Source organism: Nicotiana tabacum, unplaced genomic scaffold (genome assembly GCF_000715075.1).
Source record: "Nicotiana tabacum cultivar K326 unplaced genomic scaffold, ASM71507v2 Un00089, whole genome shotgun sequence".
In the NCBI taxonomy this organism is placed as follows: domain Eukaryota; kingdom Viridiplantae; phylum Streptophyta; class Magnoliopsida; order Solanales; family Solanaceae; genus Nicotiana; species Nicotiana tabacum.
This window is the reverse complement of record NW_027438327.1, coordinates 164,069-236,157: the sequence shown is the minus strand read 5'-3', so window position 1 is coordinate 236,157 and position 72,089 is coordinate 164,069. Positions and strand designations below refer to the sequence as shown.

The window sequence follows — 72,089 nt, the reverse complement described above, 5'->3', positions numbered from 1 at the left end:
AGTATTGCACTAAGATTAAAATATTTAATAGTCACAACTCATTAAACATCCTTGAAGTCATACCACATTGGCCAGACGCCTGTGTAATCATTCTAACCATGTATCATTTAATCATGTTGAGGTCATATACCATATTGACATAACTTACTCATTCCATGCATGTATCATTAAATCACCTTGGGGTCATATACAGAATTGACATGACCTACGCGTAAACCTTTCGTACCACTCTTTATGAATTACGTTGAAGTCAAATCAGTATTTTAAGAGGCAAGAGCATGAGGAGAAACAATTTACTTGATATGGGCCGAGGCGTAAGCCTCGAGAAGTGGGGCGTAAGCCCATGGATCTTTAGGTTTTTAATTTATAAATTAATAATATAGCATTATAACATAAAAAATATGAAAAAAATACATTAAAAAGTCAAGAAAAATAAAACAAAATAGAGAAACTCAAAGAAAATAAAATATCTAGTGTTACGACTTGAGATTCCAATCACGGGGCCGTGATGGCACCTAACATCCACTTGCTAGGCAAGCCAACATTAGTTAGAGAATAAATTAAATTTTAACAATTTAAAAGCAGAATATTAATAATAAATGATTGAAATGCTATGAATACATGAAACAACTCCATAAATAATGTAGTCTATACTGATCCCAGTAATCCGGAGTCACAAGCACATGAGTGACTAGAATACTACAAATAAAGTCGGAAACAAAGTATAAATGCTCGAAACAAGGTAAAGAGTAAACTAAATGAGGAAGGGGACTTCAGGGACTGCGAACGTCGTGCACCTCTACCTCAAGTCTCCTAAACAAGTATGATGCGAGTAAGCCTCCACTAGACATCGTTGGGGCCAACACCAGAATCTGCACAAGAAGTTCAGAAGTATAGTATGAGTATAACGGACCCAATGTACTCATTAAGTGTCGAGCCTAACCCCGACGAGGTAGTGATCAGGCTACAACAAGACACCTACATATATATATACATACATATATATATATATATATATATATATATATATATATATATATATATATATATATATAGTAACGAAAATAACAAGTAAAGCATCAAAAGTAATAACACGGTAGGGACATACAAAAAGGGGCAACAATCAGAACAATAAGCAAGGAACCACCAAGTAAGACTCATTCTGAAATAAACGACAAGTTTGCCAAGTTAAAGTCGCAATCCAAGATTCAAGTAAAACGATGAAGTCAACAAATTGCACGGCATCACCCTTCGTGCTTTTACTCTCATCCTCACCATATAATATGAATAAAGAATTTACACGACATCACCCTTCATTCTTTTACTCTCGTCCTCACATGATAATGATAATAGCAAGCAATTGCACGGCATCACCCTTCGAGTTTTTTGTCGCGACCCCAATCTCCCTCCGTAAGATGTTGTGATGGCACTTATCCTCTAAGACTTGGTAATCCTAACATACATGAAGAATTTAACGAAAATAGTAATAAAACTTCCAATTTTAACCACTAGCTAACATAAAAAGGACTCCACAATACAACTGAACAAAACTTCCAAAATCTGAAGATACCGAGTCATAAACTCTACACGAGTATACTGAAACATACCTATACAACAATGTCAATAACAGGAGAATTGTCATGACCCAGATTCTCCCTCCGTGAACCGTCGTGATAGCACCTAGTCTCTACGACTAAGTAAGCCTAACACTTTGCAGAAATAAAACAAAAAAATACGAACATTAACTATTAACAGTAACAAATATCTAATAAGCAACTGAATGTCACTCGGTACATACAATTAACACCTCTGAAAATGTACAAAATAATTTTCCAAAACCCGAAATACCGTAAGTCACAAGCTACTAAGAAGTCTTAACCGTTCTATACATCATTTCTATAGAAAGAAGGAAAAAATGAACATAGGGGGATAGAGGGGGACTCCGAGGATCTGCGGGCGCGAGCAGATGTACCTTAAAGTCTCAAATAAACAGCAGCGACTGCAACTAGTGATAAGGCTGGTAAGATGAACCTGAATCTGCACACGAAAAACATATGCAGGAAAGGGCGTGAGTACACCATAACGGTACCCAGTAAATGCCAAGCCTAACCTCAGTCGAGTAGTGACGAGATCAGGTCAGGGCTCTACTGGTATAAATATAATAAAATAAGACAGAATAAAATATCACAGTAAAAATAAATACGAAAATCTAACAGGAATAGAATCAATGAAAGACAACAGCTCAGAACACAGTGATAACAATAAGGGATCTCCCGAGATACCGTCTCGCAATCCCAAATGTAAATGTGCAGGGGGATCTCCCGGAATACCGTTCTATAGTCCCAAAGTAAATATGCAGTACAGGGGGATCTCTCGGAATACCGTTCCGTAGTCCCAAATTAAATATGCAGCGCAACCAACCGAAATAACAATTACATCAAGAAATCCTACAGTTTAAACTAAGTTCAAATTAAGGAAAGCATGTAATTTCACTAAACATGCTGCACAGAGTTCAAATAGGCAATAAACAAGTAGGCATGCTATTCTAGTCTAAACAGGATAGTTACATATGCTAGTGTGTTTCAAATAAGGAGAAAACAAGTTATGACTTAGTGAAAAACGGAGTTTTACATCAAATAGCCCGTGTACGTACTCGTCATCTCACGTACACCGCGCTCACATATCATAACAATACCAAATCCTAAGGGGAGTTTTCCCCACATAAGGTTAGGCAAGCCACTTACCTCGAACCAAGCTCAAATCAATCCGTCACAATGCTCTTTCCATGAATATCAGACTCAGAATGGCTCAAACCTAGCCAAAACCAATTACATAACATAAATATAACTACAAGAAACTAATCTAGCTAACGAAATCAAAGCTAAGGAAAGAAATTAGAAAAAGCCCAAAAGGCATCTCCGGGCCCACGTCTCGGAATCGGGTAAAAGTTACAAAATACGAATACCCATTCACTCACGAGTCTAACCATACCAAATTCACTCAAATCTGATACCAAAATCTCGATCAAAACCCCAAAATTTGGTCTAAGAGCTCTTCTCAATGTTTCCCAATATTTCACCCCAAATCCGAAATTAAATGATACAACTAATGATAGATTAGTGGGTTATAACAAAAATCAAGTTAAGAATCATTACCCAATTTATATTTCTAAAAATCCCTCAAAATCTCGTCCAAATTCGAGCTCCCAAACTCATGTTTTGATAAAACTGGCTAACCCTCGATTTTGAAATATTTAAGTACTGCCCAGGTAAATCCTTCTACGCGAACGCGGTCAAAGCCTCGCATTCGCGAAGCGCAAGCTGCTTCAGACCAAAAATATACTCATCACGAACGCGATGCACTGGTCATGAATGCGAAGCTCAACTAGCCTGAACCTATGCAAACGCGGGACACTCATTGCGAACGCATAGTCTATCATGTCTGGAACCCATCTGACCGTTGACTCTACGTGAATGCGAGGTCCTTATCGCGAACGCGTAGCCTAAGTGTTCCATACTTTCACGAACGCGGGAACGACGTCGCGAATGCAAAGAACAACTCAGCTGCCTTTCCAAGATGCTCTACGCGATCGCGAGACCTCTCTCGCGAACGCGATGAAGGATTATCTGCTAACAAAAATACCATAAATTTGTTATCTTCCAAGTCCAAAAACTAGTCCGTTAAGCACCGGAAACTCACCCGAGGCCCCCGGGAACTCAACCAAACATACCAACCAATCCTCAAACACCATACGAACTTAGTCGAGCCCTCAAGTCGCATCAAACAACACTAATATCACGAATCACCTTCCAATTCAAACTTAAAGAAACTTGAAACTTCCAAATTCGACAACTGATGCCGAAACTAACCAAACCACGTCTGATTGACCTCAAATTTTGCACACAAGTCATAATCAACACTACAGACATACTCCAACTTCCGAAATTCAGAATCCGACCCCGATATCAAAAATTTCACTACCAGTCCAAAACTCTAAAAATTTGACTTTCGCCATTTCAAGCCTAAATGAGCTACAGAACTCCAAAACATAATCCGGACATGCTCCTAAGCCCAAAATCACCCAACGGAGCTAAGGGAATTGATGGAACTCCATTAGGAGTTATCTTCATACAGTTCCGACTATGGTCCGAATCCTAAACTTAAGCTTTCTGTTTAGGGACTAAGTGTCCCAAAACACTCCAAAAACCAAAACGAAACCTCCCGGCAAGTCACAATAGCAGAAAATAGATACGGGGAAATCAGTTAATAGGGGATCGGGGCTATAACTCTCAAGACGACCAGCCGGATCGTCACATCCTCCCCCTCTTAAAATAATCATTCGTCCTCGAATGAGTGTAGAGACATACCTGAAGTGGTAAAAAGATGAGGATAACGGCTGCGCATATCCTGCTCAATCTCCCAAGTTGCTTCCTCAACCGGCTGACCCCTCCACTAAACCTTTAATGATGCAATGTTCTTTGACCTCAACTTCCGAACCTGCCTATCCAAAATAGCCATTGGCTCCTCAACATAGGATTGATCCTTGTCCAACTGGACTAAGCTAAAATCCAACACAAGAGACGGATCACCATGATACCTCCGAATCATCGAAACATGAAATACCGGATGAACTCCTGCTAGGTTGGGAGGTAAGTCAAGCTCATAAGAAACCTCCCTAACTCACCGCAACACCTCAAAGGGGCCAATAAACCTTGGGCTCAGCTTACCCCTCTTTCCGAACCTCATAACGCCCTTCATAGGCGAAACCCAAAGTAGGACCCGCTCTCTAACCATGAATGCAATATCGCGAACCTTCCGGTCCGCATAGCTCTTCTGCCTGGACTGGGCTGTGTGAAGTCTGTCCTAAATCACCTTCACCTTCTCCAAGGCATCCTGAACCAAGTCCGCACCAAATAATATGGCCTCGCCCGGCTCAAACCAACCCACTAGGGACCGACACCGCCTACTACACAGAGCCTCATATGGTGCCATATGAATATTGGACTGATAACTGTTGTTGTAGGCAAACTCCGCAAGTGGAAAAAACTGATCCCAAGAACCTCCAAACTCCATCACACATTCACGGAGCATATACTCAAGAATCTGAATAGTGCGCTTGGACTGCCCGTCCGTCTGAGGGTGAAAAGTTGTGCTCAACTCTACCCGAGTACCCAACTCTTGTTGTACGACTCTCCAGAATCGCGATGTAAACTGTGTGCCCCGGTCAGAGATGATAGATACCGGTACGCGATGAAGTCTGACAATCTCCCGAATGTAAATTCGAGCCAACTACTCCGGAAGAATAGGTAGTCATCACAGGAACGAAATGAGCTGACTTGGTCAGCCTGTCCACAATCACCCAAACTGCATCAAACTTTTGCTGAGTCCATGGGAGTCCAACAACAAAGTCCATGGTGATCTGCTCCCATTTCCACTCCAGAATCTCTATCTTCTGAAACAACCCACCCGGTCGCTGGTGCTCATACTTCATCTGCTGGCAATCTAGACATCTAGCCACAACTCTACTCTGTCCTTCTTCATCCTTCTCCATCAATAATGCTTCCTCAGGTCCTGATATATCTTCGCGGTACCCGGATGAATGAAGTACCGTGAGCTGTGAGCCTCCTGGAGAATCAACTCACGCAACCCATCCACATTGGGCACACATAACCTGTCCTGCATCCTCAATGCACCATCCTCCCCAATAGTGACCTCCTTAGCATCACCGTGCTGGACCGTGTCCTTGAGGATAAGCAGATGGGGGTCATCATACTGACGCTCCCTGATACGATCATAAAGAGAAGACCGAGAGACCACACAAGCCAATACTTGACTCGGCTTAAAAATATCCTATCTCACAAATTGGTTGGCTAAGGCCTGAACATCCAATGCCATAGGCCTCTCTGATGCTGGTAGATATGCTAAACTCCCCAAACTCTCTGCCTGGTGACTCAAAGCATCGGCCACCACATTGGCCTTCCCCGGGTGGTATAAAATGGTGATGTCATAATCCTTAAGCAGCTCTAACCACCTCCTCTGACGCAAATTAAGATCTTTCTACTTGAACAGATGCTGCAAACTCCGGTGATCAGTGTTGATCTCACAAGGAACACCGTACAAATAGTGCCTCCAAATCCTCAAGGCATGAACAATAGCTGCTAGCTCAAGGTCGTGGACAAGATAGTTCTTTTCATGTACCTTCAACCGTCTGGACGCGTAGGCAATCACCCTACGGTCCTGCATCAACACCGCGTCGAGGCCAACTCGCGACGCATCACAATAAACTGTATAAGACCCAGAACCTGTAGGCGATACCAATACTAGGGTTGTAGTCAAAGTTGTCTTGAGATTCTGAAAGCTCTCCTCACACTCTTCTGTCCACCTGAATGGAGCACCCTTCTCGGTCAGCCTAGTCATAGGTGCTGCAATAGAGGAAAATCTCTCTACAAAGCGACGGTAATATCCTGCCAAACCAAGGAAACTGCGGATCTCCCTAGCTGATGATAGTCTAGGCCAACTCTGCACTGCCTCCGCCTTCTTCGGATCTACCTTGATCCCATCACTAGATACTACGTGGCCCAAGAATGCCACTGAATCAAGCCAGAACTCACACTTAGAAAATTTTGCATATAACTTATTTTCCCTCAAAGTATGAAGCACAGTCCTCAGGTGTTGTTCATGATCCTCCCAAGTCCGGGAATACACTAAATGTCATCAATGAATATGATGACAAAAGAATCAATATAGGGCCGGAACACACTGTGCATCAAGTGCATAAAAGCTGTTGGGGCATAAGACATAACAAGAAACTCATAGTGACCATATCTGGTCCTGAAAGCAATCTTCAGGATATCTGGCTCCCGAATCTTCAACTGATGATAACCTGAACACAAGTCAATCTTGGAAAATACTTTGGCACCCTGTAGTTGATCAAATAGGTCATCAATACGAGGAAAAGGATACATGTTCTTCACTGTGACTTTGTTCAACTAGCGATAATCAATACACATCCGCATAGAACAATCTTTTTTCTTCATAAACAAGATAGGAGCACCCCAAGGTGACACACCGGGCCGCATAAAGCCCTTATCAAGCAACTCCTGCAACTACTCCTCCAACTCCTTCAACTCGGGAGGAGCTATACGGTATGGAGGAATAGAGATGGGTTGAGTGCCCGACAATAAATCAATGCCGAAATCAATATATCTGCCGGGCGGCATGCCCGGAAGATCAGCTGGAAACACATCTGGGAAATCCCTCACTACTGGAACTGACTCAACTGTAGGGGTATCAATACTGACATCTCTCACATAAGCTAAATACGCGTCGTACCCCTTCTCAACCATTCGTTGAGCCTTAAGAAATGAAATAACTCTGCGGGGAGTATACTCTAAGGTACCTCTCCACTCTAATTGCGGTAATCCTGGCATAGCCAGCGTCACGGTCTTAGCGTGACAATCAAGAATAGAATGATGGGGAGACAACCAGTCGATGCCCAAGACAACATCAAAATCTACCATGCTGAGTAATAATAAGTCAGCTCTGGTCTCAAAACCACTAAGAGCAATCAAACACGACCGATACACGTGGTCCACAACAAGAGAATCTCCCACAGGAGTAGACACATAAATATGTGAACTCAAAGAATCCCGAAATACGCCCAAATATGGGGCAAAATAAGAGGACACATATGAATACGTAGAGCCTGGGTCAAATAATACCGATGCATCTTTATGACAGACTGGAACAATAAATGTATTGACAGAGTCATAAGCAACTGCCTTTGTACGAGCCGGAAGAGCATAATACCTGGCCTGGCCTCCCCTTCTAGGGCGACATCGACCTCCCCTACCTCCACCTCGAGCTGGCTCAGTAGGTGGGGCGGTAGCTGGTGCTGGAATCATAGCCTGAGGACCCGGTAGAGCACGTGGTGGCTGAGAAGTCTGTGAAGGTGCAACCCTCCTAAGTCTGGGGCAATCCCTCACCATATGGCGGGTGTCTCCACACTCAAAATAACCCCTCAGAGGGTGTGGCTGCTACGACTGACTCGGGCCAGGTCTGCTAGACTGGCCACTAAAAGCACCCCGAGCAGGAGGCACACTAGATATTGGCGGTGTATAATAAGGCTCCTGGGGCCTAGAAGGGGCTGGAACACCACTGGCAGCTGGAAGAGCTGAATGAACGGGGCAACCCACATAAGCCCTACCATGGCGGGCTGTTGGGGCACGAGCTCCAGAATAAGAACCAGTCTCTCGAGACCTCTTGGCCTCTCTCTCCTCTCAGTCCCGGGCAAGCATGACCTCTAATATCCTAGAAATACTCATAACCTGCTGGTAAGGAATATCCATCTCCAGCTCCCTGACCATACTAATCCTGATACTGGGGTGGAGTCCCTCAATAAATTGTCAAACCCTATCTCGAATTGTGGCAACCAAGGCCGGTTCATGTCGGGCCAAATCATTGAAGCGGACTACATACTCTGACACAGTCATAGCACCCTGGCGCAACTGCTCAAACTCTGCGCGCCATGAGTCCCTGAGGCTCTGAGGGACATACTCTCTCAAAAACATGTCCGAGAACTGAGTCCATGTAAGTGAATCTGCCTCATCCGGACTACTCAACTCATAAGCACGCCACCACTGATAGGCTACTTCTCTAAGCTGGAAGGTGGTAAAAGAAACCCACTCATCTCCGCTACGCCCATAGTACGGAGAATATGATGACACTCCTCCAGAAAATCCTGAGCATCATCTGTAGCCAATCCGCCAAAGGTAGGTGGGTGGTACTTCTGGTACCTCTCAAGTCTGAGATGCTACACCTCAAAAGAGGTTGTCCAAGTCTCATGCTGAACCGGGGCTACCGGTGGCATAGGAATGAACTCTGGGGCCTGATCAACCTGGACCTTCTACTCAAGAGTGTGGGCTACGGGAGTCTGTGCCCCTCCCCCGGCCTGAGATGTGGCGGGAGCTAACGGAATCAATCCAGCTTGAGCTAAGATGCTGAACATGCTCACGAACTGGGCTAGAGTCTCCTGGAGAGCTGGTGCAGCAATATGAACCTCCGGTGCCTGCCCTCCAACTGGATTTGGTGGGGGCTCCTCTGTCGCAGCTCGCGCGGGTGCTCTGGCTGCATCGCGTGGCCGTGCTCTACCCCGGCCCCAGCCTCTGGCGGCTCTATCAGGGGGTGCGGGTGCCTGGTCGTCATATCCTCCGGTACCGGTCCTCACCATCTGCGAGAAAGAATAGAATAGAGAATTTTTAGAATTTGATGCCAATAACTCGCACAACAAGGAATCAAAGAAGTATGTTTGTTCCCAATAGTTCCATAGCCTCCCGAAGATAAGTACAGACGTCTCCGTATCGATCCGCGAGACTCTAATAAACCAGCTTGTGACTTATGACTCCTATGAACCTAGAGCTCTGATACCAAATTGTCATGACCCAATATCTCCCTCTGTGAACCGTCGTGACGTCACCTAGTCTTTACGACTAGGTAAGCCTAACACTTTGCGGAAATGAAAAAACAAACACGAACATTAACTATTAATAGTAACAAATATCTAATAAGCAACTGAATGCCACTCGGCACATACAATTAACACCTCTGAAAATGTACAAAACAATTTTCCAAAACCCGGAATACCGTAAGTCACAAGCCACTAAGAAGTCTTAATCGTTCTATACATCATTTCTATAGAAAGAAGGAAAAAATAAACATAGGGGGATAGAGGGGGACTACGAGGATCTACAGGTGCGAGCAGATGTACCTTGAAGTCTCCAATAAGAAGCAGTGACTGTAACTAGTGATGAGGCTGGTAAGATGAACCTGGATCTGCAAACGAAAACATGTACAGGAAAGGGCGTGAGTACACCACAACGATACCCAGTAAGTGCCAAGCCTAACCTCGGCCGAGTAGTGACGAGATCAGGTCACGGCCCTACTGGTCTAAATATAATGAAATATCGCAGTAAAAATAAATACGAAAATCTAACAGGAATAGAATATTTCAAAGACAACAGCTCAGAACACAGTGATAACAACAAGGGATCTCCTGAGATACCGTCTCGTAGTCCCAAACGTAAATATGTAGGGGATCTCCCGGAATACTATTCCGTAGTTCCAAAATAAATATACAAAATAGGGGGATCTCCCGGAATACCGTTTCGTAGTCCCAAAGTAAATATGCAGTACAGGGGGATCTCCCGGAATACCGTTCCGTAGTCCCAAAGTAAATATGCAGCGCAACCAACCGAAATAACAATTACAACAAGAAATCCTAAGTTTAGACTAAGTTCAAGTTAAGGAAAGCAAGTAATTTCACTAAACATGCGGCACAAAGTTCAAATAGGCAATAAACAAGTAGGCATGCTATTCTAGTCTAAACAAGATAGTTACATATGCTAGTGTGTTTCAAATAAGGAGAAAACAAGTTATGACATAGTGAAAAATGGAGTTTTACATAAAATAGCCCGTGTACGTACTCGTCACCTCACGTACACCGCGCTCACATATCAAACAAACCAAATCCTAAGGGGAGTTTCCCCCACACAAAGTTAGGCAAGCTACTTACCTCGAACCAAGCTCAAATTAATCCGTCAAAATGCTCTTTCCATGAATATCCGACTCATAATGGCTCAAATCTAGCCAAAACCAATTACATAACATAAATATAACTACAAGAAACTAATCTAGCTAACGAAATCAAAGCTAAGGCAAGAAATTAGAAAAAGCCCAAAAGGCATCCCCGGGCCCACGTCTCAGAATCGGGTAAAAGTTACAAAATACGAACACCCATTCACTCACGAGTCTAACCATACCAAATTCACTCAAATCCGATACCAAAATCTCGATCAAAACTCCAAAATTTGGTCTAAGAACTCTTCTCAATGTTTCCCAATCTTTCACCCCAAATCCAAAATTAAATGATAAAATTAATGATAGATTAGTAGGTTATAACCAAAATCAAGTTAAGAATTATTACCCAATTGATATCTCTGAAAATCCCTCAAACTCTTGTCCAAATCCGAGCTCCCAAACTCAAGTTTTGATAAAAATGGCTAACCCTCGATATTGAAATGTTTAAGTACTGCCCAGGTAAATCCTTCTTCGCGAACGCGGTCAAAGCCTCGCGTTCGCGAAGCGCAAGCTGCTTCAAACCAAAAATAAACTTATCGCGAACGCGATGCACCAGTCGCGAACGCGAAGCTCAACTAGCCTGACCCTACGCGAACGCGGGACACTCATCGCGAACGCGTAGGCTATCATCCCTGGAACCTATCTGAATGTTGACTCTAAGCGAATGTGAGGTCCTTATCGCGAACGCGTAGCCTTAGTGTTCCATACCTTCGTGAACGCGGGAACGACGTCGGGAACACAAAGAACAACTCAGATGCCTTTCCCAGATGCTCTATGTGATCGCGAGACCTCTCTCGTGAACGCGATGTAGGATTATCTGCTAACAAAAATACCAGAAATATGCTATCTTCCAAGTCCAAAAACTAGTCCGTTAAGCACCGGAAACTTACCCGAGGCCCCCGGGACCTCAACCAAACATACCAACCAATCTTAAAACACCATACAAACTTAGTTGATCCCTCAAGTCGCATCAAACAACACTAAAATCACAAATCACCCTCCAATTCAAACTTAAAGAAACTTGAAACTTTCAAATTCGACAACCGATGCCGAAACTAACCAAACCACGTCCGATTGACCTCAAATTTTGAACACAAGTCATAATCAACACTACGGACCTACTCCAACTTCTAGAATTTGAATCCAACCCCGATATCAAAAATTCCACTACCGATCCAAAACTCCATAAATTCAACTTTTGCCATTTCAAGCCTAAATGAGCTACAGACCTCCAAAACACAATCCGGACACGTTCCTAAGCCCAAAATCACCCAACGGAGCTAACGGAATCGATGAAACTCCATTCTGGAGTCGTCTTCACACAGTTTTGACTACGGTCCGAATCCTAAACTTAAGCTTTCCGTTTTGGGACTAAGTGTCCCAAAACACTCCAAAACTCAAAACGAAACCTCCCGGCAAGTCACAATAGCAGAAAATAGATATGGGGAAATCAGTTAATAGGGGATCGGAGCTATAAATCTCAAGACGACCGGCCGGATCGTCACAAGAATGAAACAGAAACTAGATAGAAGGTGACTCTGAGGCATGTTAACGTCGACATGTATACCTTGTAGTCTCCTACCCAGGCTCACTCACGGATGCCTAGGCTGATATGAAGTATCTAGATCTGCACAAAAAGATGTGCAGAAGTGTAGTATGAGTACACCACAACGGTACCCAATAAGTATCAAGCCTAACCTCGGTAGAGTAGTGACGAAGTCAGGTCAAGACAACTACTGGAATAAATAAGAAACTGAAAAGTTACAGTATAGTATAATAATAGGAACAATGGAAATGATGTAATGAAGAAATATAACAAGAATAGCTACACTAAAATTAAAGGCAATTAAGACACCACAGAAGAAACACATAATAAGAATGCCAAGGAAACGATGCAAACAAAACACAAGTGATGTAAATGAAAGGTATCAACAAGAATCACTACCGAAGTACCGCCCCGTAGTCTCATTTCACAAATCAAATCACATTTTTTTCTTATACCACTGTGGGAGCCTTGCGTTTAGTTTTGAAAATCATTTTCCCAAAATAGTTATCCGCGTTTTAGCCCACCTTATCACACTGCGTTACTTCAAGTAGTTTCCCTACTAGCAACACGCGTATCAAGCCCACCTTATCTCACCGCATGCATATTAACCCCAATCTGTATACCACCGCATGCGTATCAATATCACAACATATTACAAATCGCACCTCAAGTTCCCAAAATGACAACTTGCCAAAGAAGTCAACAACAATAATGTTTCCGCAATAAATAGTCCATGGCTCAACCATAACATGTACAAGAGTCTCAATAGCAACCGTAAGTAAATATCTCAACAAGAATGGTATTTAGATACATTACAACTTTACCTCAATGTGAATCACGACTTTTATAACTTCAACATCATAAATCAACAATAAGATATTCCAGAAATAACAACTTCAAGTAAGGTAACTCATTAGTTAAATAGTTAACAAGGAAATGATAGAAAAATAACTTCAACTAAGCATGTAAAGGCAAATAACAAGTAAGAGATGAGACAACTATTTACAATGTCAAGTAATTCACGTAAGGATAGATTAACTATAATGAAGATAACATGTTATGGCAATTCAATTGAAGGCATGTAAAGAATCTACACAACTTTAACTGGTCACTTACCACATTTAGTCCGTGTACCCACTCATCACCTTGCGTACACGGCCTTCACGTATCACAATTAACATAAAACAACACCAATCCTAAGGTGTAATTCCCCCACACAAACTTAGGCAAGACACTTACCTCAAAACACGCTAACTCAATCTGCTAGTAAGCCTTTCCCGTGAATATCCAACTTCGAACTGCTCAAATCTAGTCAAAATAACTTTATACCATAAATACAAACCATAGGAAACTATTCCGAATAATAAAGTTGCAATCTTTAAAGAAAATCCAAAAGTCAACTCAAAACGTCAACCTCGGGCCCGCATCTCGGAACCCGACAAAACTTACAAAATTCTAACATCCATTCGATAACGAGTCCAACCATACTAAAATTACTCAATTCCGATCTCGAATCGACCTTCAAATACTCAAATTATAGTCTATGAAGCTTTCACAAATTTTCCCAACTTTTCTAACCCTAAACACTAATTAAATGGTAAAACTAATGATGGGTTCATGTAAAATAATCAAATCCGAGTTAAAATCACTTACCTCAATCAAGGCCTTGAAAATCTCTTCAAAAATCGCCCAAAACCAAGGTCTCTAGCTCAAAAGATAAAAAATGGAACAAAACCCTTGATTTGGAAATTAAATGATGCTGCCCAGTTATTGCCTTTCGTGATCGCGGACAATCACTCGCGATCGCGGAGAACAAATCTTCCCAAGCTCACAAAACCTCCCTCACGATCGTGTGAAGCCAGTTGTGAACGTGATGACCAGTTTACTCAACTTATGTGATCACGTCCCAGGCTACGCGATCGCGAAGAACATCGCGTGCCTCAGCCCCAGCCTCTCTTTCCTTATACGCAAACGCGGTCTGACTCACGCGTTCACGATGCACAAGCTCCTTAACCTTCACGATCACACCCCTTACTTTGAGAACGTGAAGAGTAAAATTCCATCAGTCCCTAGGGACTCTACGAGATCGCATAGAAGGAAACCATAACAGGAAAAACCAGCAGTCCTCTTTCAAGAACAAATGGTCGGAACTCAATCCGAAACACGCCCGGGGGCCTCGGGACCCCGTCTGAACATACCAACAAGTCCTATAATATGATACGAACTCGCTAAAAGTCTCCAATCACATCAAACAATACCAAAACCATGAATCACACATCGATTCAAGCCTAATGAACTTATGAACTTCTAACTTTTAAAACTAATGCTGAAACATACAAAACCAACTCTGATTGACCTCCAATTTTGCACACAAGTCATAATTGACACAATGGACCTATTCCAACTTCCAGAACCAAAATCCGAACTCGATATCAATAAAGGAAACTCTCGGCCAAACTTCTCAATCTTCTAAACCTTCAACTTTCCAACTTTCGTCAATTCAAGCAAAAACGATCTACGAACCTCCAAATCAATATATGGACACACTCCTAAGTCCAAAATCACCAGACGGAGCTATCAGAACTGTCAAAACTCCATTTCGGAGTCGTCTACACTAAAGTCAAACTCCGGTCAACTCTTTCAACTTCAACTTCCAACTTGGGGGCTAAGTGTCCCATTTCACTCCAAAACTCACCCGAAATCAATACCAACTACCCCGGCAAGTCACATAACCACAATATAACATAGAGGAGGCAATAAATAGGGGAACGAGGCAAAAATACTCAAAACAACCGGCCGGGTCGTTACATATTTACTCTCTTCCTCACAAGAAAGTATAAATGCAATTGCACGGCATCACCCTTCGTGCTTTAACCTCACGTTCACTCAAGCAAAAATATCAATATGCAACAATGCATGGCAACACCCTTCATGTTTTTCACTCTTCCTCATCAAACAATTACAATAATACAATACCAAGTAAGATAAGAAGCAATTCATAACCAATAACGACATCTGAATATGACTCATCATGTGAGGTTCTTTCAACATTAGTGTCAACAACCAACCAACAACATCCACGTTCTTATCACCCAATAACACAACATTCTCAATATATGAAATAACATGAAAGCGAATAATTAAAGAGTTAACAATCTATCTATGGCATGGAAGACTTAATACACAGAATAATATGGTACAAGTAAGGAAAATTTCACTTGCATATACACTCGCCACCTTGTATATACACCGCCCCCAACATATAATTCACATACCAAATAGACTCAATTATATCTTATTTCCCTCAAATCAAGATTAACCAAGATACTTACCTCTTCCGCAACCAAATCAACACTCAATCACGGCCTTGCCTTTCGAACAAGCCTCCAAACCAACCAAATCTAGCCAATTATCAATCAAACAATCCAAAATAAGCTTTAGAAACTACCCACGAATGAAAAAGGTTCAATTTTGATTATTTTTTAAAAACGTCAACAGAAGTCAACTCCGGCCTTGCTTGGTCGAAATCTGAGATTCGGATCAAAATGCGATTACCCATTCACTCCCGAGCCCGATTATGTGATTTATTTCAAAATTCGACCTCAATTTGAGGTCTAAATCTCAATTTTGTAAAATTCTCAAATTCTACCTAAAATGTTTAATTTCTACCATGAAATTCATAGATTTGATGTTAAACATTCATGAAAAGTAGCTGAAATTGATTGAAAATTAGTTAAAGATGCTTACCAATGAATTTGGGGAGAAAAAGTTCTTCAAAAATCGTCTCTAGAGAGCTTAGGGTTGAAAAAAGGTGTAAAATGAGATAAGTCCTAATTTCCCAATCCTTTATCCAGCTGCATATGTCGTAATTGCGATGTTTGCAAATACAAAACACAGATCGCAAATGTGATCAGTGCATCAGACATCCAAAAGTCACAAATGCGACATAACCCTCGCATTTGCGAAGCTCCCCGCCATCGAAAATGTGGTGCATGCTTCGCATTTGCAAAGCAGTCCAAAACATCTCAGTCATCGCAAAAGTGACAACTGGCTCGCAAATGCAAACATTTTATTGCAAAAGCGATACCCAGTCCCATGTTCCTATTTCGTAAATGCGAGCGGTCACTCGCAAAAGTGAGGCTTGCATTTGCAAGCAGTACCTCGCAAATGTGAGATCTGCAGGTTGGCACCAATCTCAGTTGTGCATCAGCTATTCCAAAACCATCCAAACTCATCTGAAACTTACCTGAAACTCACCTAAACCCCTTGGCCTCCAAACCGAACATGCACACAAGTGTAATAACATCTTATAAAGTTGTTTACTATCTCAAATCATCAAAACAACATCAAATAACAAGAATCGAGCATCAAAATACAAGATTTCCGGTGTGTTTGGTATGAAGAAAAATATTTTTCGGAAAATATTTTCTAATTTTTTAATGTTTGGTTGGTTTAAATATTTTTGGAAAATATGTTTCTCATGAACTCAGTTTCCTCCAATTTGAGGAAAATATTTTCCCTATCAAGAGAAGAGAAAATATTTTTCCAAAACTCTTTTTCATCTTTCCCTACCCTATTCCACATCCCCACCAATCCCACCAAACCTATCCTCACATCTCCACCCACCCTACCCCTACCCCATCCACCCCTACCTCGACCCCCACCACACCCCCACCCCAACCCTGCCCTACCTCCGACCCCATCCTGAATAGAAATATTATTAAGAGTACTTTCTTTTCATATTGTAAATATAGTACTTTCTTTTTCATTTCAACAAAATGACTATTTTTTTTCATGATGTAAAAACTGTATTTTCTTTCATTTCAATAAAAAAAAAGTACTTTCTTTTATGATGTAAAAAGAATATTTTCTTTCATTTCAACAAAATAATGTGGTAAATAGAATTTTCTTTCATTTTAACAATATGATTATTTTTTTTTCATGATGTAGAAAAAGTATTGAGTATTTTCTTTTCATGATGTAGAAAAAATATTTTATTTTATTTCAGTAAAATGAATACTTTCTTTTCATGTTGTAGAAAGAGCACTTCCTTTTTCAACCAAAAAAGAGTTTTTTTTTAATTATGGAGCACAAATTTTAACGTTATTTTTGCATGAAAAAAGTAAAGCAACACACTAGTTCCTTTGGGTTTGGGTAAATTTTTAAAAAAATAATTAAATTCTTGAAGAAAATAGAGTCTTGAAAATGTTGGCTATTTGAGGTGGAAGGGGGGGAGGTAAAGCACAGGAAACATGGAAATTTGGGGGAAGGAGGGTGCGAAGAGTAGCATAAAAAATTATTTTCCTAAAAAGAAATTTTCTATTCTCGAACCAAACACTAAAAAATATTTTATGAAAAACAAATTTCACTCACCAACCAAACAAGAGAAAATAAGTGATAAAACCATTCATTTTCTAGGAAAATATTTTATATGGAAAATATTTTCATACCAAACACACCCTTCAACTTAAAAACTCAAAACTTTCCAACTTTCACATAATGCGTCGAAATGCGCTCGGGTCACCCGGACCCCAATCAAACGTGCGTACAAGTCCAAAAATATCACACGAACCTATCGGAATCGTCAAAATACGGATCTTAGGTCGTTTACCAAAAATATTGACCATGATCAACTCTAACCTTATTTTAAGTCAAAAATCATATTTTCTTCAAAATGTCACATAAAACGCTTTCCGAAAAGCGACACGGACAACGCATGCAAATCAATAAGCATTAACTGAAGCTATAAGAGGTCTCGAAACAGGGATAGTAAGGCTAGTACTAAAAACGAACTATCGGGTCGTCACATTCTCCACCTCTAAAAGAAACGTTCATCCTTGAACGGGCATAGAAAAGTACCTGGATTGGTAAAAAGGTGGGGTATCTACTCCACATATCGGACTCGGACTCCCACGTAGCCTCCTTAATCGGCTTGACCTCTCCATTGCACTTTCACATTAGGAAACCTCTTAGATCTCAACTTACGAACCTATCGGTCTGGAATAGCCACCGGCTCTTCCTCATAGGCCAAATTTTCATCAAGTTGTACCGTGCTAAAGTCCAACACATGTGTTCTATCCTCATGGTACTTCCGAAGCATGGAAACGTAAAATACCGGATGTACCCATGCTAGGCTAGGAGGCAATGTAAGCCTATAAGCAACCTTCCCAACTCTCTCCAAGATCTCGAACGTGCCAATAAACCTTGGGTTCAACTTGCCCTTCTTCCCAAACCGTATCATGCCCTTCATAGGTGACACTCAGAGAAGAACCTTCTCACCCACCATGTAAGCCACATCTCGAACCTTTCTATCTGCATAACTCTTTTTCCTGGACTGAGTTGTACGAAGTCACTCCTGAATCACCTTAACCTTCTCCATAGTATCACACACCAAATCAGTGCCCAACAATCTAGCCTCACCGAGCTCAAACTAGCCAATCGGTCAATGACATTGCCTCCCATATAAGGCCTCGTGTGGAGCCATCTAGATGCTGAACTGATAGCTGTTGTTGTAGGCGAACTCTGCCAGAGGTAAAAACTGGTCCCACTGACCCCCAAATTCCATACAGAATGCCTGCAACATGTCCTCCAATATTTGAATAGTGCGCTCGGACTGCCCGTCCATCTGAGGATGAAATGTGGTACTCAGCTCGACCCGCGTGCCCAAATCACACCGCACTGCTCTCCAAAGTGCGATGTGAACTACGTGTCTTGATCAGAAATGATGGAAATAGGCACGCCGTGCAGGCGGATAGTCTCTCGGATGTAAATCTGAGCCAACCGCTCTGAAGAATAAAACTCATCACCGAAATGAAGTGTGTAGACTTAGTCAACCGGTCCACAATAACCCAGACTACGTCATATTTCCTTCAGGTTCGTGGTAAGCCTACCACAAAATCCATAGTGATGCACTGCCATTTCCACTCGGGTATCTCCAATCTCTGAGTCAACCCACCCCGATTTTTTATGCTCGTACTTCACTTCTTGACAATTCAAAAATCGAGAGACATAACTGAAAATATCTTTCTTCATCCTCCGCCACTAATAGTGATGTTTCAAGTCACAATACATCTTCATGACACCTGGGTGAATGGAATAGGCCAAACTGTGAGCCTCTTTAAGGATCAACTCTCTCAACCCATCAACATTCGGAACACAAATCCAACCTTGAAGCCATATAACACCATCATCCCCAATCACAACCTATCTAGCACCACCCCGATGCACCGTGTCTTTAATCACCAACAAGTGAGGATCATCACACTGGTGAGCCTTGGTACGCTCCAATAACAAAGACTGGGCCACAATACAAGCAAGAACCTAACTAGGATCCGAAACATCCAATCTCACAAACAGGTTGGCCAAAGCCTGAACATCCATGGCTAGTGGCCTCTCCTCTACCGGTATATATGCCAAACTACCCATCCTATCTGCCTTCCTTCTCAATGCATCAGCCACTACATTGGCCTTCCCCGGATGATATAATATGGTGATATCATAGTCTTTCAGCAACTCTAACCATCTTCGCTACCTCAAATTAAGGTATTTCTGCTTGAACAGGTGCTTGAGACTCCGATGGTCGGTATAGACCTCACATGGAACATCGTACAAATAGTGCCTCCAAATCTTCAGTGCGTGAACAATTGTTGTCAACTCTAAATCTTGCACAGGGTAATTCTTCTCATGAACCTTCAACTGCCGAGACGCGTAGGCAATCATCCTACCATCCTACATCAACACCGCACAAAGCCCAATACACAGTGTAAGATCCCAAACCTGTAGGCAACACCAACACTGGGGTTGTAGTCAATACAGTCTTGAGCTTCTGAAAGCTCACCTCACACTTGGCGGACCATTTAAAAGAGCACTCTTCTGTGTCAGCATGGTCAATAGAGCTGAGATAGATGAAAACTCATCCACAAACCGGCAATAATAACCTGCCAAACCCAAGAAGCTCCGAATCTCTGTAGCTGAAGTAGGTCAAGGCTAGTTCTGAACTGCCTTAATCTTCTTAGGGTCCACCTTAATGCCCTCAAAAGATACAACATGGCCCAAAACAAAAGCAATTAAGTCCAACTAGAACTCACACTTTGAAAACTTGGCATATAACTAGCGATCCCTCGGAGTCTGAAGTATGATCCGCAGATGTTGCTCATGCTACTCTCGACTGCGGGAGTAAATCAAAATATCATCAATGAAGATAATCATGAAGGAATCCAGATAAGGCTTGAACACCCGATTCATCAAATCTATAAAGGATGTTGGGGCGTTAGTCAAGCCTATGACATAACCAAGAACTGTAGTGACCATATCAAGTCCGAAAAGCTGTCTTAGGGACATCTTATGCCCAAATCAATCTTGGAAAATACCTTGGCGCCCTAAAGCTAGTCAAATAAGTCATCAATCCTCGGCAATGGATACTTGTTCTTGATAGTGACCTTGTTCAACTATCGATAATCTATGCAAATCCGCATTGATCCAACTTTTTTCTTCACAAATAACACAGTGCACCCCAAGGCGAGACACTAGGCCTAATGAATCCCTTATAAAGCAAAATTGCAACTGTTCCTTCAATTCTTTCAACTCAACCGGAGCCATACGGTATGGTGGAATAGAAATGGGTTGAGTGCCCAGAACCAAGTCAATACAAAAGTCGATATCTCTGTTAGGTGGCATGCCCGACAAGTTCGTAGGAAATACCTCTGGGAACTAACATACAACAGGAATCGAATCCATGGAAGGAACCTTTGTACTAAGATCACGGATATAGGCCAAATACGCCAAACACCCCTTCTCGATCATACGTCGAGCCTTCATATATGAAACAACCCTACTAGTAGAATGACCATGGGTCCCTCTCCACTCCAATATAGACAACCCCGGCATAGCTAAAGTCACAGTCTTGGCATGACAATTCAAGATAACATGATATGTGGGCAAACAGTCCATGCCAAGAATAACCTCAAAATCCACCATATCCAACAACATAAGATCAACTACGGTATCATAACCATGAAATGTAAAAACACAAGACCTATACACCCGATCAACTACTATAGAATCTCCAACCGGTGTAAACACAGAAATAGGAATATCGAGAGAATCATGAGGCATACTCAAATGCAAATAAAAATATGAGGGCACATAAGAATAGGTAGAACCCGGATCAAATAACATGGAAGCATATCTATGACAAACTGAGATAGTACCTATAATAACCGCATCAGATGAATCTGCCTCAAGTCTAGCTTGGAACGCATAATAATGGGGTTGAGCCCCACCAATCTGACCTCCACATCTTGGAAGGCGGGCTGCCTAACCCTCGTATCTAGTTGGCTGAGCGGGTAGTGGAGAAACCGATGCCGGAACCATGGCACGAGTACCCTATTGTAGCATGCTGCTCTGTGACCTGGGAAAAAATCTCCCTATGTGCATGGATCTCCTCAAGTATAACAAGCCCTCGGTTGATGTGACTGCTGGACCTAGAACTAACCTTGTCGACCTGAATAACCACCCTGATAACTCTGAATCGGACGTGCACTAACCTGAGTTGAAGGTGCGTTATATGCTAGTTGTTGAGGGTGAGACTTATAGGAACCACGATTGCCCGAAGCACCTGTGTGATACCTAAAGCGTTGACTGAATCGGCCTGGCAGGATGACATCTACTAAATGAACCCCTTCCTCCAGATGAGGCACCACTGAAACCACAAAAATGATGAGGCCTCTTCCCAGATGTCGTCTCGCCATCTCTCTACCCTGAATACAAATTTTTTCGACCCACCTAGCAATCTCTACAACCCGAGTGAAGGAAATATCATCCTCAGTCTCTCTTGACATCTACAACCTGATATCATAAGTGAGGCCATCTATAAATCTCCTCACCCTCTCCCTCTCAGTAGGGTTGAAGATAAATCCATGGCGTGATAGGTTCCCATATATGGTCTCATACTGGGTAACCGTCATGCTACATTGTTATAGGCGCTCAAACTGGCTGAGTAGATCCTCCCTCTGAGTGAAGGGTATGAACTCCTCCAAAAATAGCTATGAGAACTGAGCCTAAGTGAGAGGAGTTGTACCTGCTGGTCTGCCCTGAACATACACCTGCCACCATCTCTTGGCAGAACCCGTCATCTAAAATACTATGAAGTCAACTCCATTGGACTCCACTATACCCATGTTACGTAATACCTCATGGCAACGGTCCAAGAAATCTTGTGGGTACTTAGAAGGTGTACCATTAAAACGAATAGGAAAAGGCTTGGTGAATCGGTCCAACCTCTTAAGCTCTTCGGACGACATCAAAGGTTCCTCCCCAGATTGTGTGGAAATAACAGGCTGAACTGCTCCAACTACTGGAACTACTGAAGTCTGATATTCATGAGCCATCTGCTCTAGTGTGCGCGTAGCGGGAGGCTGGGCTCCTCCCCTAGCCTGAGAGACGGCTGGGACTACAAGAAATACACAGGCCTGGGCCACGCTCTCCATGAGACCGACTAGGCGGACTAGGGTGTCCTGGAGTACTGGGTAGCAATGAACCCCTATGGGACCTGAGCTGGTCCAGCTGGTGCAGTCTGAGCAAGGACCTCCTCCTCTTGCTCGATCTGAGGCTCTACAATATGTGCTGATGCACGTGCTCTAGGCTGAGATCTGCCTCTTCCTCTAGCTCTACCTCGGCCCCGACCTCTACCCCTAGTAGTGGCTGCAGCCTGGGGCTCCGGTCCCTGATCAGTTGTGGATGATGTACGTGTCCTCACCATATGTGATAGAACAAGAATAGAATAATTCAAACTCAGTGATAGAATAAACTCGCACGATAAAGAAAGAAAGAAAGAAAGAAAGAAAGAAGTGAAATTTCCCTAAAGCCTTATAGCCTTTAGAAGATAAATATAGAAGTCTCGGTACCGATCCTCAAGTCTCTACTATGCTTTCTCATGACTCGTGAGACCTAGGCAACCTAGTGCTCTAATACCAACCTATCACGACCTGAGATCCCAACCATGGGGTCTTGATGGAGCCTAACATCCACTTGCTAGGCAAGCCAAGGTTAGCTAGAGAATAAATCAAATTTTAATAATTTAAAAGCAGAATATTAATAATTAATGACTGAAATGCTCTGAATACATAAACAACTCCATAAATAACGCAGTCTATACAGATCCCAGTAATCCAGAGTCACAAGTACATGACGACTAGAATATTACAAATATAGTCTGAAACAAAGTACAATTTCTCAAAATAAGGTAAATAGTAAACTAAATGAGGAAGGGGACTTCAGGGACTGCGAACGCCGTGTAGCTCTACCTCAAGTTTCCTGAACAGATATGATTCGATTAAGCTTCCAGTAGACACCGATGGGGCCAATACCAAAATTTGCAAAAGAAATGCAGAAGTATAATATGAGTACAACCGATCCAATGTACTCAGTAAATGTCGAGCCTAACCCCGAAGAGGTAGTGACTAGGCTAAGACAAGACACCTACTAAAAACTTGTGCGATAGATATATATATATATATATATATATATATATATATATATATATATATATATATATATATATATATATATATAAAAAAGTAACTAAAATAACAAGTAAAGCATCAAAAGCAATAACGGGATAGGGACACATATAAAGGGGCAACAATCGGAACAATAAGAAAGGAACCACCAAGTAAGTCTCTTTCCAAAATAAACAACAAGTGTGCCAAGTTAAACTCGCAATCCAAGTATCAAGTAAAACGATGAGGTCAACAAATTGCACGGCATCACCCTTCATGATTTTACTCTCATCCTTACCATATAATATGAATAAAGCATGCACACGGCATTACCCTTCGTGCTTTTACTCTCGTCCTCACATGATAATGATAATAACAAGTAATTACATGACATCACCCTTCATGCTTTTACTCGCATCCTTACAAGATTATATAAATACAATTGTACGGCATCACCCTTCGTGCTTTAACCTCACGTTCACTCAAGCAAAAATATCAATATGCAAACAATGCACGGTAACACTCTTCGTATTTTTTAAATCTTCCTCACTAAGCAATTACAACAATACAATACCAAGTAAGGTGGGAAGCAATTCAATACCAATAATGACATTTGAATACGACTCATTATGTGAGGTTCTTTCAACATTAGTGTCAACAACCAACCAACAAATTCCACGTTCTTATCACCCAATAACACAACATTCTCAATATATGAAATAACATGAAAGCGAATAATTAAAGAGTTAACAATCTATCTAAGGCATGAAAGACTTAATACACATAATAAGATAGTACGAGTAAGGCAAATTGCACCTGCATGCTTATCTCATGGCCCGCGCATATACACTCGCCACCTTGCATATACGTCTCCCCCAACACTTAATTCACATAACAAATAGACTCAATTCTATCTTATTTCCCACGAATCAAGGCTAACCAAGATACTTACCTCTTTCTGCAACCAAATCAACACTCATTCACGGCCTTGCCTTTCGAACAAGCCTCCAAATCAATCAAATCTAGCTAATTATCATCAAATAATTCAAAATAAGCTTTAGAATCTATCCACAAATGAAAAAGGTTCAATTTTGATCATTTTTTAAAAACAAAAGTTAACCCCGAGCTCGCTTGGTCAAAATTCAAAATTCGGACCAAAACTCGATTATCCATTCACCCCCGAGTCCGGTTATGTGATTTGTTTTGAAATCCGACCTCAATTTGAGATTTGAATCTCAATTTTATAAAATTCCTGAATTCTACCAAAAACCCCTAATTTTCTATCATGAAATTCATATATTTGTTGTTAAATATTCATGAAAAGTAGTTGAAATTGATTGAAAACTAGTTAAAGATGCTTACCAATGAATTCGAGGAGAAACATTCTTCAAAAATCGCCTTGAGGGCGCTTGGGGTTGAAAAAGGGTGTAAAATGAGCTAAGTCCCAATTTTCCAATCTTTTACCCAGCTGCAGATATCGCAATTGCGAAATCTTATTCGCAATTGTGATGTCCGCAAATGCGAAATACTGATCGCAAATGCGATTAGTGCATCAGACATCCAAAAGTCGCAAATGCGACATAACCCTCGCATTTGTGAAGCTCGCCGCCATCGCAAATGATGTACATGCGAAACAGACCAAAATATCTCGGTCATCGCAAAAGCAACAACTGGCTCGCAAATGCGAAAACATCTCTGTCCGTAAATGCGAACATTTTATCGCAAAAGCGGTACCCGGCCCCCAGTTCCCATTTCGCAAATATGAGCGGTCACAAGTGAGGCTCGCATTTGTGAGGTACTACTCGCAAATGCGAGATCTGCTGGTTGGCACCAGTATCAGCTGTGCATCAGCTGTTCCAAAACCATCTAAACTAATCTGAAACTCACCCGAGCCCCTCGGGCTCCAAATCGAACATGCACACAAGTGTAATAACATCCTACAAACTTGCTCACAACCTCAAATCATCAAAATAACATCAAATAGCAAGACAATCATCAAAACTCAAGATTTCAAACTTAAAACTCAATTTTTGCCAACTTTCACATAATGCTCCGAAATGCACTCTGGTCATCCCGGATCCCAACCAAACGTGCGTACAAGTCCAAAAATATCATATGAACCTACCGAAATTGTCAAAACACCGATCCGAGGTCGTTTATCAAAAATGTTGAGCATGGTCAACTCTAGCCTCATTTTATATCAAATTCACATTTTCTTCAAAATTTCACATCAAACTTTTCGAAACGCGATACGGACCAAGCATGCAAATCAATAAGCATTAAATGAAGCTATGAGAGGTCTTGAAATATGAAAATTAAGGCTTGTACTCAAAACGACATATCGGGTCGTCACATCTAGTATGTTTTACAAGTATACACAATGCAATACTGCTAAATTTACTATGAAATATAAATCAACTATAATGTCTTAACTTTCAAACAATTAAAAATTATAATTTTTTAAACAATATTATCAAACAGTATATTTTACCTCCCTAAAAGTAAATACTCAATAAAATTTATCAATATTGTAATTTAAAATATTACTCCTTCATGAGTAAATACAAAGCTATGTTTAAATAGCAAAATAATAAATGTATGATAATTTTAAGAGACATAGAACTAAGACATGAAGATCTAGCAGGTAAAGATATAAATTTTGGTTATCTATTTTCAGAAGAAATATTCTAATGATATTCACTCTCACGATGTTCTCAATTAATAAATAGACAATGTTATGGTTGGTTATTTGAATTATTCACAATTTTCATATTCCTATAGATGAAATGAACATTCATCTTTCATTTGTAAGTAATTTTGAGAGTTAAATTACTGAATTCGACACATGATTTGCATAGCAACTATTGGGCGAGCCTCGAACGTTGAGTGTTAGGCGTGTTTAGGACGCACAGTAGGACGCTTATGGACATAGCCTCACAAAGCTAAGCCCCACACATAAGTCTTAAGGCGTTTTGATGCGGCCTTGCCCTAGGGCGAGTCCCAAAAGTCTTTTAAAACATTGAGTCAAATCGAATTGGCAAGATTTACCTATAAACCTTTCCAGTTGTGTGGGTTCAAAAATCATTACCATTATTTTGTTGTTTTTGTTTTTTGGTTAAATTGTACAGTTGTTCACAAGTTACCAAACAGCCATGAAGTCATGGTGCATTGGTAAGATTAACTTGCAACCATCTCCTGCATGTATTATTAAAATTACTTTAACTCACGCATAATTGGTATAACTTACTCGAGAACCTTCCTGACATTATCATTAAACTGCCTTCAAATGTTGATAAATTAGCATGACTTACTAGCAAACGTTTCCAACCTATCTTACTGAATTACTATAAAATGCGGATCATCAAAATATAACACATTGTGACAAAACACATCTATCATTTTCTCAGACATTCACCAACAATATAATACATCACAGAAGCAATTAAACATGTAAGCGGTATACAAAGCTACAAACACAAAAGGGAAAAAACTACATATCAAAACCATCACATGCAGTGCGAAGCCAGGAACAAAATCCCGACAAAGGGTTCAATATATATTATGTACCTCTAAAACCTGATGTTTTACCTATATACGCATTTTCCGACAAAGGGTGGTCAATAAACATCTCAATTATTATTGCTGTTGCTGGTCCTCTAAAGACCAGAGAGTCGCTTCCTTTTCCATCTAACAAGAGGTTCTGATTTTTGTTTTCCAAAGGCAGGAGAATGAGAATCGCTCCATTACTGGATTATTCAAAGCTATGACGAGCTATTGTATTTATCTATGAAGCTCATAGGATCTTCCCTTCTTGATTTGGAAGCTTCTTAATTTAGAAGCTCTAACAAACAAAATCTTTGTCTCTTAAAACCCTGCTCCACGAGAAACTTCGTTAAACAAATACCAAGATTTCATAGGCGTGTATTCATAAGCTGACTTGACCAACTAGAGAGAATATGAATATCACATCTTTAGTTTCCTTTTTTTCCAGTTAAGCAAGAATTACAAGGTCAGAGCCTCAGCAGCACAAAGAAATAAGCGACTTGCTAAACATCAGTCCTGTAAAATAATGCTATGGACATGAGCTACAACGGCGTAAGAAAAGTAAGAATAATCAGAACACAAGGGCAGCTCAATGTCTCTGTGTTATAGACGGCAGAGGGCTGATGGTTGGCAAAGGACAAATACACTGCAGAAAACAAGCTATAATTAGTGCGTATAATGTGGGATAGGAATTGGAGCATGAAAATAGTAATCAGAGGCTAAAGCACAAATGCATACTAACATTTCATCCAAATGAGACGAGTGGAAATTGCAATAATTGAAACAAGGAAAAATGGTAAAAATTACCCCTCTATCATGCGAAAAAGATCATTGCCCTCCGACTTTAGAAAAATACCCCTCCTTTGTTAGGGCCCTCAACCATGCACAACACCATCCCATGTGCCTTGATATCTAGGTAGCCGGCCACACGGCATGCCACCTCACCACCCCAACCATTTACCCCCTTCCCCAATTCTTCTACCACCACCACCTCCCCTCCAGCCAAAATGAATATGCCGTCTAAATCCAAATATAACTTCCAACAATTAAAACAAAAAAGAGTGAACCAAACCCAATTGAAATTTGCAAAATTTACCAGCTGCATTTGCCAAGCACTAGGTATAGCAAGCCTTGAAAACCCAAAATCTGCAGAATTTAGATTAAAACTAAAAATAGCTGAATCAAAGAGAAAACAAATAAAATATATAAATCGATTACTCTGTAAATGTAAATAATAGAGAGACCTTTTTATTAGAAGGGGTCATTAGACAAATGCCCACGTTTGTTCTGTAATTTTCGGGTGGGTTCTCCATGGTTGGGGCTGTGATAGTACTAAAGCAAAAGAAGCAATTTTGTAGCAAATCCTTCAACTAAGAACATATCATTACTTGGCTTATTTGATTGTGGTTGATAGGGATAACTGCCATAGCTCCTTAAGGGGTCGTTTGGTAGGATGTATTAGAGAAATAATATATATATATATATACATATATATATATATATATATATATATATATATATATATTAGTTTTGGTATTATTAATCCCTTGTGTGGTAGTGTTTTTCAACCTATGTTTAACCAATATTTATATTAATTATACACCATATTCAGTACTATTCTTATACATAGCAAACCACGGCATTAGCAATACCATGATTTATAATACATGGATAAGCATATATAAAGATAAATTGTCCTTTCAAAACCTTTAATACATCAAATCAAACAGTTGATAAGATATAATTCCAACATAACTAATCACAGCATAACTTGTCCCAACATTACTAATATGCTCTATTCATTATTATTCTTATACATCCTACCAAACGACCCTAAAGGTTTTACTTATGGCACATACATAGATTACTTCACGTGGATGTTAATTGCTTAAAGGATGAAGTAAAGATCAGTTTTTCCATCAATTACAATAAGTAAGATGAAACACTAAATAAGGGGGTGATGGTAGCGGTGGTTGGGTGAAGGGGGAGATGATGGTGGGAGAAGTGGGGAGGTTGGGGCAGTGAAGTGGCAATGCCACATGGTGTCCACCTCAACGAAATGTTAGGCCACATGGGAAGATGTTGTTCATGGTGAGGGTGCCTAACGGAGGAAGGGTAACTTTGCACTAGTTTTATAACGTCGGGGGCAACGATGAGCCGAAAGTATAACAGAGGGTATATATAATCCTTTTCGCATAGTAGAAGGGTATTTTTTACCCTTTTCCATTGAAACAATAAAGAGAAAAGAGCACCACATGCATCTTCCATTAACAACTCTAAAACCAGCCATATTGGCTCGTAGCATCCTCATTAAAGTAACATCTCATGAATACTAAAATTCAGTCTTGTCTTTGGAATATCTACCTACTGAGTCCTGACCCAACTACCAAAATGAGCTAGCCAAACTGGAGAAGAACAAAATGCTCCAAAAGCCATAAAGGTTAACTAAAATTGCAAATGGGTAAAAGAAACATAAAAAAACAAATTCCCAGCAGGGCAAACTGTCCTTTTCAAGTTTATACAGAGTCCATACGAGATTATGTGAGCTTGTCTTTCTCTTTAAAAAGGGGCAGCCCGGTGCACTAAGCTCCCGCTATCCGCAAGGTCCGGGGAAGACGCCGGACGACAAGAGTCTATTATACGCAGCATTACCCTTTGTTGTACTTAAAAGTGTTAACTAGGTCAAGCAAAAGATTAAGGGTAATCTTAGCATTTAATGTTTCTTCCCCATTCCAAGTCAACATCAACAGTAATTTACTAATCCTGTACAGGTATATCAAAACATCAGGTCAACTCCGTATCAAAAGAAAAAGGTCAATTAAACTTTCTTAAGACATAACTGTCAAAACATATCATAGCTAATCCGTCTTTAATCATTTTCCCACCTTTACTCAAGTTAGCCTCTTCTTCTGGAGGGTGTTTTCAGCACAAACTTACAAACCTTAATAAGAAGTGAGTCCATAAATTCATAAGTTATGTTAAGCGGCGCCTTCCTGAGATTCCTTGGAAGGGCGACGTAAGGCTAAGCAACCGATGTCAGTGCAGTTACTATCCACCAACTGAAGTCCCATCCGTACGCTAGACGAGATTGTCAGTGCCATACGGGAAAACCAATGTCAAGAGCAATTAAGAGAACAGAAATGGGAATTGAGAATGAAAGAAAGCTTGATTGTATTAATGAAAGCTATTACAGAAAAGCAACACGATGTCTAGGGGAAGAGACACCAATACAGAGAATTATTTACTTGCTAGAAAGTTTGATTGCTTGATCCCTCCTAATAGTGCTTAAAAAAAATAAACCAAAGTTACAGGACTTGAACTAACTAAGCTAGAGAGACATAATGGAAATACATGAAATAAAACTACTCTATATTTACAATGAAAAGGACTTAGATTCCTACAAAGTAGAAGCCGGTCCGTTGGCAGCAACCTTGTCTTTAGCATCAGGATCTACGCGCGCGGCGCTGTTGGCATCTGCCTGTGGTTGGTCTATATCCCTAAACCTCACCACATGCTCACATGTAGTGTACATCAAATAGTAAACATTAGACCTATTAGTCTCTTTCAAAGAAACCTCATTAGGCATAGTCATTTAGAACCATACAGCACAACAGCACCATATCTCCTTCACAGGGTTGTAACTAGCGCTCGCCTCGGCGCTAATAGTATGAGGCGTAACGATGCGAGCCTCCAGCACTAATTGCCTATGTTGCGTTGCGATTTCAAAAAGGTGCTCGCCTCTGCCTGTGTAGCGAGAGGCGACTGTAGCGTCGCTTTTTAGGAAGAAAAAAAAAGCCAGCAGACCAGCGATTAAAAGAAAAAGGCCAGCAATTAGGGCTTTCAGCCATTTCTTTCTTCTTCAAGCTTCAAGCAGCACACCAGCGATTGTTTTCTCCTTCAAGTCGACCCAGCCACAGTAGAGCATCAGCAATTCTTCTTTCTTCTTCATCAGGTTCTTCTTCGAGTTTTTGCCTTTTTTTTTTCTTCCTTCTCCTTTCTCCTTTCTCCTTTCTTTCTTTCTTTCTTTCTTCCTTTTTCTTCTTCTCTTCTTCTTTTATTTTTTGCACTGTTGTTTTTGAATTTTGATCAAGCATATAGAGAGCTTTTTCTTTCTTTCATTGATTCTTTCTTCCTTCCTTTTTCTTCTTCTCTTCTTTTTTTTTTCCCTCTGTTTTTTCAATTCCTTCATGGGCAGAGGCAGAGATGTTCTTTTTAAACCTAAAATTTCCTCCTTTTTTCAGTTATACAGTAGAATTAATTGCATATTGACTTGATAATTTTTTCCTATAAAGCAATATTAAAATGGCGCCATCCGATGGTAATAAAAGAAATGATATAGCTTGAAATTATGCTATACAAGGCTCATCAAGATCCGCAATTAAATGCGTGTTTTGTGAAAAAACATATCATGGTGAAATAACTCGTCACAAATAACATTTGATTGGTGGATTTAAAAATGTAGTACAATGTCCTCTTTGTCCGCCTGATATTAGGGAGGAAGTAAAAGCATTTGTTGAGAAGAAAAACGTGACAAGAACTCAAATGAGTTATGAAGCATCGGTGGATCTTATTGATGAATATGATGAAAAGAGACCTCCCCCCCAAAAAAAAACCACTCAAAAGATATCTTCAAATAGTTCTAATGGGTCATCCACGGGGCATACGGTGACAAAAGCTCCTCTCAATCTTTATTTCTAGACAAAACAACAAGAAAAGGGAAAAAGTGATTCTGGTTCAGGTTTAGAAGCCAAGAAGATTTTGAGGGATCGCACCGTAAGTGCCTTTGCAACATGGATGTACGATGCAGGACTCCCTTTCAATTGTATTAACTACAAAACTTTTGATAAATTCATTGAGGCCGTAGGACAATATGGCCCAGGAATGAAGCCTCGTAGCTATCATGAAGTTAGAGTAACTCATCTTAAAAAAGAGGTAAAGAAGATAGGCAAAATTGTTGAGGAGCATAGAGTGGAATGGAATAAGTTTGAATGTTCCATTATGATGAATAAATGGACAGCACGGAATGGAAAAATAGTCATAAATGTGTTAGTGAATTCTCCAAGAGGTAGTGTTTTTCTTGTATCTTACGTTGCTAGCAACTCTTCTACGGATGCAACCAAAATGTACAACTTGTTTGCAAAGACTATTGAGAAAATTGGAAAGGAAAATGTTGTACAAGTTGTTACCAATAACGCTAGTGAGAATGTTAGTCCGGTTAAGATGATGCAAGGTGTGTATCCACACATTTATTGGACTCCATGTGCTACCCATTGTATCAATTTGATGTTTGGTGACATATTCAAGGAAAACCCATAGGCTTCAGGTAACTTTAATATAGTTATCTTTAAAGCTTTAACTTGACAAGAGTGGGTTGCTCTAGTGGTGAGCACCCTCCATTTCCAACCAAGAGATTGTGAGTTCGAGTTACCCCAAGAGCAAGGTGGGAGTTCTTGGAGGGAGGGAGGCGAGGGTCTATCGGAAACAGCCTCTCTACCCCAAGGTAGGGGTAAGGTCTGCGTACAAACTACCCTCCCCAGACCCCACTAGTGGGATTATACTAAGTGGTTGTTATTGTTGTTTAAAGCTTTAACTTAATTTATACTTATGTCCTATTAAGTATAAACTATAAAATTGTTATTGTTACTTTTACAGTTTTCACTAAGACCGTCAAGATATATTCTTACATCAGTTAGAGGCCATTGTTGTTGAATTTGATGAGGAAATTTACAAATGAAATAAGTTTGGTAAGACCGGCCATGACTAGATCTGCAACGGCTTTCTTAACTTTGCATAGTTTTTACTTGCAAAAGAAAAACTTGAGAAAGCTAGTTCTTTCAAATGAATGAAAAGAAAACAGATATGCAAAGGAAGTTGCGGGGAAAGAAACTGCCAAAATTCTTATTTCTCCATCATTTTGGAATGACGTCATTCGGGCTCTTAAAGTTGGTGGTCCTTTGATTAGGGCACTTCGTATGGTTGATGTGGAGAGAAATTCACCAATGGGCTATCTTTATGAAGCTATGGACAGAGCCAAAGAAACTATTAAAGTGTCATTTGAGGGAGGAAATATGAGAAAATTTTTGAGATTATTGATAGAAGGTGGTCAAATCAACTCCATCGACCATGCGGCAGGCCATATTTTGAACCCGGGATTGTTTTACAAGAATAATAGAGATGGCACTTTAGATTCAAAGGTGTGGGTTGGATACCATAAATGTATTGAGAAGTTGGTCCCCGATGTAGCGATGGTAGATCAAATAGGGGGGGAGTTTGGTAAGTACACACAAGCAAATGGCCTATTTGGTTTACATGCGGCTATTAGAGCCAGAGACATAAGGTCGCCATACATATCCTTATAGCTTTAATTTAATTTATTTGATACTTATTAACTTTTAAAATATTTTTCTATAGTTGAATGGCGGATGCAATTTGGTCATCAAACTCCAAACTTGCAAAAGTTTGCCGTCAAAGTACTAAGCTTAACTTGTAGTGCATCTGGATGTGAGAGAAATTGGAGCGTATTTGAACATGTAAGAAGCAAATTTATTATATTAATATATTCTATATTGTATTATTATTAGTATCTATTAATTACTCTCTATAACTTAATAGAGAGTAATAGAGAGTAATTTGTAGTGCTAAGCTTAACTTGTAGTACATCTGGATGTGAGAGAAATTGGAGCGTATTTGAGTATGCAAGAAGCAGATTTATTATATTAATATATTCTATATTGTATTATTATTAGTATCTATTAATTACTCTCTATAACTTATGCGCATATTCACTCCAAGAAAAGGAATAGGCTTGAGTTATCGCGTCTCTCGCCTCAGCGAAGCGGGCCCTCGTCACTATTTGTCGCCTCACGCTATGCAAAACACTGCTCCTTCACTACCTCAGTGAATATATGCGATACAGGACAAAAAATAATTTAAAATACTAACTACTGATTTTATCAGCACTCTTGATTCAAAGTACAAATAGATGGATGAACAATCGACAAATACTATCATGTCTACCAAAGATGATACATGAGGTAACTATAATTTAGATGTCCATAAGTGATGAGTAGTATGAAGGAAATTTTAGACAGAAACAAACCCAAATGAAATAAACAGCAGTAAAGATACATATTTCAGTAGTTAAATAAGCACTAAACTGTAGCTCCTATTGGGGGAAGATTCTCTTAAATGGAGCAATCATAGTAGTCAAATTTATGCAGTTAGCTCAGCATACAAAGATCTAAACCAGGTGGGTTCTCAAATCAGCTTATGGCCTTGGAAGGACATATATGAAAAGTAAAGATACCATACAAAGTGGCATGCTTTACTTGGCTGGTGACCAAAAAAGCAGTGCTCACTCAGGAGAACCTAAGGAAGAGAGGATTACCAATTTGCTCAAGATGTTATCTGTGTGGACAAGATGCAGAGACAATTAGCCATCTGTTTCTACATTGTTGAGTGACTAGTCAGCTGTGGGATCGGTTCCTCAACCTCAGGGGTTTTGAGATGGACAATGCCAAGGAAAACTTCTGAACTTTTGTCTAGCTGAAGCACAGGGGGAAACTCTAACTCTAACAAAGATAGATGGCAAATTGAAGATACAAGTAGCTGTGTAGCCCCACAGAGAAGATCAAGGTGAATTTTATTCTTCTTTTTAGTTTTTGGTGTAAATTAGAATATATTGATGATCCGAATGCAATCATAGAAGTTTTAGGCTCCTTATAAGAAGAACAAGGAGTTCGGGTTTTTGGTTTTTGTTTATACCTTCTCATGAGTAAATTTTGGCTTCCGGTACAAACTCTGTGCTGATGATTTTATTTATATATTGGATATGTTACTTTCTCCAAAAGAAATGTAGCTCTTATTTTGCATCTATGATGACTGACATTGAGATATCAACTAATCAAAGTCACAACAGCAAATGTATAGTTATTCTCACCACTAAAGGTACCAATCTGAAGATAAATCGTTAGCAAAGGTATAGTTATTCACAACTAAAGGTGCCAATCTGAAGACACATCATTTTAGTGAGCAAATACATTAACTATATTGGAAATGCAAAGAACACAAGAACATCGACACTAACTGTACGTATGGATAAAACTATTAATATCAGGAAACAACTATTGGCAATAGAGGAGCCATAAGGTGCCAGAAATGCCCACTTCTAAAGAAATTGTTATCAGGTAATTTACCTAAAAGGTCAACTATCGTACTCCAGATGAAAAATTGGAAACAACTTTCAATAGCTTAGGAAAAAGTAGAAGAGATTCAGAACCTCAAAAGGTTAAGTTGCAAGAGTGAAAGAAATGAATCGAATTCAACTCACAATGCCATAGCTTTGTTTCCCCAGAAAAAGCACATCAATTTTACTTTGTCTCTTCCACAGTATCATCAGAATCTGAATCACTGACATTATAGCCTAAAAAAGAAGAAATCATGAAGACGCATATTGGACTGATGCACGAAACCATTATAGTCAATAAAAGAGGTAGTCTGCACACCTGGGCGTTTATCACTCACTTTCCATGCTGAAGACTAACTCTTTGAAGCTCGGCTAATCCAAGCTCTTCCCTAGACCAAAAAATAATCATTCAGTCAAAGCATTTCGAACATCCGATGCCAAAAGCACCGACACATCTCCCACACACACAAATGCACATTTACAAAGAAGAGAGCTGATACCAGTCATAATTTTAAGTAAAATTCAACAGTTTCCAACGGATGTAATTATGCTGCTCTTTTCTTTGGAGTGATTTGGTTCACCAAAACTCTTCTGTTCATGAAACGTAGTCGAGAAACTTATTTCATCGGAAAGATCAACATTGATAAGTGGTTCAATCCATCTGTTTTCCTTATGTCACTAAGCAATTTACTAAGAAATTTATCCAATAATTTCTACATAAAGCACAAACTATCACTAAATCCAATGTATTAGCATTTATCTCTATATTTGGAGTTACTCTAGTTTTTTTTTTGGGGTCCCCTCTGACCTTCAACAATTAAGAGGAGAGCAAAACAGTTCAAGGCAATTGCATTTTTATGTTAAGATGACGGTCCCATTCTCTTTACTTATATGTATCTTCTTGGGTCACAGTGAAAAACTTCAAAACTCAAATGATGGGTCTCTCCCTGCTTATTAAAATGATAAAACCCATGACTATGACTCCACATCAATAGTTACTTATTCACGTCTTCCCTTTACCTTTAACAAAGTTGAACCGTTTTTACTTTGCAACCATGAAGATAATGATGAGAGTTCAAGGAAGATTGCAAATTTATGTTTAGAAATGCTCTTTTAGCTACTGTCTTTTACCATTTCTCTGTCTATATCTAGTAAATAGAAAACATGAATCTCTGCTTAGTTACTAAATCCAAAATTTTAGCATGCTTAGAGCCCTAGTAGGTGAATATTACAGCATGTAAAGCAAGAACAGAGATAGTAAAATGCACAAAAACATGTGTTCGGCTAAGACAATATTTTCCATCGAACAGGGAATAACTTGCTTTCCCAAATATCACATTTCTTACTCTATATCACATTTCTTAGTCAATATTTTCAATCTTTAATACTAAAATTTGTCACCAAATCACTTTCTTCAAATCCTATCGTCAGGGGCAGGGCTAGTGTCCCAGTTACAAATTCGGAAGAACCCAGTAGCTTAGACACAGAGCCTGCATTTGATTCATTAGCCCGGTAAAGCTTTTCTAAAATCTAGAACTCATAAACTCAAAATCCTGGCTACTCTTATGCGGTTATCAACCATCGTGTATGAATATGATAAGTCACCTACTTTATAACCAATCAAACACAAAAAATATGAGAAAATGATTTCACCTTTTGCGGGTCTCTAGGGATGCCATAGCCACTATAATACATCTGACCCACAAGCACGTGCATAGTTGCATCCCCAGCTTTAGCCTCCTTAAGACTGTCTTGAAACCACCGCTTAACGCACTCCCCCACTACGTCGGCAAGCGGATGCCGCCGCTGTTCAGCCAAAGACTTGAAATTAGAGTTTGAACTCTCTTCCTCCATCTTTGATTTTATCTTGAGCCGCTGCTCCGACCACTCTTCGGCAACTCCTTTTGACTTTGGTGTCTCCGGGGATGAAATTGATGGCCTAATCCTTGATGTGGATTTGACTTGATGAGATGTTGTAAGGTGGAGTCTGTTAGAGCTGATGATTCTTGCAAATCCTTGAGGAAGGGATTTCCCCATATAGTGTGTGCAAATTAAATCTACCAAATTTAAAGTATCTAGTTGTTTGTTTCCACAAAAGGGCCGTTTAAAATTAGAGATTAGAATTTTAGGTAAGGAAGAATCAAGAAAGTGCAAAATTTAGAGATTTTTCTGTTCCTTTGCGTTAGCTGAATCATATGGTTCCCGGCTGACAGGCATTTTTAAAAAACAAAAAATTAAGGTATTCAAACAGTTTTAATGTGTCCATTATAAATTACTCAAAACAATAATAAACTATTGGTACTGATCTTTTGCTTTATACTTTATTAAAAGATTTTTAAAACGTGAAATAGTCTCTCTATACTTCTAGGTACTTCTAGGGTAAGGGTTGCTTCATACATCTTATCCTCCCCAAACTTTAGACCCCACTTATAAAAATTACTGAATTTATTATTGTTATTGTTATTGTTTATTGTTGTTCGTCGGAGTTCATATAAATTTTTGAGTAGGGATAAGTTTGATTAAATCTTATTGGCGCTAGTGTCAATACGGTTCAGACAATTATTTTAAAAAATTTATATCATATTAATTTTTTTATTATTCTATTGTGTATAATTAATATTAATTTTTTTCAAAATTGTCCCAATCATTTCGATATTGCTAGCGTTTGATTAATTTTCGATAATTTTGTAAAAGTGTCACGTAAGAACGCACTGTTCCTAGAATATCTTATTTGTGAGAAATTTTATTCGGTAAGAGACAAAAGTAGTGTCGGTTATGTGAGACTGTTATAGTGTCACTAGTATAGGTGTGGGACCTTCGATTATATATCACTCGCTCTCTGTCACTCCTTCTCAGCTCACTAATTGAGACTTTTTCACGTAATCTCAGCTCACTAACTGAGACTTTTTCACGTAACCCCAACTCATTTCCTATTCTCTCTTTCTTATTTGTTATAATAATCTCAATCCACGACTAGCCTTGAGTTAATTAAATAATACTTGAGAGCGGCATTGACTAATATACAACTTCTAACATTTGTATTTTTTTTCCCATTCTCTCTCCATTTTAATTTGGGAATGAAAAACCAAAAAAATCAGGGAAATATTCGTGTTTGTGAGTAACTGAAAATATGGATTGCGAAAATTAAAAAATGACCGGGATACAGAAACCTGAATTTTTTTTAAACGTTTCAAAGTTGCAAATGGCTTTTTAATGAATTAAAAAAAATTAGTTGTGAATGAGAAACATCTCGAGCGTTAGAGTTACTAGTTCTAATTGGGAGAAAGTGTAATAGAGCTCACATGTTGTACTGCAATTCACTGACTGTGGTTAATTGATAGCTAGTAGTTAGCATGGTTAGTTAGTGAGTTAGGTTAAGTTAAATATAGTTACATGACAACTATCAATTAGTGGATCAGATAGGTAGTTACTATTTTGTATATATAAGAGTGTACAAGTCATTCACGGTAGAGGTCGGAAGATACAATCAGTAAATTCTCTAAGTTTGCATTATCTCTTCCTTTTGTATGATCGCAGCTTCATATTTCATTGATGATAGTTTACTGAATCGAGGGACTCTCACTGTGTTCTTACTTCTTCGTCGGAACCCTAATTTTTCGTCGCCCTAATTTTTCTCGAAAAACCTAACATTTGGTAGTAGGCGACGATTTTACAGGACAGAGTTTGATTCTGAGTGATTCATCTTGGTACAGTTCAATCATGGTTGATAATAACCCTCCATTGTACTTGCATCCTTCCGATGCACCTGGATCGTTATGTTTGGGTTTTTAGCTAATCGGCGCAAAACAACCACACTATGTGGAGTCAGGCTATAGAAGTATCACTTTTGACTCGAAATAAACTAGGTCATCAATAGTGTAGTTACCAGAGATAACTATGGTGATATATTTGCAAGCCTTTGGGATCGAGGTAATGCAATTGTTAAGTCATGGATAATGCCCAATGTGAGTTGTGATCTACTGAGTGACGTTTTTTTTTTCGCTCGAGTGCACATGCAATCTGGTTAGATTTTACGCGAACGATTTGATAAGATCAACACTTCTATTACTTACATAAGAAGATCTGCACTCTCATATAGTGGACATCCTCTATCTCAGCTTATTTTCCTAAGTTGAAGGACCTCTGGGATGAATATGACTCAATCATGTCTACTCCTCATGTGATTGTGAAAAGTTGAAGAAGTACTTTGTGCAATAGCAGTATCAACCTTTATGGCAGTTCCCAATAGGTTTGAATGACCGGTATAGTCAGGCGTGCAACCAAATTCTGATTAAATCCAAGGTTCCCACTATCAATCAAGCTTATGCCATGATCCTTCAAGATGAGAACCAAAGGATTGTAGGTGGTGGAGATTGTGCTACTACTAAGTCTTTTGATCCTACTGCCTTATTTTCTTTGTGAAACACAGTCTAGAAGCTGAGAAATAATTACACAGTAGAGTGTGATTTTTGTCATGTAAAGGACATTCTACGGATAATTGCTTCAAGCCGATGAAATGTGATTATTGTAACATGAAAGGGCACCTTAAGGAGAATTTCTACAAGCTGAAGGGAAAAAGAGAGGTGTAATAGGGAACTTGGCACAGGTTGATGTTAATGCTACTAGAAATTTTAATGTCTTATCTATTCCATCAGTGTTCACTCAGGACTAGTATAACCAGATCTTGCGCATGCTGAATATGAGTACCATCACAGATGCCATTGCTCATATGGCAGGTATATCATTTCCTTTGTCTGCCTAGCCCTAGTCATTAATAGATAGTAGATACTGGTGCTACTAATCATATGATTAGTGATATGCATTGTTGTTGGATGGCTTTAAAGTAGGAAATGCGGGTCAAGTGCAGATGTCAACTGGTGACTCTGCTTAAATCAGTCATGTTGGGAGTTGTTCTTTGACCGGAGGTGACATACTTAAGGATGTCCTATATGTGCCAAATTTTAAATTTAACCTGCTTTCGGTTTTCAAAGTGACAAAGGATCTAAGATATTTTGCATCCTTCTATCCTGATTATTTCCTCTTTCAGGACCTTTTCAGTGGGAAGATGAAGGCGAAGGAACACGAAGGCCTTTATGTGTTGTAGTCCAATGTACAAGCTAAAGCAACTAAGAGCATCTATGATAACTCATACAATAAAAGGTTCATATATTTGATATAAAAGGATGGGTCATGTACCCATGGTTGTATTAAGAAAGCTTCATATGTTTTAGAAAACTAGTAATTTTCATTTAGAGCATTGATATTTGTCCTTTAAGTAGACAAACTAGAGTTCAATTTTCTCATAGTACCAATAGATCAACAGAACCCTTCCTGTTAGCTCATCTTGATGTATGAGGTCCTTTTAGAGTTTCTACTTATAATGGTATGAGATTTTTCTTTATTATTATAGAAATTACTCCGGGTGGACATGGAATTTTATGATGAGAGTTAAATTTGATGTCTCAAGCTTAATTAAATCTTTCATTGCTATGGTTTTGAATCAGTTTGGTTGCAAAATTAAGATATTTAGGTCTGATAATGGCTCGGAATTCTTTAATAGTATTTGTAGAGAATTTTTAGGGTGCATGGGATTGTTCATCAGAGTTCTTGCCCCTACACCCCACCGCATAATGGAGTGGTTGAAAGGAGGCATAGACATATCCTTGAGACAGCTAGAGCTATCAAGTTTCAAGCAGGTTTGCTTGCTAGATTTTGGTGTTGTTGCATTAAGGCGGCTATGTACTTTATCAACAGAATTTCTTTAACTGTTTTGGGTAACAAATATCCTTTTGAGTTGTTATATCGGAAAGTTCTTATTTGTCACATATGAGAGTGGTAAGTTGTTTGTGCTTTGCCACTATATTGCCTAGACATGACAAATATAGTCCTAGGGCAATTAAGTGTAATGATTCAACTAGTCGTTTTGAACTTTAGAACTTCATTCCCCTATTTGAGACTTTTCGTATATTTGTTTGATAATTTATAACTTGTTGGGATGGCTGGTTTGGTTCCCGAGGGGTTCCAGGGTGATTAAAAATACTTAGTTCCTAATTAGAGGCATAAGGTTAGAAGAGTTAACCAACGTCAATATTACGCGTAAAAAAATCCCAGATTAATATTGTTAAGGTTCCAATAAATTTGTATGATGATATTGGACTTGTACGTATTTTTAGTTCAGGTCACGGGAGGATTGGAGTTGATTCGGTGCTTTTAGTCCAAAGTTGGAATTTTAAACTTAAGAGAATTTGAGATTTTTGGTCAGGTGCTCGATTATTGGTGTTGATGTTATTTTTTAGTAATTTGAGACACTGGACAAGTTTGTGTAGGGTATACAGACTTGTTAGAATGATTAGACGGGGTCCCGAGGGGCTCGGTTGAGTTTCGGGGTGATTTCAGATCATTTTGAGCTAAGTTGGATTTTCTAGTTTTCTGTTGTTAGTGGTGTGAATCGCGATCACATGGATTGTGTTTCAATGGCGTAAAAGGTTTTTCTAGGGGAAGTTTTGTCCTTCGCGATTGCGCGGGAAAGCTCGCGATCATGTAGTGTTAACTGGTGAAGCATCACGATCGCACGAGGATGTTCGTGACTGCGTAGGAGGATTCTGGGGGCCATGGTGTTTCTCTTTGCGATCTTATGCAGAGGGTCGTGATCTCATAGGTGTTTGCATGGTTTCTCTTCGTGATCGTGTGGCACTAGGTCGTGAACACAACTCACATTGTGGCTTTAGGGTATATTATATCCAGATTTCGGGATTTAGCCTATTTTTACCATTTTTGAGTTTTGGAGAACGGGAAGAGGAGATCTTGAAGAGGGATTTTACTACAATCTTGAGATTAAGTAATTTTTATTTGGATTTGATCATATATCTTGATTTTTCGTAGATTTCTACACCAAAACTATGGAATTAAAAGGTAAAATTTGGTATTTTGTCTACAACTTAAAAGAGTGTATTTTGATGTTTTGAATACTAATTTAGACTCAAATTTGGAAATTAATCACATATTTGGATTCGTGGAGTTATTCAACAAGATTCAACCCTAGATGCGGATTTTAACCATGTGGGCCCGAGTTGACTTTTGTTGACTTTTTGAGATTTAATTATTGAAGCTTTATTATTTGAAATTAATTTTTATGACTTTATTTGACCTTGTTAAGTATTGTTGGCTAGATTTAGAGGGTTTAGAGGTCACGGATAGAGGGAATGTCTTATTGGACGATGGAGGCTTATTTCGGAAGAGGTAAGTATCTTTCCTAATCTTAGTTTGAGGAAAAATGCCTTAGGATATGACCTTGTTTGCTAATTGTAGCGTGTTGAGGAAAACTTATATGCGAGGTGACGAGTGTATATGCGGGTGTCATAGTTTATTCATGTTCGGGGTAGATTTTTAGCTTCTCTATGGCTTGTTTAGCTGTGTATTCTTTTTGACTTGTGCTTTATTTTGATTGTATGACTACGTGAGCATATTTATTCATGCTAGAGATCATGTTTAAGTTTATGATATCATCATTTGGCATGACGGCCTATTCTTGAGATGTTGATATACATGATTTAGTTGTAGTCATACTTTACATCTTAAACATACATCTGTAACTCTATTTATTATGTCCTTGTGCATATTATTTATTATCTCTTGAGCATATGCATACATTCTTGGAGACAAAGATCTTGATATATATTGGTATGCCCATGGCACATTTGGACTTTATGAGCGAATCGACATCATTATGGAACGAGGTTTCTGCCGTACAACGTGTGAAAACAGATCCACCCCTAGGTTCGCTCTCCTATGTTCTCTCTTGGTGGCGTACATACAGAGTTTATGAGACACTAATGAGCGTCAGTTTGGGATGGTATTGGTTGATGAGTTGGACGTAAAGGTGGAAGCTTTGATCTCCGAAGTGAATCCTTTATTTTATACCATGCATTTTACTCCCTCCGTTTCAATTTAGATGATGTAGTTTGACTTGGCATAAAGTTTAAGGAAAAAAAGAAGACTTTTGGAATATCTGGTCCTAAAAGCTTAAGGGGCAAAAGTTTTGTGAGGCAATAACTTTTTTATGGCTATAAAAACTTTTCATTAAGGGTAATGTGAGTAAAATAAAAAGTTTAAAGTTAAATTATTTTCAAATATAGAATGTGTCATTCTTTTTTAAACAGACTAATAAGAAAATTGTGTCATCTAAATTGAAACAGAAGGAGTATATATTTTCTATGCATATCTTCTAAACTCCTACTTGATGCCTCTGTTATGTGCATTGGTTTTGGTAGGCGAGATAGTACGATTCATGATTTAATGTATAATTCATGGTATAACTCTTTCCATTGCTTGCTATGTATATGCTTGAACTGTATAGGTATATTTGCTATTGAGTATCATATGACTTGAATCTCGCAACTGCTTCACCGAGATTAGTCTTGATACTTATTGAGTACACATTGTCTTCATACTCATACTACACTTCTACATATTTTTGTGCATAATCTTGCATTGGCACTAGTGAATTTCAGGAGGGTGCCCAATAACTGACTTAAGAGACTTGAGGTAGTACTGCTTGATCAACCGTAGACCGTTGAAGTCACCTTCTTTTCATTTTCATACTGTTTATCTTATTCATATAGTACTATTGTACTTATGAGACTCAGTTGTATTTTCTCTTAGTATCTCATGACTTCATACTACCAGATTTTTGGGAGTTATTTTGTAGTATTACCACTGTTGGTTGATGTTGTGAGACTTATTATGCTTTATTTATATCATGTTTGCATTTTACCCCATGTCTTACTTATTTTGGTTAATTTGGATGTTGGCTTATCTAGCGGGTTGGGTTAGGTGTCATCACGACAATGGTGAGATTTTGGATCGTGTCAAAGTTGGTATCAGAGCTCTAGGTTCATGGGTGCTATGGGTCATGAGCATGTCTAGTAGAATCTTGTGGATCGGTATGGAGACGTCTCTATTTATCTTCCAGAAGGGGATGAGACATTTAGGAAACTTCACTTTCTTTATTCCTCGATGTGCCACTTTGTTTCATCTTGATGTTTGAATTTTTACTCTATTATTATCTCATAGATGGTGAGGACGCGTTCATCTGTAACTGGTAAGTAGGAGCCAGCCGCTACTAGAGGTAGAGGTAGGGGCAGAGATAGGGCTGGAACCTAGACTAAGGCACGTGCAAAGGAACCTAGAGGTGAAGCACATGCAGCTACTCATGCTCGTGCTAGGGTCGTTTTTGAGGAGCCACCTATAACTCCAAAGGTGGACCAAGTTCCAGATCAGGTTGTTCCACCGGGTCCAACTCAGGTTTCAAGGGATTTAATGCTACTCTAGTGCTTTAGGACACTATGGTTTAGATTTTAATTTACTTCGACGATTTCATAGGTCAGGATAATTTCTGTGGTCCTCGCTACTTCTTAAGCTGGAGGGGTAGCACAGACCCCATCTACTCACACTTCAAAGCTAGCCGTCGCTATGTTTCAGACTCTAGGAGTTCTTGTTATTCTACCAGTTGAGATAGTTCAGCCTATTATTGTGGTTAGGCCTGAGGCTAGGCCTATTGTATTTGTTGATGAGTAGAAGATGATGAATCGGTTCCTGCAGTTAGATCTTCCACATTTGATTGTAATCCCACAACTGATGCTCAGGACTTTTTGGATAGGGCCATGAGAGTTTTCGCAACTTGGGCCTTGTGGAGTCCAATGTAGTTGATTTCACTACTTTTCAATTAAGAGGGCCAATCAAGATGTGGTGGCATACTTATGAGCAGAGTAGACCAGCAGGGTCACTTCCTCTCACTTGGACTCAGTTTTTGACTCTTTTTCTGGAGAAGTTCATTCTACTCACTTGGAGACACGAGCAATGCAGTTAGTTCGAGCACTTGCAGTTGGATGTTAAGACAATTACTCAATATGATAAACAGAGTTGTCGTGCGATGCAGCTTTTCCGATTCCCTCCGAGATGGAGAAGGTATGAAGGTTTATTGAGGGTCTTAATTACGGTATCATGTATAGGATGGCACGAGAGGTTGAGATGGAGACTACCTTTTACCAGGCTATAGAGATTGCAAGGAGGTTGGAGTGTATCCCTAGGTAGGGGAGAGAGAGAGAGAGAGAGAGAGAGAGAGAGAGAGAGAGAGAGAGAGAGAGAGAGAGAGAGAGGAGAGGAGAGAGAGTCCAAGAAGCCTCATGGTACTAGAGGATTTAGTGGTGCCCACTTTTGGGAAAAGGGCCATTATGGTAGAGGCCATCTTGGCAGGCCATTTCAACAGTTAGCCATGGGTTCCAGAGTGCTCATTTAGGATAATTGTCATATGGAATATCTACCATACGTGGTTCTTTAAGGGGGTATTCTGGTCGTCTGGGTAAGACTCAGTCCTAGCAGCCACACCAGTAGAGGAGTAGCTAGGGTAGAGATTCGAGGCATATAATGAGGGATTATCCCAGGCTTTGGAGTGGTATATCTCAGGATGGTACTTAGGCTATGATTCTACTCTAGTTGCTACACCATTTGCCCAACCAGCTAGAATTAGAGTTCATGCAGTTAGAGGTTACCCTAGAGGTGGAGTCTAGGCGGGTGAAGGCCAGGCTCATTGTTATGCTTTTCCTAGTAGTCTCAGAGGCAGTTGTAACCGATGCAGTATTTACATGTATTGTTTTAGTCTATCATATAGATGCTACGGTATTGTTTGATCTAGGTTCTACTTATTCGTATGTGTCATCTTACTTTGCATCATATTTGGGTATGACTCGTGATTCTTTGGATATTCCTATTTATGTGTCTACGCTTATTGGAGATTCTATTATGGTAGATTGGGGTTGTCGGTCTTGTGTAGTTACTATTAAATGATATGATACGATCGTTGATGTTTTGTTGTTGGATATGGTTGATTTTGAGGTGATTCTTGGCATGGATTGGTTATCTTTGTATCATGCTATCTCGGATTGTCACACTAAGATTGTGACTTTAGCTATACCGGAGTTGCATAGATTAGAGTAGAGAGGGTATCTTGGTCATTCTATTGGTAGGGTGATTTCATTTTGAAGGCTCGGCGTATGGTTAAGAAGGGATGTCTAGCATATTTGTCTTTTATTCGGGATTCTAGTGCAGAGGTTTCTTCTATGGTTCAGTATCAGCTATGACAGAGTTCTCAAAGGTGTTCCGCATGTATTTGCCGGGTATGCCACTAAATAGGGTGATTGATTTTGGTATTGACTTAGTTTCTGGCACATAGCCATATCTATTCTACCCTACCGCATGGCTCTAGTGGAGTTGAAGGAATTAAAGAAGAAGTTGCAAGATTTTCTTGATAAGGGATTCCTTAGATTGAGTGTTTCTCCTTGGGGAGCACCTGTGTTGTTTGTGAAGAAGAAGGATGGTGCTATGAGAATGTACATTAATTATAGGCAGTTGAACAAGTTTACTATCAAGAACAAGTATCCATTGCCTTGTATTGATGATTTGTTTGATTAGCTTCAGTGTGCTAAGGGTATTCTCTAAGATTGATTTGAAATCGGGTTATCATTAGTTGAAGATTAGGGCTTCGAATATCCTTAAGATAGCTTTTATGACTCGTTATGATCATTATGAGTTCTTGGTGATGTCATTTGGTTTGACTAGTGCTCCAGTAGCATTCATAGATTTTATGAACTAGGTGGTCAAGCCTTATTTGGACTATTTATGATAGTGTTATTAACGACATCTTGGTTTACTCTCGTAGTAGGAGGAGCATGACACTGGAAGCAATAAGACTGTTGTGGTTTTTAATTCTCAGTGACGGGAGAAGCTCAGACTTGGGTTAATTCTCTCCTCATAAACTCCATCACTACTTGGGAGGAATTAGTCGAGCAGTTTTTTAACAAATTCTACCCACCCAATAAGACTGCCAAGCAAGTTGATGAGATATTGAGCTTCATGCAGAAACCAGCTGAAACATTGCAAGAAACGTGGGAGAGGTTTAAGGGGATGTTGGTCAAGTGTCCATACCATGGCATTCCTGATCAGATGTTGGGGCAAAGGTTCAATATGGGATTGACAGACAGCTAGAAGGACAATGTTGATGCTTCAGCAGGTGGAGCATTTTCGAGCAAATCATTCAAAGAATGTAAGGTCTTACTTGATAAAATGGTTCAAAACTCAGGATGGAAGATAAGAGACTTTACAATCACTCAAGTAGTTCACTCAGTAGCGCTAAACCCAAACAACTTCATGGCAACGAATATGGCTACCATGATGACGCAATTGAGTATCCTAACCAAAAAGATTGATGAGTCAGGCCAAAAGCAGGTGCACATAGTTGACACGACAAATGGAGGATTATGCACACCATGCATTAATCAGCCATATGTGTGCTCGTGGAGTGGTGAGAGGGACAATCATAACTATCAAGAGAATATGAACTATGTGGGCAACTATGGAGGCCAGAGACAAAGTGGTCAGACTTGGGGACAACAGAATCAACAATATAGGCCAGCACAACAACAATACAATAATAATAATCTCGGAGTTGTACGACCACAGGGTCAGGTTGTGCCTTATCAATGAAAATAAGGGTACAATTAGCAGAATCAACAACTAGCTTATCAACAACCTCAACAACAACAGATAGTGAGACAAGATGATGGGTTATTCAAAATTAAAGGAATGCTGCAAGAACTCATTGGGTCCAGCGGGAAATGGAAGAAAAGGTCCACCAGATGCAAGAAAAGGCACACCAGATGCACGAAAAGGTAGTATCACATGACTCAACTATCAAGGGCATTGAGATTCAACTAGGGCAAATATCCATGGCCCTTAACAATTGTCATCAAGGGACGTTACATGCGGACACACATGTTAACCCGAAAGAGCAGGGCCCGAAGCAGTTGATGGTTGTGAGTCTAAGAAATGGTAGAGATCTTGATTTAGTGCAAGAAATTTCTCGAGAGGGCCGACCAACTAAAATACTTGTGTCAGTGCCAATTGGGGTAGATGAGTCAACTAAGCTAACAGAAGTAAGAGTGCAACCAGCCCAGGAGGAACTAAACAAGGAAAAAAAGGTTGCAAATAAGACTGAGAAAGTGCAAGAGAAGGCATTAGAAAAAGTGCCTGAGCAGGATATAACTCAAACCATAGGAAAGAAGTGACCCCCGGCACCCTTCCCGCAAAGGCTGGCCAAATATCAGAAGGATGAGTATATATAAGAAATTCATGGAGATGTTGAAGCAGATTCAGGTGAACATCACATTGATTGATGCCTCGAGGGATATTCCTGGTTATGCAAAAATGAAGAAGGACTTGATGTCTCGCAAGTTCGACTTTCAAGACTTGGCAACTGTTACACTGACTAAGACTTATAGTGCTATCGTGACGAGACCCATAGTTGATAAGCTATCCGACCCAGGGAGTTTCACAATCCTGTGCACAATAGGCAGCTATGCTTTTGCTAAAGTATTGTATGATTTGGGGGCGAGAATAAACTTGATGCCCTTGTCTATCTATAAAAGGTTAGGCATTTGAAGAGAAATACCCACATCCATGTTACTACAGCTAGCCGACCGAATGGTGAAGAGGGCATCAGGTATACTTGATGATGTACTTGTGCAGGTTGGAAAGTTTGTGTTTCCAGCAGATTTTGTCATTTTGGACTGCCAGGTTGATGAAGAGATTCCCATAATTTTGGGAAGGCCATTCTTGGACACAGGGAGATCTCTGATTGATTGTGAAACTGGGGAGCTAAAGATGAGACTAAACAATGAATAAATAATGTAATGTGCAGAAGTATATGCGGCAACCCAGTGAGTTTGCTAATTGCTCTCTGATTGAAGCCGTGGATGTGATTATGGAGGAGAAAGATGAGGCACTGAACGCAAAAGACCCCCTAGTAGCCTGCCTTATGAACTTAGAAGAAGTAGATAGTGAGGACTTGGCGGAGTGGGTTTTGTCCTTTGAAGGCCAAGGGTACTCGAAAAGAGAGCTCGAATTCGATCCTTTACACTTAGAAGAAAGAAAGACTCGTCCAGCTAAGCCATCAATTGAAGAGCCACCACAGTTGGAGCTAAAATCGTTACCATCTCACCTTAGGTATGCTTTCTTGGGACCTAGCTCGACATTACCTATTATTATCTTATCTGGTTTATTAGACGTGCAGGTAGAACAACTTTTGCAGGTTCTGAAGGAGTGCAAGACTGCAATTGGGTGGACCATTGCACACATAAAGGGTGCCAGCCCAACATTTTGTATGCATAAGATTCTACTACAATATGGGCACAAACCGTCCAGAGAACATCAAAGAAGGATGAACGCCAACATGAAAGAAGTGGTGAAGAAAGAAGTGATTAGATGCAGGAATCATCTTCCCCATCTTTGACAGCAACTGGGTCAGCCCAGTTCAGTGTGTGCTAAAGAAGGGTGGGATGACTGTAGTGCAAAAGGAGAACAACAAGTTGATCTCAACAAAAAAAATTACGGGATGGCGAATTTGTATGGATTATAAAAGATTGAACAAGGCCACCCGAAAAGACCATTTTCTGATGCCATTCATTGGTCACATGTTAGATAGATTGGCAGGGAGGTCTCACTTCTGCTTCCTAGATGGATACTCGGGGTATAACCAGATCTCTATTTCCCCAGAGGATAGAAAGAAAATGTCATTTACCTATCCGTATAGTATATATGCCTTTCAGAGAATGCCGTTTGGCCTATGCAATGCACCGCCACATTCCAAAGGTGCATGATAGCCATCTTCACAGATATGGTAGAGGACATAATGGAGGTTTTTATGGATGATTTCTCAGTGGTGGGGAACTCATTTGATGACTGCCTATTGAATTTGAAAAGAGTTTTGAAGAGGTGTATAGAGACTAATCTGGTACTGAACTGGGAAAAATGTCATTTCATGGTACAAGAAGGTATAGTCTTGGGACACCTGGTATCAAGTAAGGGCATTGAAGTGGATTGTTCTAAGGTTGATGTAATTGAGAAGTTGCCTCCACCCACTTCCGTCAAGGCCATAAGAAATTTCCTTGGTCACGCTGGCTTCTACAGGCAGATTATAAAAGACTTTTCCAAAATTGCTAACCCTTTGTGTAAATTGCTTGAAAAAGATCACCCTTTTTGTGTTTTCTGATGACTGCAGGGTAGCTTTTGAGGAGTTGAAGAAGGGACTGGTGGTGCCCAACTGAATTACACAATGACCGAGAAAGAGATGCTAGCAGTGGTGTTCGTATTTGACAAATTCAAGTCATACCTGATAGGCTCTGAAGTAATTGTTTATACTAACCATGCTGCTCTCAAGTACCTAATTCTGAAAAAGAAGTCAAAGTTGAGCCTGATTCGATGGGTGCTACTGCTGCAAGAGTTTGACTTGGAAATTTGTGACCAAAAGGGAACGGAAAACCAAGTTGCTGATCACTTGTCTAGGCTTGAAGGAGTTGAAAAGAGGGTTGAGTTGGAAGAGATTATGGAGACTTTCCCAGATGAATAACTTTTAGCCACGAGCCTTGAGGTAGCGCCATGGTATGCCGATATTGCAAACTACCTGGCCAGCGATATTGTTCCCTATGACTTGTCCTTTATGCATAAGAAAAAGTTCTTTCGTGATTGTTGCATGTATTTCTGGGATGAACCATATTTATTTAGGATTTGTATTAATAACATGATCCAGAGATGTATTCCCAAGATAGATCAAGCTTTTGTTTTGCAGGCATGTCATGCTTCGCCTTATGAAGGCCATTTTGGAGGAGTAAGAACAGCTGTTAAAGTATTGAAGTCGGGATTTTATTGGCCGCCGTTGTTTAAAGATCCACACTTTTCGGTAAAGGGATGTGATGAGTGCCAACGGATGGGGAATATTACCCCTTGACATGAGATGCCCATGAACGCAATTCAAGAGGTGAAAGTATTTGATGTATGGGGAATCGATTTTATGGGACCATTTGTCAGCTCATATGGCAACAAATACATACCGCTAGCTGTGGACTATGTCTCAAAATGGGTAGAAGTCGTGGCACTCCCAACAAATGATGCAAAGGGAGTTATTGGTTTTCTAAGAAAAATTATTCACCCGATTTGGCACTCCAAGAGCGATCATCAGTGATGGAGGCGCCCACTTCTGCAACCGAGCCTTTGAAAGGTTGTTGGAGAAATATGGCATTCGCCATAAGGTTACCACTCTGTATCACCCGCAAACAAGTGTGCAAGTGGAGGTGTCAAACAGAGAAATCAAGAGTGTTTTGACCAAAACTGTAAATGCTACTCGGACTGATTAGGTGAGAAAAATGGATGATGCACTATGGGCCTACCGCACTGCATTCAAATCTCTGATTGGTATGTCACCATACAATTTGGTATTTGGAAAGGCGTGTCGCTTATCGGTGGAGTTAGAGTATAGAGCTTTTTGGGCGTTAAGGCAATTAAATCCTGACTTGGTGGCCATTGGTAATAGTAGAGTCACAGAGCTGCATGAACTTGATGAGTTCCATTACCATTCTTTTGAGAGCACCGGGCTGTACAAAGAAAGGATGAAGATGATGCACGATAAACATATTCAACAGAGAATTTTCAAACCCGGAGATGTCGTGTTGTTGTATAACTCAAGATTGAAATTATTTTCGGGTAAGCTGAAATCTAGATGGTCGGGACTATTTAGAGTTGTGCAAGTGTTCTCAAGTGGAGGTATAGAAATTGAATATGAGGATGGAACGAACGGGTTTAGAGTCAATGGGCAAAGGTTGAAACATTACTTTGGTGTGGATGAGGAAAACGTTGTATCGGTGATTCATTTGAAGAAGCCTCAAGTGTTGAGTAAACCTTGAGTTCGATTTTTTGAGTTGTGCCGCAACGTTAAATCATGCGCTTCATGGGAGGCAACCCATTGTAATGTTGTATTCGTCATGACGTGACATTAACTAGGGGGCTCGTTAGGAGAAGCTTAACTAGAATTTTCTTTTTGGTTTTAGGCACTAACAAGTTTTTAGTTAAATCTTGGTGTTTGAACATGCACTGGAACACGTTGGGAGGTCATAATGCTTGGAGTAGTTCACAAAATTGAATGAAAACCACCTAAGTACACTCCGGACCTCGCCAAGCGAGGCACGAATCATGTGAAATAGCTGGCATCGCGCGCTCTAAAGTGCCCTGGACCTCGCTACCTACCTCGCGCAGCACAGTCTGTGGCGCAATGGACCGCGTTGTATCCCTCACGCCGCACATATCCTAGCACGCTCATCCTTGATATAGAGCTCATGTCGTCCAGTCTCTTGCTCGCTACCCATCTCGCGTCGTCAAGCTGTAGCAAGATCCACTTCGCAGCAGACCTCGCGGCGCCAGGTAAGTTTGTTTTTTATTTTTATTTTTTTCTTTTCTTCTTCTTTTCCTTTCTCTTTAAAACACCACACATACACACAACCCTTAATTAAAATACTCGCCTAACCCCATACAAATAACCTCTAACCCTTCCCCTTTTTCTTTAACTTTTCCAAACCCTCCCAACTCACTGCCTGCCTCTTTCTCCCCCTTCACTCACAATTTCCCCAACTCCCCTATCATATATTCATTCTTTCAAACATCACAACTAACTGAAGAACAATCATCTTTCTCAAATATCTAAGGTATGAACTCTTCTCTCTCTCCTTCCTTTATTTTGGGTTGCTTGAGGTACAAATTGCATCTTGAAAACTTATGAATGTCTTGAATGAGAAGTTGTGCATGCTTGTCCCAATACCATTAAACCCCCATAGGAATGGTATTGTTGTTGTTTACACGGGTGATAGCACTAAATTCTCAAGCTGGTTTGGGAGGGTGAGGCAATCCCTTATCCACACAAGCACTTCCATAGCACTAGTACACGCCAAGTGTTTGTCAAAATGACTCAAAGGCATTCCTTGTCCCCATTGGAGCCCGAGTCTCCGAGATTGTAATACTAGTGCTATGTCTTCATGCACCCCTTGAAATCTTAAGTGCGGGGTGGCTCACTGGAGCCGAGATGGTAGCTATATGCATCGCAATTGTAGTAGACATCGTTGTGTCATTGGTTGATTCTCATGCAAACATAAAGAGGTGAAGTTTGAGTAGCCTCAAAATTGTGAACATCATGTGATGAACTCTTAAGTGTGGGGTCGTAAGACCATATTTTGAATTGATTCAATGTCTCTAAGGCTTACTAGTGTCTACTTGTGTAGGTACAAATATGCCTCCTAAGAAGGACAACAGTAAAGGAAAGGGCAAGGCCACTGCTCCTACCAAAGGCAAGGCTTCCTCCGCACCTCCATCAAAAAAGAGGAAAGGAGGGGAGGCCATATCAAGTCAAGTTTAGGGGTTGCAAGCAGTTGCAGCTATAGTAGCCTTACGCCCACATCCTATAGGTCAGTGAGAATTTAGAATTAAGAGTATACCCCCGTCCACCAATGGTGGGTACAAGATTTGTCGGCTAAGACATATACACTCTGAGTTGGTTGTTCATGAGCGCCGTCTAAAGCCTAAGTATCAACCAATTTGGAAGGGTATTCATGATCAGGGATTGGGCTACATGTTTGGAAACACTGGGGATATCAATGTAAGCCTTGTCCGTGAGTTTTATGCCGGTTATAATCCGGATGATCCTAAGCAGCTAGTGCCTATTCGGGGGCGGTTGTGATTTTTCTTCATCAGATATCTGCAATTATTTGGGAGCTCCAGATGCTCCCCATGAGCCCCTGGATAAGTTTATTGCCCGTCCAACATATCAAGCACTGAGACACACTCTCTGTGGTGTCAATTCTGTAGCTGATCGGGTCCTTGAAAAGAAGACCCAATGTCATAGGAAATTTCCAAGGAGGAAAATGAAGCCGGAAGCTCATGTGTGGTTGAAATTGGTCAACACGCGGCTACTACCATGCAACCATGAGACTCTGATTAGCCGTGAAAGGGTCTGCCTGTTGTACTTCCCAATGACTGGCCAGAAGGTGAATGTGGGCTAGTTGATACGCTACCAGATGGTGCAGGTGAGAACAAGAAAGAGAATTGATGGAGCGTTCGGTAACATGCTGACTTAGTACTTGAGAAAAGAAGATGTGGAGGAGGAGCGGGATTTTAATGTGGTCATTCCAGCACCACTCCAACTGATGGACATCATCAGCATCCGGTCGAAGATTTGGTTGGACTTGGTGATGGCCAAAGACTCCCAGAGGATGAGGATGTCAACAAGCCAGAGTGTTCCGAGGCCGAGCCAGAGCAGTCTGTGGAGGAAGAGGAGGATGTTGATGAGGGAGCAGAGGATGAAGAGTGGACAACTGCAGATAGGGCCTTCGACGATGAGGGCGATGATGATGATTGATCAGGGAGTTTTCCCTACCACCTTACTTGTCTTTATGGATTTATATATGCACTGAGGACATTGCATGAATTAAGTGTGGGGTGGGATGTTCTATATTCTCTGTGACTTGTAAATATTAGATAAACTAATTATTTCTTGTTTTATTTTTTTTATCTTCTTCTTTTCTATTTTAGCATAGAAATTTAATAAAAAAATTAGCATAATATTCTAGCTTTAGTATTTAGTTTTTAGGATTGCTTTTAGTAGTTAATCTCAAAAACAAAATATAGAAAAATGAAAAATATATATAGATATATATAAGATTATAAATGATTGGACTTTTTTCGACGATGGATCTCCTAGGCAGTTTCCTTGAGGGACTAAAGTCTAGCTAAAAACACACAAAAAAATTTTGAAAAATAGAAAAATCCAAAAATATATTTTTTTATTCTCTTAGGCAGTAATAATCCCTCGTGATTTTTCTTTGTGCCTCAGTTCTTTTCCACAAGATGTAGCTGAACTGGGTAGTAGTTTTTTTTTAATCTTTAGAGTAGAGTAGGATTTAGGGAATAAAAGGATGGGAAGAATGAGATTTGCTAGGCGCCTTTGACTAGTTTGATAGTGTCATATTTAGGCTCTAGGATGTGTAGTACCTTCCCTATGGTTTGAAAATGTTTATGATGCCTTGTTGAGTAGATAACATATTTATTGATGCCTATATCTCGTTTTCTTGGCTTGTGTCACTTGGTGCTTAATGCTTAATATTTTGTGGCTCCACGAATACTTGCAATTATTTGAGAATCGGAATGGAACCGTCCTTAGTGAATCATGTGCCATGTGTGGTGAGAAATTGAATAGTCTGTGGCATTGCATTAGAGTCTAGAATTTTCCCGGCATGTGAGTTGAAGCGAAATTTTAGGTTTTGTTCTGTTTGAAAAATAATTTTAGGCTTTTTTTAATACTTACCACAAATAAAAACTATCTCTAATCAACCCTTTTGAGCCTATAAACTTTTATTTGGCAACCACATTACGAGCCTATACCCCTTTATTCTTAATTGTTACTATTTTGATCATGTTACCTCTTAAAGCACTTTAATTGTAAAATCAGCGCTAGAAGAAGTAAGGAAGGAACTTGGGTGGATATTGAGTGGAATCAATGAAAGAAAGAAAGGTGCACTGGTATTTTAAGGAATACACCACTAGCAGGAATGATAAAAAAAAGTATTGTTGAAAAGCAAAAAAATATATAGCAAAAGAAAATAAGAATATCTTGTCCTTGCTAGTGTGTATGAATTAAAGTAGTGCTTAAAGAAAGAGAAATTATTTTTGGAGGTGATATTGTTTGTGAAATTGAAGTTGTGTTAAAGAAAAATGCGCTTAAAGTTAATTTTGTGATGTGTTAAAGTGCTTAGAAGGTTTAGTCACTATTCCTAAATTTATTATTGATGGTAGGCTATAATCTCATATTTTAGTCGCTTATTACATTCTAATTTACTGTACTTTAATTGAGTTTGAGCGTTAATTGCTAGTGTTTTGCACTAATTGTGTGTTTTATGCCTTGTATGAGTGATTTCGAGCTATGTAGATGTTATAGAACTAATTGGAGCTAATTGGAGCTTTGAAGTCTGAGTAAAAGCCCAAAGGAATAAGCCGGAATCGTGTCCGAGGGTCGAGGATCACTTCTGGGCGTCAAAATTTAAGGAAGAATAATCTGCTGAAAAAATACACTGGTGCGGCGTACTGGGCGACGCACAGTGCGACGCATAAGTGTAACAATCTTTTAGAAAATAGCAAACTTCAGAGACTGGGTTTTTGGGGTTTGTCAGCAAAAAGCACTAATGCAACGCACCCTGCTACGTACAATGCGACGCATGAAATACAATAAGTTTGCAAGTTTTCCTATTTCGGATAGAAAAGGGTGATTTTGTTTGGGCTCGACTCTACTTGGTATAAATACATGGGAAAACGGTATTTTCTGGACTTTTGACACATATAAGACCTAAGGAGGCTATAGAGAAGGTGGATAAGCCAAAGCACAAGGAATTCAACATACAATCCTCACTCAAGACAAGAGTTTGGGTCGTTTCATGCTTTTGTTTATATTTGTGATGAATTACTCTATATCTATGGAGTAGTTCTTTTTAGGGATTGATGGATTTGGTATTTTGATGATTGTTTGTGGATATTAACTCTAGTTTTTATGTATTGAATTGTTTTGGATGATTTAATTATTGCATCTATATTCACATGTTCATGTAATCGAGAGAGGCATAACTTGTGATGTTTTTGCATCATCTTGTTGGTTAAATTCATTAATTTTTCTTAGTAATCGAAAGAGGCTAGTTGAATTATTGTTTAGACCTAGTTAGGAGGATAATCGAAAGAGGTTCTCCTAAAGACCAGTCCACTACGAATTCATGCATATCTTCACCGAGCATAAATTGGTTCATATTGTGAGGTTGAGACTTAATCGAGAGAGGAGTTTCTATTAAACATTTGAACTAATAATTGAGTGAATTCGAGAGACTCACTTGAATATTAGAAGTGAATTAACTAGAGTTAAATCCCAGATAATTATCTTGCACCTATCCAATCAACCACTATTTTCTCCTATTGATATCTTCTTTGCTTAATTTTGTTCAATTGTCATTAGTCAATTAGATCTAGAGTCTTAGTTAATTTTGTTCTTAATCATATTATCTCAATTGTTGATCATCTTGGATAGAAATCTAGCTACAAACTACGAAAATACTATTTAACTCCAATCCCTGTGGATACGATAATTTTCTATACTATCTTTGACTAGCGAGCATATTTAGGTGTGTGTTTTTGAGCTCATCAAATTTTGGTGCCATTGCCGAGGATTGGCAATCAATAGTGTTTGAAATAGTTTGTAGTGCTAATTCAGGAATTGTTTTTTTTCTTTTATTTTGTTTTTCCCTTTTTACGGTTGGTGTTCTTTGACTGTGTGTAAGTTACAAGTTAGATTGGTGCATGACTCGAACTTCTGGGAAAGAATTGCTACCATATGAGCCAGAAACAGAAAAACAACTGCAACAGCTGAAAAAGGAAAGAAATCCCACCGAGACGTTAGAAAAAATTGGGCAATCCTCAACCAAAGATATGGTCAAAAATGGTGAAGATAATGTGGACCTGGCTGTGAGAGAGGCAGCCCAACAAAGAGAAAAAGTGGCACGAGATGCTGAAGAGACAACTTTTAGAGATGCACAACGTATTTTTGAAGAAGAGAGGGGTTATAGACTTAATCAAAATCAACCCGTGGGTGAAGGACAGTTTAGAAACATAGCTCCCGGTGCGAGGAGACCACTTGGTGATTACTCTAGACTGGTCTACAACCAAGGTTTGTCAAGCATTCGACCACCTCCAGTTGCAGCAAACAATTTTGAATTGAAGTAAGGGTTGCTTCAAACTTTGCAAAACTATTGTGTCTTCAAAGAAATGATGAACGAAGATCCAAACAATTATCTAATGGACTTTGATGAGATCATGAACACCTTTCAATATAATGGTGTTTCATAAGACGTAGTTTATCTAAGGGCATTCCCCTTCACACTGAAAGATGATGCGAAGTGGCTTCGGAGCTTACCTCAAGGATCAATTCGAACATGGGAGGAGATGACTAGAAAATTTCTTGACAAATATTTCTCCTCAGCTAAAACTGGCAAGTTTGGAAGAGATATCCATAACTTCTGCCAGAAAAATAATGAAACAGTTTTTGAAGCTTGGCAAAGGTTTAAGGAGATAGTCAAAAAGTGTCAACACAGTGGTATTGAACTCTGGAAGCAACTCCAGGATTTTTGGGATGGGTTGACACCGACCTCACGCAGAACATTGAGCAATGAAGTTGGAGGTCCGTTAATGAAGAAGACACCAGAGGAGATAGTCACTATTCTCGATGAATTATCTGAAGATGCAAATTAGTGTCCCTCTGAAAGTGCTGAAAGAAGACGGGCGAATGGTGTTCACCCGTTGATGCTAACACATATGTGCAGATGCAGCTTGATGCTATGGCGAAGGAGATAAGGAAGCTGAACTTAGCCTCAATACAGAGTGAGACTCATACAGCATGTGATATTTGTGGAAGAGGACACACTACTCATGAGTGTCAAGCCTCAACTGAGGAAGTTAATGCTGTTGGAAATTACAACTTTAATGCAATGGGTCAAAGGCACCCTAGTTTTTCATGGAGTTCACCAGGAGGTACAACAAATGCATGGCAACAAAATAACGCCAAACCTCAGGGACAAGGGGCGCATGTTTTCCAAAATCAGCAAAGGCAGCAGTTTCACCCTCAAAAACCAATTCAGTCTGGGTTAGAAGATCTAATGAAGTTCTTCACTGTCAAGACAAATGAGAGATTAGATACTCATGGTGTAGCTATCAAAGAACTTGGCACATGGTTGCGAAATTTTGAGAGGAAAGTGGGACAAATTGCCACCATATTGTCTGAGAGGATCCCAGGTACTTTGCCAGGTGAAACTGAAAGGAACCCCAAAGAAACTGTAAATGCTGTAACTCTGAGAGGCGGGCAAGTGTTGGAAGAGCCCACTCCGGTCCAAAAAGAGAGTGTGCCTGAAAAAGAAATTGGGAAGCAGCTAAAAAATGAAGTTGACAAAAAGAAGACAGGAAAGAAGGGAGCTAACAAGAATAAGAAGGAGGACACTTCGAGAAGGGATGAATCTAATGAAAAGAGCAAGCACATGCCTGCTTTACCTTTTCCCCAAAAGCATTATAGAGAAAAGCTGGATAAACAATTTGAGAGGTTCCTAGATATGCTAAGACAGGTTTATGTAAACTTGCCATTCACAGAGGTGCTCTCCCAAATGCCAGCTTATGCAAAATTCTTGAAGGAGATCCTTACAAAGAAAAGGAAGGTCGAGGAGACATCAGTGGTCAAACTCATAGAGCATTGCAGCGCTATCTTGCAAAATAAACTCCCACAAAAATGTGGAGATCCATGGAGTTTTACTATACCTTTCTCTTTAGGCTCTATTAAATTTGATTAATCTTTATGTGATTCTGGTACCTCAATTAATTTAATGCCTTTCTCTATTTACAGGAAGTTGGAGAGTGAGATTGGAGAGATAAGGTCGGTGCCAATATCTTTGCAGTTGGCTGACCAAATAACTTTGATACCCTAGGGGATAGTGGAAGATGTTTTAGTGCGGGTAGATAAGTTTGTATTTCCTGTGGACTTTATTGTAGTAAATATAGAGGAGAATAAGGAGGTCCCTCTCATTTTAAGAAGATCATTCTTAGCAACGGGTAGAGCAATATTACACATACATGATAGAAAACACATGCTTAGGTGGGGGAAGAGATTGTAAGTTTTGAGATGAATGTAGAAACGGGGGCACAAAAGGAGAAGCCAGCTGCAAGTGTTGAGTGAAAAGTGAAGAGTTCGAAAGAAAAGGCTACAACGAGTGGAAAAGATAAGTGTGGGGTGTACCCCAAAAAGGCTGAGAAAAAGTTGTCTGCATGGATGTGTGCAATAGTTCGGGCGCGTGGAATGGAGCCGGACATCGACTCAAACCCCGACTAGATATTTAGGGAAGTTTTCTCTACCTTATGCTTTTTAATTGTGTGTCATGGGGACATGCCACAACTTAAAGTGTTTGGTAGGGAGATAATTATATGTTGTATGCTGTATGTATGTTAGTTTTAGTTTTTGTTTTGTAAAATTGAAAAACAAACATAAAAGTTTTTAAAATTTTCGACTTTTCCTGACGATGGATATCATTTGACACTTTTCTTGAGGGATTTAAGTCGAAAGAAAAAGACAAAAAGATTTTCTTTTGTTAGGTAGTGTAATAATCCCCCCTTGGTTTTACTTTGTACCGCGGTTCTTTTCCAAGGGTTTTGTTTGAACCGGGTGTAGTTAGTTTTTGTTTTTAGAAGTAGGAAACTTTGTGCTATGATTTGAAGTGGAAGCAATATCTCTTGACTTTATTATGCCTTGAGAATAGTGAGTGCTTTAGTTATGACGCTTAGGCTCAGTTTTTGACTCTTGCATAAGCACCTTAAATTGTATAAGTTTAACTTTGCTTAACTGCTTTGACTAGAGAGTTTTGATCATCCAATCTTGAGTTAGTTATGTGCCATGTGTGTGTGAGGTTTCTATGTTATTCTGTGCATTGCATTTGATGTCTAGAACTTGCCTCGTGTGTTTGCAAAGCGAAATAGTAGTTTTGTTCAGTTTGGGAAGTGATATAGGCATTTCTTTGTTGAGCCAGTCATATGCTTTTACCTACTTAATTGTTATGTATCTTAGTTAACCCCATTGAGCCTGTAATCCTGTTTCTTTGGTAACCACATTACAAGCCTTACCTATTTGTTTTAATTGACCATCTATTTGAACCTTTTACTTCTCGTGAGCACTTGAATTTGTTATGAACTTTGTAAAAGTTAAAGTGTGGGGTGTTGGTTGGGCTTTCTAGTGGAACTATTGAAATAAGGAAAAAGGTATACTATTTTGAAAAAGTAAGAGCCACATGAATTGAGAAAAAAGAAAAAAAAAGAGATTAATTGTACGATTGTGAAAAATATTCCTTGATAGTGGTTACTTATGATGTAATTGTGCTTAAATAAGTTGGGAGTTAATGTATATTGATGTGAAGGTGGAGTTATGGTTTGACATAAGTGTGGGGTTTCGAACAATGAAATGTATGTATTAAAGTGCTTAGGGAGGTGTAGTCACTCTTATATCTAAATGTATCCTACCCATCCCGCAACCTACATTACAAACCATTTAAAGTCCTATTTGATCCTTGACTGAATGAGCTCGATTAGTTGAGTAGTACACTACAGGCAAGCCTATGGTGCATCTTTTGTGGCATATGAATGTTGTTTCTGAGAGTGAGTGAATTCTTTCTATCTTGAGTTCATAATTATTCTTAACTTTTATTGTGTGTGGAACTACTCTCTATTATTGTGAGGGCACTTGATTCATGAAGGAAAGGCAATGTTGTTGACCTCTATGTTAGAGTAAGTGAGTGAGTTGTAAATAATGCATGGTGCTTTTGAGTCAATTCTTGAGGTGAAGATGTTACACAATTGTGCTTAGTCTATTTTAAATATTCTTGGTGTAATGAGTTAGGAGAGTTGCTTAGTAAGGTTGTGTCTATATAAAGTGTGGTGTGATTGCTCGAGGACGAGCAATGGTTTAAGTCTGAGGTGTTGATGGTAGGCTATAATCTCATGGTTTAGTCGCTTATTACATTCCAATTTACTGTATTTTAATTGAGTTTGAGCGTTAATTGCTAGCGTTTTGCACTAATTGTGTATTTTATGCCTTGTATGAGTAATTTCGAGCTATGTAGATGTTATGGAACTAATTCAAGCTAATTGGAGCTTTGAAGTCTGAGTAAAAGCCCAAAGGAATAAGCCAGAATCGTGTTCGGAGGTGGAGGATCACTTTTGGGCGTCAAAATTTAAGGAAGAATAATCTGCTGAAAAATACACTGGTGCGACGTACTGGGCGACGCACAGTGTGACGCATCAGTGTAACAATCTGTCAGAAAATAGCAAACTTCAGAGACTGGTTTTTAGGGTCTGTCAGGAAAAAGCACTAATGATACGCACCCTGCTACGCATGAAATACAATAAGTTTTCAAGTTTTCCTATTTCAGCTAGGAAAGGGTGATTTCATTTGGGCCTGACCCTACTTGGTATAAATACATGAAAAAAATTATAGTTTCTAGACATTTGACACATCTAAGACCTAAGGAGACTAGAGAGGAGGTGGAGAAGCCAAAGCACAAGGAATTCATCATTCAATCCTCACTCAAGACAAAATTTTGGATCGTTTAATGCTTTTCTTTATATTTGTGATGAATTACTCCATATCTATGGAGTAGTTCTCTTTAGGGATTGATGGATTTGGTGTTTTGATGATTGTTTGTGGATATTAACTCTAGTTTTTATGTATTGAATTGTTTTGGGTGATTTAATTATTGCATCTATATTCATATGTTCATGTAATCGAGAGAGACATAACTTGTGATGTTTTTGCATCATCTTGTTGGTTGAATTCATTGATTCTTCTTAGTAATCAAAAGAGGCTAGTTGAATTATTGTTTAAACCTAGTTAGGAGGATAATCGAAAGAGGTTCTCCTAAAGACCAGACCACTACAAATTTGTGCATATCTTCACCGAGCATAAATTGGTTCATATTGTGAGGTTGAGACTTAATCGATAGAGGAATTTCTACTAAACGTTTGAACTAATAATTTAGTGAATTCGATAGACTTACTTGAACATTAGAAGTGAATTAACGAGAGTTAAATCCTAGATAATTATCTTGCACCTTTCCAATCAACCCCTATTTTCTCCTATTGATATCTTCTTTGCTTAATTTTGTTCAATTCTCATTAGTCAATTAGATCTAGAGTCTTAGTTAATTTTAGTTCTTAATCATATAATCTCAATTGTTAATCATCTTGGATAGCAATCTAGCTACAAGCTACGAAAATACTATTTAACTCCAATACCTATGGATACGATAATTTTCTATACTATCTTTGACTAGCGAGCATACTTAGGTGTGTGTTTTTGAGCTCGTCAATTATACCCGTCCCTTAGCCCACATTACAACCATTAAAAAATCCTAATTTATTTTAGATTGAGCAAGCCTACATTAGTAGATATTTACATAATGGGCAAGCCTATGGTACTTTGTACATGCATGTGACTTCTTTGTGAGGGTGAGAAATTTCTTTGATTTATCTTAATCCTTAAAAACGTATTTGAACATGTGATTCACGTGTGTAGATTCGACTTACTCTTTTGTTCTTGTTATGAGGGAACTTGATTTCGCAAGGGATATGTGACGTTATTAGATGTCTCTATGATGTTAAGTGTTCAATCCATGAATGCATTGTGATACTGAGTCGGTTTGTGAGGCTAGGATTGTTATAAACATGTTGCCGTGTGTTGAATAAATTTTTGCAGTATGGCATAAAGTAAAGGGAAGTGTGTGTTGAAGGCATATGATAAATTTTAATTGTTGCTATCAACTATAGTCATAGGTATGGTGTGTTTCGGATGTGCTAAAAGAAAATAAATTGCTCTAGGTTAATGTGAATTGGTGGTTGACTCGAAGACGAACAACGTCTAAGTGTGGAGTGGTGATGTTTGGCCAAAATGCTATACTTTTATTACATTTCTCGCCATATATTTTGTTGGTTTAGTGATTAATTGTGCGACATTTGAGCTAAATTATGTTGTTTTATGTGCAGGAGCATCAAAAGAAAGAGTCGAATAAAAGTTACACGAAAAGAGGAGGAAAATGCAGGAAAAGAGCACAAAATCACCAAGTACCCAAGCCTGGCTACATGCCAAGCATAGCCAGCTTTATAGCCATCTTTACCGTGCTACAGGCTAAGCATAGCCAGCTCTATAGCTAGCTTGACCGCGCTATAGGCCAAGCGTAGCCAGCTCTGTAGCCAGGCTGATCGCGCTATAAGCCTGGCCTCGCGAGGTCTATAGCCTGGTGATCAAAAGTTGCAGGATAAAAGACTCCAACCCGGATTTGGACTCAAGGACTTCTACCCTAACATATAAATACTCCCTAAATGAGTTGAGAAAGGGTTGGACACTATTTTGGAGAAGAAAAAGGCTACAGAGCACTGTGGAGCAAGAATCAAATGACTTTTCCCTCTGTTTATCTCTTTACTTTGTAGTTTAATGTCTTTGAACATCATGATGATTGTTAATACATTTATGAGTGGCTAAACTCTCTCATCTAGGGTTTGATGGAACCTATTGAACGGTGATTGTTTTACTATGTTTAATATAAATTTGCCGTTGATCTTTCTCTACTTGTTCAACGATATTTTTATTGTTGTTGATTGAAGAGATCTCAATTAACTATGCCTATTTAGTGTGTATTGCTTGAGAGAGAGTACACATTTAGGCAGTTGTTGAACAACACCACTCCTAACGTATTTGAGAGATCAATACAGAGGGTTTAAAGGCGGGATTAGAGATAACGAAACCTTGGTGTAATCGTAGTGAGCGGTGAATTAGTGACAGCTAGCGTAGTTTGAGAGAATACGTCTAATAATTTTGGTAGTTCCTCGAGAGAGAGCTACGACATCCAAAGTATTCACGATCTGTAGAGAATACTTAGGCGAATTTATAGGAAACGTAGCAGGGGAGATTCCTACAATAGGGAAAATCATAACCCTAGACTTTTCCAAATCTTGTCTACAACATTTGCTCTGCTAGTTATAAATTACTATATTTTAATTAATTTGCTCTTAGTTAGTAAACATTAAAATCGTTATTTAATATTTCTGAAGGTTGATTGCTTGAATTCGTGCAGAACTAGTGGTTGTAATTAGTAAGTTAATTCCCTGTGAGATTCGACTCCGGACTTGTAAACCGGATTATATTTGCAACGATCACTAGACCTCTTAGGAGGCATAGTTGGGTGTGACTAGCTGGCTTTGTGTTCCTAATGTTGATGATTTGAGGGAGTTGATACTTCAGGAGGCTCACAGGTTATGATATTCTATCCATTTAGGTGCTATGAAGATATATCATAACTTGAAGCAACACTATTGGTAGCGAAGGATGAGGAAAGACATTGTTGGTCATGTTTCACAGTGTTTGAATTGACATCAAGTTAAGTATGAACATTAGAAACAAGGTGGTTTGACTCAAAAGATGGTTATACTAAAGTAGAAGTGGGAGCGTATCACTATGAACTTTTTGGTAGGTTTATCGCGCACCTTGAGGAAGTTTGATTCTATTTGGGCCATCGTAGGTATGTTGACCAAGTCCGTGCACTTTAAACCGGTGTTGACTACCTACACGTAAGAGAGGTTAGCTTAGATTTACATCCGGAAGATAGTTTTTTGCATGGCGTTCCTATTTACACCATTCCAGACCGTGACATTCAGTTCAGATCTTGAAGAGCTGTTCAATGGGAGTTGGGTACACAAGTGAAGCTTAGCACAACATTTCAACTGCAGACGAATAGTCAGTCCGAGCGGACTATTCAGATTCTTGAGGACATGTTGCAAGCTTGTCTAATGGACTTTTGAGGTCATTAGGATCAATTCCTACCTTTGGCGGAGTTTGCTTATAATAATAGTTATCAGTCCAGAATTTAGATGGCTCTAAATGAGGCTTTATATGGTAGACAGTTTCGTCCTCCTATTGGTTGGTTTGAGCCTGGTAAGGCTAGATTGTTGGGTACGAATTTGGTACGTAATGCACCAGAGAAGGTGAAGTTGATTCGGGAACAACTTCAGATAGCTTAGAGCAAGCCCAAGATATGAAAACAAGAAGGTTCGCGATGTGGCTTTTATGGAGGGTGAGAAGTTATTTCTGAATATTTCACCCATGAAGGCTATGATAATGTTTGGGAAGAAGGAAATGTTGGGTCCGATGTTTATTGGACCATTTGAGGTGTTGGAGAGAGTTTATGAGGTTGCTTATAAGCTTAATTTTCCTCTTCGCCTATTGGGGGGAGGGGGGAGGGGTACATCCAATTTCATGTTTTTATGCTTCAGAGATATAATGAAGATAAATCACATGTTTTTGGCTTCACCTCAGTGTATCTAGATGAGAATTTGGCCTATAAAGAAGAGTCGATAGCTATTTTGGACAGGTAGGTCCGAAAGTTGAGATCTAAGGAGATCGCTTCAGTGAAGGTGCTTTGGAAAGGACAACCAAGCAAGGAGGCTACTTGGGAGGCCGAGTCAGATATCTGGAGTAGATATCCACACCTTTTTAGCAGTCGAGGCACATTTCTAAACCCGTTTGAGGATTAATATTTGTTTAAGTGGTAGAGAATGTAACGAATCGACCAGTTATTTTAAGTTTTAGAACCCTGTTTCCCTATTTGAGGTTGCTCGTAGGTTTATTTGATGATTTATGACTTGTGGGGATGGATGGTGTGGTTCCCGTAGGGTTTGGGAGTGATTCGGCGTACTTAGTTCCTAACTAGAGGTTTAATATTGGATGAGTTGACCAAAGCCAACATTATGTGTAAACGACTCCAGATTAGTATTTTGAAGGTTCCAATAGCTTTGTATGATGATTTTGGACTTATATTTGGTTTGAGTCTCGGGCAGCACAGGGTTGATTCAGCGCTTTTAGTCGAAAGCTGGAATTTTGAACTTAAGAGAATTTAAGACTTTTGGTTTGATGCTTGATTCTTGGTTCTGATGTTGTATTTTAGTATTTCTAGATTTTGGACAAGTTTGTATATGTTATACGGACTTGTTAGGATAATTGGACAGGGTCCCCGGGGTCTCAAAAGAGTTTCAGGATAGTTTCAGATCATTTTGAGCTAAGTTAGATTGATGGGAATCTAATGCCAGTGGTGTGAATTGCGATTGTGTGGCATATGTTGTGATTGCATATAAGTTTTTGGCATGGGAGGTTTTATCCTTCACGGTCACATGGAAAGGCTCACGATTGCATATTGATGGCTGGTGAAGCATCGCGATCGCGTAGGAGGATTCTAGGGGCCGGGGTATTGCTCTTCACAATTGCATGCAGAAGGTCGCGATCGTGTAGGTGTCTGCCTGGTTGCTCTTTGCAATCACGTGGCACTGGGTCGCGAACGCGATTCACATTTTGGCTCTAGGGATATGTTATGTCTAGATTTTGGGATTTAGACTATTTTCACCATTTTGAGTTTTGAAGAATGGGAAGAGAATGTTTTGAAGAGGGTTTTCACTCCAATCTTGAGGCTAAGTAATTTTTACTTGAATTTGATCATATATCTTGATTTTCCACAGAGGTTTCTATACCAAAAACATAAAATTAAAGGGTGAAATTTAGGGGTTCTATTTAAAACTTAAAAGAGTGTATAGGTTTTAAAAACCTGTCTGGACTCGGATTTGGAAACTATTTACATATTTGAATTCCTAGGGTTATAGATCAATAGGATCCGGTCAGATGAAATCACTTGGGCCCGGGTTGACTTTTGTTAACTTTTGAAAATTGGTTAAATATTGAAACTTTATTGTTTGGGATTGGTTTTGACCTCGTTACGTATTTTTGGTAGATTTAGAGCCTTTGGAGGTCACAAATAGAGAGAAGGGCTTAATAGACAGTTGAGGCTTGTTCCGAAAGAGGTAAGTCTCCTGCCAAATCTTTGTTTGAGGGAAAATATCTTAGGATACGACATTTTTTGCTAATTGCAATGTGTTCGGGGCAATGTGTATCCGAGGTGACGAACGTATATGCAGGTGTCATGGTTTATTCATATTCGAAGTAGATTTTAGGCTATTTTATGCCTTGTCTGGTTGTGTGTTTTTCTTGGCTTATGCTTTATTTGATTGTATGAATATGTGAGCATATTTATTCATGCTAGAGACCATATTTAGGCTTATGCTATCTTCATATAGAATGATGTCCTATTATTGAGATGTTAATATACTTGATTTAGTCGTAGTCATACTTTACATCTTGAACACTCATTCACATATCTATTTATTATGTCCTTGTGCATATATAGTCTTTGTTATCTCTTGAGCATATGCACACATCCTTGGATATGGAGATCTTGATACATATTGGTATACTCCTGGCACATTGGGACTTTATGAGTGGATCGATATTGTTATGCAACGAGGTTTTTGCCATGCGGTTATTGTGATATTGGCATTGATATGACATGAGGTTTCTACCGTGTAGTGTGTGGATACGAATCCATATACCTAGGGTTGCCCTCCTATGTTTCTCTCTTGGTGGCATACACGCAGAGTTTGTGAGACAGCAACGAGCGTCAGTTTGTGATGGTATTGGTTGATGAGTTGGCTGTAAAGGTAGAAGCTTTGATCTCTTAAATGAATCCTTTATGTCATGCCATGAATTTTATATGATTTCTATTCTTATCTTCGAAATTTATACTTGATGTCTTTGTTACATGCACTAGTTTTGATAGAAAAGATAGTATGATTCATGATTTTAATCTCTAATTCATGGCATCTCTTTCTATTGCCTTGCTTTGTATTTGCATGAATTCTACAAGTATATTTGTTAGTGAGTATCATATGGCTTGAACCTCACTACTACTTTATCGAGGTTAATTTTGATACTTACTGAGTACACATTGTCTTTCTAATCATACTACAATTCTACATATTTTTGTACAGATTATGGCATTGGAACTAGTGGATTTTAGGAGGGTCCCCGATAGCTGCTTAGGAGAGTCGAGGTAGTGCTGCTTGATCGACCGCAAACCCTTGAAGTTACCTTCTTTTCAATATCATACTGTTTATCTTATTCAAAGAATACTCCGTATTTATGAGAATTAGTGCATTTCTCCTTAGTAGCTCATGACTTCGTACTACTGGGTTTTGAAAGTTATTTTATAGTATTACCATTGTTTGTTAATGTTGTGTGGCTTATTATGATTTATTATATCATGTTATTGCTTTATTCTGTGCTTGACTTATTTTGGTTAATTTAGATATTGACTTATCTAGAGGGTTAAATTAGGTGACATCACGACTATAGTTAAATTTTGGACCGTGACATTAAGTCAGTCTTACTTGGTTATAAGGCTACCTAGAAAGGATACAAACTACTTGACCCTGCCAACAGAATTGAGTTTATATAGAGATTTGGTATTCCATGATTTTGTTGTTCCTTTCAAATTAGTTTCTGATGATGTTCGGCTATTGTTCTCATCATTTAGGCCTACATAAGTTGAAGATCTTGTTCCTAGTTTAGCCAGCACCCCAAATATGGCTTTACCTATTTCTTATCCAACCAGGGAAGATTATTCTATGTGTGGTTCAACTCATGCTAGATCCTGTTCCACCTGATGAGCCTGTTCCAGCTGATAATCAAGTTTCAACTAAATTATCTTTGAGAAAGTCAAGCAGAACCTCTAAGCCACCCATATAGATGAAGGACTTTGTAGTTCCTAATAACAAAATGCAGCCCAGATTGTCTTTACCCACTCTTAATAGTATTGGCTCATGAATATCTCTCTCCTAAGTATCAAAGATTTGTCACTACATTCTCAATTGATATGTAGACCAATACCTATACCTAAGCTATCAAAGATCCAAGACAGATAGAAGTTATGCAAGCAGAGATTAAGGCATTCGAGTATAGTCAAACCTTGGATGTCGTACATTTGTCATATGGGAAGAAGGTTATTAGGTGTAAATATGTATACTAGATCAAGCATAAATCTTCAGGTAAGGTAGAAAGCTTCAAGGCTAGATTAAGTGTCCAAGGGGTATAGTCAACAAGAAGACCTGTAGTATCAAGAAACTTTCTTCCCTATGGTCAAAATGGTAACAGTCGGGGAAGTCATTTCTGTAGCTGCTGCTAGACATTAGAACATTCATCAAATGGATATTTACAATGCCTTCCTGTAAGGAGATTTGGATGAAGAGGTTTACATGACTTTGCCATAAGGTTTGGGTGACAGCTCTAGGAATTCACAAGTCTGTCGACTACTTAAGTCTTTCTATGGCCTTAAGCAGACTTCGAAGAAATGGAACATCAAGCTCACCAATGCTCTTCTTTCTTTTGGCTTTATTCAAAGCCACTTGGACTATTCTTTGTTTACTAGACAGTCTCATGGGAAGATAGTTGTGGTGTTTGTTTATGTGGATGATTTATTGATCAGTGGTGATGATTTGGATATGATCCAGAGACTAAAGTTTGTCTGCAGAAGAGCTTAAAGATCAAGAACTTGGGTAAGCTCAAGTATTTCCTTGGGATTGAATTATCTAGAAGCAAGGAGGGTATCCTATTTCATCAGATGAAGTATACCTTGGAACTCATTTCTAACTTTGGATTGGCAGGTGCCAAGTCTGTAGGGGCTCCCATAGAAATCAATCAGAAGATCACTTATACTGAAATTTGTAAACATTTTGGTTTAATAGTTGACAAGCCTCTAGATCATCCTGGCACATATCAGAGGCTACTTGGTAGACTTTTTTACTTGACTATCACTAGGCCTGACATTGAATTTGTTGTACAATGTATTAGCTAATTCATGCACTCTCCAAAAAACTCTCACATGGAAGCTGCTCTAAGATTGGGGAGATATGTTAAAAATTCCACTTGCCTAGGGATTCTCATGTCTTCTGAATCAAGCGATCATTTTGTGATGCTGATTGAGCCTCATGTCCCAACTCCAGAAGGTCTTTTACAGGGTACTTCATAAGTTTGGTGCCTCCCTAATTTCCTAGAAATTTGAAAAACAACCTACAATCTCTCGCAGTTTAGCTGAAGCAGAGTATGGAAGCCTTGCTTCCACAGTTTCTCTGCTTGTTGTCATGACGCAAAATCACATCAATGGTCATGATGGTACATAACATGCCTACTAGGCAAACCAATCATACAACAACTGAATGAACAATAGAAATGAATCAATATATCAAGTCTGATAGAGATTTATAGCATAAATAAGTCTAAAAGCAACACCAATATGCGAAAGTAATACAACCCCCAGAAACTGGTGTCAACAAGTACACGAGCTCTAGGAGTGTTGAAATATAATAATTTAAAATAAATACAATACTGTTTGAAATAAACAAAATTCTCAAAATATGAAAGGAAGGCGATTTAGAGGCATGTGGATGGACATGTTGCACTACTTCGAGTCTACTACAACCGCAATGATCTACTCCTCCGCTATGCTAGTACTAATAACTAGATCTGCACAAAATATGCAAAAGTATAGTATAATTACAATCGGCCCAATATACTCATTAAGTATCTAGACTAACATCGGTGAAGCCGTGGCGAAATTATTCACTGATATTTACTATCATAACTTGAACATACTAAAACTAAATACAACACGTGAGTCTAGCAAAAACAGTGTATAAGATGATCAGGAACAACTATAAAAAATAGTATCATGTTTTCAGGTAAGGAATGATGAAAACTCACATTGGTACATTGAATTAGCATATAAAGATGGTATGCATCACAAAGCATTCTTACAAATGCCAAGTATAAGAGTCTATAATGTCGATGCATGAATAAGCCTCACTGCCAACAACTGACACTTCCCAAGTGTCCAACAAACCTGCTCACACAGGGCTCAAGGTATAATGAGTGATCACCTGACTCCGGAGGGACGAATCCAAATTCATGTGCTATACGGAGAACTCACGTACTCATAACAATATCGCTCGTACGGATAACTCACGTGCTTTAAACATACCAAACACACGGACAACTCACGTGCCTTAACCTTAGTCCATATAAGAGTTTTCACGTACAAAGCGTATGCACATGCGCCATAAATAGTATACATGATCGTTTGCACATGAAAAATATACACACAAAGATGTAGGCATGTAAGTAGTATTACTACAACTAAAACAGGTAGAACATGATGACAAGAATAGCCATTTTCTATCAACAAGGCAATAGTAGCCTAAACCCGATTTC

The 72,089-nt window shown here is 39.4% G+C and overlaps 3 protein-coding genes, 1 non-coding gene and 1 pseudogene across 4 annotated transcripts; 3 read left to right on the top strand and 2 right to left on the bottom strand.

Annotated features, from left to right (window-relative positions):
* Positions 1 to 27,637: 27,637 nt before the first annotated feature.
* LOC107773424 (uncharacterized) lies at positions 27,638 to 37,580 on the bottom strand (annotated as a pseudogene).
* On the top strand, positions 32,017 to 34,658 carry LOC107813453 (uncharacterized). Its single transcript, XM_075248777.1, has 4 exons — positions 32,017 to 32,452; positions 33,073 to 33,470; positions 33,634 to 33,692; positions 34,472 to 34,658. The coding sequence occupies exons 1-4, from the start codon at positions 32,017 to 32,019 to the stop codon at positions 34,656 to 34,658; spliced, it is 1,080 nt and encodes a 359-aa protein (XP_075104878.1).
* Positions 37,581 to 47,290: 9,710 nt separating the features above from the next.
* On the bottom strand, positions 47,291 to 47,397 carry LOC142178956 (small nucleolar RNA R71). Its single transcript, XR_012707112.1, has one exon. It is a non-coding gene; the product is annotated as a small nucleolar RNA R71 (small nucleolar RNA).
* A 1,195-nt stretch (positions 47,398 to 48,592) lies between these two features.
* LOC142178955 (uncharacterized) lies at positions 48,593 to 49,751 on the top strand. Its single transcript, XM_075248776.1, has 3 exons — positions 48,593 to 48,832; positions 48,932 to 49,036; positions 49,161 to 49,751. Exons 1-3 carry the CDS (start codon positions 48,593 to 48,595, stop codon positions 49,749 to 49,751), a joined length of 936 nt encoding a protein of 311 aa, XP_075104877.1.
* Positions 49,752 to 51,660: 1,909 nt separating this feature from the next.
* Positions 51,661 to 52,197, top strand: LOC142178954 (uncharacterized). The gene has a single exon (XM_075248775.1). It carries the CDS (start codon positions 51,661 to 51,663, stop codon positions 52,195 to 52,197), a length of 537 nt encoding a protein of 178 aa, XP_075104876.1.
* The last annotated feature ends 19,892 nt before the right edge of the window (positions 52,198 to 72,089 follow it).

Bases quoted from the DNA above. Each gene is read 5' to 3' on its own strand.
- LOC107813453 (XM_075248777.1), top strand. From the start codon at position 32,017: ATGTACGATGCAGGACTCCCTTTCAATTGTATTAACTACAAAACTTTT. The intron at 32,453-33,072 runs GTGTGTATCCAC...ATGAATGAAAAG, and splicing joins TCCGGTTAAGATGATGCAAG to AAAACAGATATGCAAAGGAA. The intron at 33,693-34,471 runs GTACTAAGCTTA...GATCTAAACCAG, and splicing joins TGCAAAAGTTTGCCGTCAAA to GTGGGTTCTCAAATCAGCTT.
- LOC142178955 (XM_075248776.1), top strand. From the start codon at position 48,593: ATGGAGATGTTGAAGCAGATTCAGGTGAACATCACATTGATTGATGCC. The intron at 48,833-48,931 runs GTATTGTATGAT...ATGTTACTACAG, and splicing joins GCAGCTATGCTTTTGCTAAA to CTAGCCGACCGAATGGTGAA. The intron at 49,037-49,160 runs GTTGATGAAGAG...TGTAATGTGCAG, and splicing joins TTGTCATTTTGGACTGCCAG to AAGTATATGCGGCAACCCAG.
- LOC142178954 (XM_075248775.1), top strand. From the start codon at position 51,661: ATGGATGATGCACTATGGGCCTACCGCACTGCATTCAAATCTCTGATT.